This window comes from Hibiscus syriacus, unplaced genomic scaffold (genome assembly GCF_006381635.1).
Source record: "Hibiscus syriacus cultivar Baekdansim isolate YM2019G1 unplaced genomic scaffold, ASM638163v2 tig00006731_pilon, whole genome shotgun sequence".
Classification (NCBI taxonomy): Eukaryota; Viridiplantae; Streptophyta; class Magnoliopsida; order Malvales; family Malvaceae; genus Hibiscus; species Hibiscus syriacus.
Window position 1 is genome coordinate 132,651 of NW_024062108.1, and position 72,089 is coordinate 204,739.

General features: G+C 34.7%; 2 protein-coding genes, 1 long non-coding RNA gene and 1 pseudogene across 3 annotated transcripts; 2 read left to right on the top strand and 2 right to left on the bottom strand.

The window, feature by feature from the left end:
• The first annotated feature begins 8,173 nt into the window (after nucleotides 1-8,173).
• LOC120201004 (fasciclin-like arabinogalactan protein 15) lies at nucleotides 8,174-10,970 on the top strand. The gene is made up of 2 exons (XM_039201699.1): nucleotides 8,174-9,595; nucleotides 10,747-10,970. The coding sequence occupies exons 1-2, from the start codon at nucleotides 8,284-8,286 to the stop codon at nucleotides 10,806-10,808; spliced, it is 1,374 nt and encodes a 457-aa protein (XP_039057630.1). The 5' UTR covers nucleotides 8,174-8,283; the 3' UTR covers nucleotides 10,809-10,970.
• A 13,078-nt stretch (nucleotides 10,971-24,048) lies between these two features.
• LOC120200991 lies at nucleotides 24,049-25,406 on the bottom strand. Its single transcript, XR_005523622.1, has 3 exons — nucleotides 25,245-25,406; nucleotides 24,874-24,932; nucleotides 24,049-24,263 (listed from the first exon to the last, which is right to left on the bottom strand). It is a non-coding gene; the product is annotated as an uncharacterized LOC120200991 (long non-coding RNA).
• A 20,532-nt stretch (nucleotides 25,407-45,938) lies between these two features.
• LOC120200993 lies at nucleotides 45,939-54,783 on the bottom strand (annotated as a pseudogene).
• A 4,844-nt stretch (nucleotides 54,784-59,627) lies between these two features.
• Nucleotides 59,628-60,065, top strand: LOC120200994. Its single transcript, XM_039201692.1, has one exon. The coding sequence runs from the start codon at nucleotides 59,628-59,630 to the stop codon at nucleotides 60,063-60,065; it is 438 nt and encodes a 145-aa protein (XP_039057623.1).
• The last annotated feature ends 12,024 nt before the right edge of the window (nucleotides 60,066-72,089 follow it).

The window sequence follows — 72,089 nt, forward strand, 5'->3', positions numbered from 1 at the left end:
GATGAATAACCGTTTCGACACTAAGTGTGCATTTCACGGAAATTATCCTATGTGGATGAATAACCGTTTCGGCACTAAGTGTGCATTTCACGGAATTCATCATATGAGGATGAATAACCGTTTCGGCACTAGGTGTGCAAAGCACGACATTCATAATTTGTTTATGAATGACGTATGGGCACTACGAATGCATTATAAATAAATAGAAATGAATGGAAATAACCAATTAATAATCGATCAATAAAGGATAATGATATATATATTTATGGATTTCGTTATACGATTTGTATTTGCCTCACTAAGTAATACTTAACGTGTGTTTATTTCACGCGTAGGTTGAACACGACTGAGTAAGGATATCATTGGACATCCAGACAGAGTCGCCTCATCAATAACTGTATGACATACCTGTCTACTTTTGTTATATTTTAGTTGGCATGTAATAGGATTTATTAAAACACTCTGAACAGTAATTAGATTAAACCGTTGTAAAATGATGAGATATTTGAACATTTCTTTTTGATCGTCTATTTAAGTTAATGTATGTTTTCTTTTTAAGGAATTAAATGTTTTTTAAAATGAAACAAAAATTTTATGGGATATCAAATTAAGAATAGTAACATTAGTGATGTGACATCTATACCTCGTATACGTATCGGTATACGAGAGATGGGTGTTACACTCTGTACTTTTGAAATGAAACCAACGTGACTATCATATTATTTTTTCTCTTAATACGATCTTTTAACTTAGAAAACAAATCTAATATGATTCTTTGACTAATATTTTTTATTGATGACTTTCACAGTGTTGATGTATCAGTCCATCTATCATGTTATCAATCACATTATCAATTATCGTACACTGTAACCTTAATATCATGCATTGTCAGCTTAACATTGTAATAGATAATAACTAAAAAGAATATTTATCATAGGTCACATTTGGCTTATTGATTTTTAAAAATATATATATATAAGGACCTATGATGCTTTTTTCTCTCCTTTTTTCAGTGTTTGGAGGGAAAGTAAAAATAGGGTGTTTCCCCGAAAAATCACCGGTAACCGGTATATTTATCGATCTAACACCGGTCATATTATATTTCTCGATCTAACACCCGTAGCAGTAAAGCGCGCTCCCTGCCCCGCGCCATATGCTGATTTGGCGCCACGTGGGGTATAGCGCGCCTCCTGTACCGTGCTATACGCTGACATGGCTTACACGTGGGTATAGCGTGGTCCCTGATCCGCGCTATAGTTGTTTATCTGACACGTGGGGTATAGCGTGGTACAGGGCGCGCGCTATACCTTTAATTACCCCCAATCCTCCCTATAAATACCCCCATCCTCTATTACTTTCATCACACCATATTCTCTCAAATTCTCTTAAATACTCTCTCTATTTAAGGTATATTTTATAATATTTTTAATATTATGTATTTAATTTATTTAAGCATTTTACTTTATTTAATATTTTACTAATATAATTTTTTTGCATATATATAATGGAAGGCGATCTACTTCGCTTGGATGAAAATCATATATCTCGACACTTTGCTGATACGGTAACATTTTAATTTAATTTAAATTATTTGTAATAATTTGTTGATTTATTTAATGCATGATTATTATATTAAGAATTAATTTGTGTAATTATTTAATTTTAGAAGAAGGACCGTGTATTATATCATTTTATTAGGAATCTTAAGTTAGTGATACCTAACCGTGTCTTGTCGTATTTAGTAGAGGCTGGATTTGGTTACATAGGTAGATATCATGGTCATTGTAAGATAGAACCAGACCTTATTTCTGCCTTAGTAGAGCGGTGGAGGCCGGAGACCCACATATTCCATCTTCTGTACGGAGAGTGCACGATTACACTTGAGGATGTTGCTATGCACCTAGGGCTTTCGGTGGATGGAGATGTGATATCAAGGATCTCGTAGGGTTCCTGGACTACTTTGTGCCGGGATAATCTAGGACGTGTCCCGGAAAATTTTATTGGAGGTAAGATACCGTTAAATTGGTTAGATGCCAATTTTCGGGAGTTGAGCACAGACGCCTCTGAGGATGAAGTTAAGATGTATGCACGGGCATGCATACTGCAGTTGATAGGAGGGTTGCTGATGCCAGACAAATCGCGCAACCTAGTTCACTGCATGTGGTTGCGACATCTTAGCGACTTTCGTCTGTCTGGATCATTCAGTTAGGGCTCGACAGTTTTGGCTTTGTTGTACAGGGAGATGTGTGGAGCCACTGACTACAGGCGTAATGCTATCGGCGGATGTCTCCTGCTAGTGCAGTCTTGGGCATGGTATCGATTGCCCTTTTTATGTCCCGTTGTGAAGAACCCATTCGTATTTCCACTACTTCTGAGGTAATTATAAAACTGATTTTGTATATTAATAATTTTATACAGTATATAATAATTTTTTTTCCTTGAATAGGTGGTCTACTGATAGGAAAAATCATCAAGAGCTACCTGATGATTTAGAAAAAAATAGGGTGCTAATCGATCAAAAGGCTGGCACACAGGTATGAATTTTAATATTTAAAAATCGATTTTAGATTATAGTTATATAATTAGATTATTATTTTGATAAAAAAATATAATATTTGTTTTAGTTTGAATGGGTGCCATATTGTACTAATGATGTGAGGGCGGTGATCCCACTTGAGTTGAGAGGCCCATCAGATGTTCGGATGGCGATGGTCTCTCTGATCTGTTATGCGACCGTTGAGTGGCACTCTACTGATCGCGTGCTCCGGCAGTTTGGTTGTTTTCAACCAATTTCGGAAGCACCTCGCAATATGGACGAGTTGCATAGCTTAGATAGACGCGACAAGAAAGATATAGATTGGCTGGTGAGGCATCATGAGTGGGTCATGTTGTGGGAGGATCGACATCGGCGCCTTCCCCGTAGAGAGCCCATTTTTGATGACATATTGATGGTTGCTGAAGGTTATTATGAGTGGTTCAACAGTAACGGGAAACCGTTTCTGTTTCCCGAGGATGCACGAGGGCAGACCTTTCCGTGACGTCGACAGAGACGTTCACCGACACAGCACCATCGTCCCCTAACTCGTGGATGGAGAGCATGTGCTTCCGGTTCATCCTCAGCTGCACCAGCAGGACTTTCACAACAGCCACCGTAACCATTTATGATTTCACAGCCATATATGATGCCGCCGCCTTTTCATTACCAGATGCCGCCGCCACCGCCTTCACCTGGTTTTATGACCTCGCCGCCGCCACCGTCATAGATGACCCTCCTGGAGGCTATTATGGGTCTATGTTTGCAGATTCGACTTGGGGTTCATATGCTAGATATCTGGCGGGTTCAGCCTCATCACCCATGGCCGCAGCACAGACACCTCCTGTACAGTATTCACACTCAGCGATGTCTGGGTTTTATGAGTTTTCCCAGTTTTCGCAGGCCGGTGGGATAGTTAGTCATACACCTCCAGGGTCTTTATTCTATGGAGGTGTTTCATTGTCATCAGCTTCTCATCAACCTAATGTACTTGCTCAGGACAAAAACGACGACGACGACGATGGTGATGATGATGACAGCGAGGAGTCAGAACCAGTGATACGAAGAAATCCTCCTCGAGACCGACAGCCACCGCCCTGCGGAACACATTCGCGTCGCAGGCATCGATAGATTTTTTTTATTATATTTGTATTTACTTTATTTTGTTAAATTGTAATTTTTTATTATTTCTCATTTAATACTTACTTTATTTTGTTAAATTTGTTGGACTTTTTTTTTTAATTTATTTCAGTTAATTTTGTTTATTACCATTTAATATCAGTTATTGTAATTTGGTTATCATTTACCATTTAATTCTTATTGTAAGTTTGTTGTATTTAAAATTATATTCAAATACCAAATTGTTATTAGTTTGATAAAATTTAATGATTGTGTTCGTTTTTTTAATCTTCATCAGCGATTATCGAATGACATTAACTTGAAGTAAATGCAAATTAAAGTACAAGAATTATTATTTGATAAACAAATACATCATTTCCTCATCAATTGTTACTTGATGACAACAAAAGTGGACATGTTTTTCTAGTGTGTCCTGGGTTTCTACAATGCCCACATCTTCTATCTTATCTAGATATTTCTCGAATATCCATATCGCAATGAATTCGATTGGATTTTGGACGACCACGCTCCCTCAATAAACTCGGATTTGGTACAATCGAAAGCCAATCTTGAACCTCATCAGGGTCTTTGTCATTACCTATGGGGGGGAAACTCAAATTCGTATACCTTAAAAACTTCAGATAGTAGGTATACGGGATCCACAAAATAGTTATAATATTGACGTGTATGCGAGCAAACTGCTATCACATGAGAGCATGGATACTTCAGAGCTTGAAAAAACCCGCAGTTGCACGTTCTATCCCTTAAATTTACTCTTAACGACACAACTTCAATCCCTTGAAGAGGTCGCATCAACTCTGTGACACAAAACATTTCATGCCTTCTAGAGAAGCTTGTTACAGACATTCCATTTGATGCAAAAAAATTTTTCTGTAGATCTACAACTAATCTAGGGTGATAGACATGACCGCATTGCATCCAGGTTTGAGCTTGTCCCCTGAGCTTCGCAAAAAGTGCCCCAAACGAAAATATGTAGTTTTTACCAAAGCCGTTACAGGTAAGTGGCGTGCACCCTTTAAGGTTGAATTGATTGCCTCATCCAAGTTGGTCGTCATGTGTCCATAACGATATCCACCATCATATGTGTTCGTCTACATTTCTTTATCGATGAGGCTGATGTAATCGTATCCTTCCTCGTTCTTCGCCCACAAATCTTGAAGCATTGATTCAAACGTTCGAGGAAGTAGTTCGTAACCTGATCAAAAAATGCATAACTTACTAACTTGCTTTCTTTGCAAAATTAAAACGATTGAAAGAAAATAAACTACATCAGTTTCACTTACCCATGCACACAATTAATTAACGCTCATCATTCTTCTTGTACCTTCCATGATAGTTCGCAACAATGTGTCGGAGACAATACCTATGTTGGACAAAGGGTGATTGCCACATTGGACCCAAAAACTCCATTACTGCTTTGATCCCAGCTTCGCGATCTGAAATGACACAGATGTTTTCCCTCGTGATAACATGTGCACGTAAATTTCGGAGGAAAAAAGCCCAATAATCTGTATCTTCTCCTTCGACAAGAGCAAAAGAAACTGGAAGAATGTTGCGATTGCCATCTTGGACAACTGCCAATAATAAAACTTGCTTGTATTTTCCATACAAGAAAGTCACGTCGATCTGGACCACAGGCTTGCAGTATTTGGCAGCATTAACGCACTGTGGGTAACTCCAAAAAACCCGGTAGAAATGGCTTCGATCGCGAAGAACTTGATCATTATGGTATGCATAGGAGGTTTCGAAGTCCACAATTATCCCAGGATTCAACATCCGCACCAGCCTAAACCAACATGGAAGTTCGTTGTAAGATACATCTCATTCGCCATGAAGTTTGACAATGGCATTTTGTTTTGCCAACCAAGCTTTTTTATAGGAGACAATGTACCTATACTACGATTGTATAGCTGAAATCAACATTGCAACAGCTATATGAGAGGACCCCTCCAGCACAACATGTGTGAGGACCGTTGTATACTATTAGTTCTCATATGTTGTTTTTCCTCTTCATTTTCGATACGCAAACCATCCAATTGCATCCGTTTTCGCGTCGGGCACAATAACATAGATATTTTTCGGTCGTCGATCGATTGACTTTAGACTGAACATAATTACGGATATTGTAATTTTTTATTGCCATCACCGCTTCTTCTTTGCTTGAAAACTCCATGCCTAAATATAACTCACCATTATTTATTGATGAGTAATATCCATAGTCACCGAGATGAGGCATATCCGCAAATTATGGCCCGTACATTGCACCATAATCAGCTTCATAAATGTGTGCAGGAGGGTCAGTTTGTGCCACATTTCCTGGAACTTCATCATCATCAGAGTTGAATTGCGGTGATTCTGGGTGAATGAATAGTCCAGTCTCAGCACCGTACGCACCAGGCTCACGAAGCGGTTCTTCTGGTGGAGATGATGGTTCCTCCATGCTCTCCACATTTAGGTCGAAGAACCTACTACTTGCACGCCTTCCCCTTGAACTGGAAGGCATATCGACATTGAGATCGAAAAAGCTCGCAGTCGAATGCCTCCCCCTAGAGCTTGAAGCCATCGTGTAAATTGGAAACTGCACAGATGGTTGCGTCGATGACATCTCCATATGGTCAAAGAAATTTGCAGATGAATGCCTTCCCCTTGAACTGGATACGGTGTTACCATACGGATTGTTCGTGGACCCACCTCGGTACATATCGTAAGGAGTTGCGGATGAATGTCTCCCCATTATGGCATTAAAATCATTACACATTACTGTAGTCGGGCTGTCAACTTGATCAACTTGTTCAGTCAGCCCATAGTGGGAGCTTAATGATTGACCCCGAACAGCACGCACTTGAACAAAATATACATACATCTCAATAACGGCGTCTGAATAATTACTTTGAGCTTCAACCATCATTTGAACATCATCATTGTTTGAAAGTTCGAACGCTGTATAAGTTAATGGCAATAATGATGTTGGAAATCTGTACTGCAACGACGACATTCTTCTACTACTTCCAACATGAATCTTCCTCGAAATTTTCGTTATCAGCTCCTCATGAGTTATGTTTCTCTTGAATGATATTTTAACACGCTCATTTGATAAGAAAACAACATCGGTTTCATCTTCTCGAATTTCACCATCATAATAAACAATAACTGAAAGTCGCGTCATTCTTTGAGTTTATAAATGCGGCAATATTATATCTGCAAAAAAAATAACTGAAACAAACCTGATTAAATAAATTATATATGAACGAAAATATAACACAATAATTTTTTTACGCATCAACGTAAATAATTTAAATAATATAATTTTATATTATTATCTGTACCGCAAAACTATTTTGATTTATGTTCATGCTTTTCAATTTTACAAACACAAAAATTAATTGAAAATAATTAGTATAATATTTTTTCAAATAATCATAATAAACAATAAGTATAAAAAAAATTATAACAAAATTTATAACGAAAAATCGCACGAACTTCTAAATCAAATATGAGAAAATTACCAAAATTATTACTCGTTGACAGAATTGTTGTATTAATTTATAAGTTGAGATGAGAGATGTGAGAAACTTAACCGGTAGTGAATGATATTTATAACCATATAAGGCGCGGTACCTGCACCGCGCTATATATAATTATTTAGATAAAATGTATAACGCGGTCCACGCTAGATATAATTCATACCTAGGTATAGCGCTAAGCAGGGGCAACGCTATACCAATACGTGACGTATAACGCGGATTAGGGGACGTGCTATACCTACGTGTAAGTTATGTCAGCTTATAGCACGGTACAAGGGACGCGCTATACCTCACGTGACGTCAAATCAACATATAGTACAGAATAAGGAGCGCGCTTTATTATTACGAGTGTTAGATCGAAAAATATAACCTGATCAATGTTAGATAAATAAATATACCGGTCACTTGGGGAAATAGAACGTTTGGAGGGGAAACTGAAAGGGACAAACAATCGAACGGTGGGAGAGGGGTCGCCCGGTGACGGCAGCGGGAAGATTAAGGCTTGGGGTATCATAGAATACCGCATTTTTCACCGGCCACTTTTATTTCATTGTGGGGGCTTAGGCTTAGGCTTAGGCTTAGCGTTAAAAGCATTTTTCTATTCCCTTTTCTCTTAATTTTTGGACACCGACAGCTTGCCTTTGCCTTCACTTGAAGCCAGCTTTTGTATTAGCCTCAGCTTCCCTTCTCCTTCACATGCCTCTTGTTTTCTACCCACCGCTTTTATTAATCAAAAGCATCAAAGCTCTTAACATTGGTTGGCTCAAGTCTTAAAAGTCTTGAACTAAGAAGCCGAGCCAAGCAAAACAATGTACTGACAAAGTGGCAGAACAAGTCTCCATTTTCCCCCGCGTGGTCCCCTCTTCCAGCCTGTCTCTTAACTCCACCTTCTCTCTCATTCACATACCTAGAAGCTTTCACCTCTTTCTTTTTCCTCTTCATCTCCATTGTTGGTGTTTGCTTTTGTATCAAAACTCCACATTTCTTCCTCTTGCATCTTATTTCACTCAATACCCACCAAAATCTTCAAATATCTTGTGATTATTTTTCTTTAGATTGTTTGCTTTTCAGTTTGCTTTGAGCACCATGGGTTCTTCTATCTATGGTGGCTCTTCTTCCCAGATCTTCTTCATTTTATCCTCCTTTGTTTCCCTCTCCATAGCTGCATTGCCTCATAATCCATCTGGGAAATCCTTTGCTTCGTCTGGTTCGGGTCAGATTAACTCCAACTCAGTCCTCGTTGCTCTTCTTGACTCGCATTACACCGAGTTAGCTGAGCTGGTGGAGAAAGCTTTACTTCTCCAGACTCTTGAAGAAGCGGTCGGCAAGCACAATATCACCATTTTTGCTCCCAAAAACGAAGCCTTGGAGCGTCAACTCGACCCCGAGTTCAAGCGCTTCTTGCTTGAACCCGGAAACCTCAAGTCCCTCCAAACCCTTCTCATGTTTCACATTATCCCCAAACGGGTCGGATCCCACCAATGGCCCGACCCCAAAACCGGCTCCGTCAAACACGCCACCCTCTGCGACGACCATATACGCTTGTCTTCCAAACCCTCCGGCAGAAAAACTGTTGACTCGGCCGAGTTGTTCCGACCTGACGACGTGATCCGACCCGATGGAGTCATCCACGGGATCCACCAGCTTCTTATTCCTCGTTCCGTCATAGAAGATTTCAACAAGAGACGTAATCTCCGGTCAATCACCGCCGTATTACCCGAGGGTGCGCCGGAAGTAGATCCTCGCACTCATAGGTTGAAGAAACCGGCGCCGGTGCCAGTTGGAGCACCACCGGTACTCCCAGTCTACGACGCCATGGCTCCGGGTCCTTCTCTGGCACCGGCACCGGCTCCTGGACCTGGCGGACCTCGCCATCATTTTGACGGCGAGAGCCAAGTCAAGGATTTCATCCAAACTTTATTGCATTACGGCGGGTACAACGAAATGGCCGATATTCTAGTAAACTTGACGTCTTTGGCAACGGAAATGGGGAGACTAGTTTCCGAAGGATATGTTATAACAGTCTTGGCTCCCAACGATGAAGCTATGGCGAAGCTTACTACCGATCAGTTAAGTGAGCCAGGGGCCCCAGAGCAGATCATATATTATCATATCATCCCCGAGTATCAGACCGAGGAGAGTATGTACAATTCGGTTCGGAGGTTCGGGAAAGTGAAATATGACACGCTGCGGCTGCCACATAAGGTAGTGGCTCAGGAGGCTGATGGTTCGGTGAAATTCGGGCATGGCGAGGGATCGGCTTATTTGTTTGACCCTGATATTTATACGGATGGAAGGATTTCGGTTCAGGGAATCGATGGGGTTTTATTACCGTTAGAAGAAACCGAAACTGTAAAGAAACCAGCAGCTGTTAAGGTTGCCTCCAAGCCCAGGAGAGGTATTATTCTTTTTCCTTGTGCTAATTTAACTCTGTAACTGTTCTCTATTCATTTGGTTAGGTTATCCAGTTAATTAATTCTTGTTAGGATATAAACTCACAAACCATGCAACTTTGAGCTGTTAGTTGATTCGATCTTAGATCGAAAAATTATCCGTTGCCGATTGTTGACACATACCCTTGGGTATATATAGACATGGGATATTTCAGTCGGAAAAGATTAGTATTTAGCTTCGAAATTAGTCGATTGGGTGTATGTAAGAGAATGGAAGATTGAGGTTGAGGGATTGATTATTTAGAAGTTGGATGGTTGATGTTTTAGGTGGTGGGACAAATAGGAATCATGGCATAGTGGCCTCTTTTTGGTGATGGAGGCTTAACTTTTAAGCATATGTGACTGGATGGTAAGGAAACCCGGGAGCGATGCGAACTTTACTTAGCATTACAAAAATGAACAAATAGCATCTTGCCGTATCAAGGAATGAGCACATAATTGGATGGAGGGTGAGAAAGGTTTACACGGGACATCAGCATCGTTCTTTTTTCCAGAAATTGCAATCAATCTGTCATTAGAGAGAGATGAATGCTAAATTTGTTATAGTGCTCAAGTGGCTTTTGACAATAAATGCTAAGTTTGGCTTTCGGGTAAGGACTGCCAAGACGTAGAATTTAAGCTTTGGCAAGTGAGAAATTGTAAAAGGTGAAGAATTATTTGTGAGAAATCAATAGGTCTGAAGAACCATCTTTAACTAATAGGTCCAAAATGTTTGTCGAGTTCGTTTCCTTGGCTGTCGATGAATCCATGTGACCAGAAACACCCGAACAGGGCTGCCTAGCTGTTAGCCACACTTGTCTACCCCACCACAACTTCATTGCCAACATAACCTTACATATAATTAATTCCCATGCCTTGTTATATGTGTTTTCTTATCATTAAAGCTTTCGCAATCAACTGGCAAGATTTGTTGTGTAATTGAACTATACTTATTATTAGCTGACCTTAATTTTATATGGGGATTTGGTGGTTGGGATGAGTTTACCATTCAATTATTTAATTTATGCCGCCTTGTTTGTTTGGTTTAATGAATATGCAAGTTGTTCACTTGTTTTTCAGTTTGACTTAAATTTTGTGTTCCGATTCGATTACGCAGGGAAGTTGTTGGAAATCGGATGTTGGATGTTTGGCACGCTTCGATCTCGGTTATGTCAATAAATATGCATGACATTGTAGTGTTGAGATGAAAAAAAATAGAGAGAAATGATAGGAAAGGAAACAAAGGTGAACAACAGTTTTTCCAGGTAAAAAATGCAGTTGTGAGGGTGGGTTTTTGAAGGGCCTGGTGAATGGTTGTTGGATAAACAAAAACAATGAAAAGAAGACATCCCCAGAAAAGAAAGAGTTTGGTGTTGTTTTGTTATAAATACTGTAGTTACATACCATTTTTTAAAATTGTTTTTGTGTATGAATCACTGCCACTTATTTAATATAATGCATAATAATAATAAAAGCATGAATTGCCTTGGGAAATTCAAGTTTATTTTATGATCGTATAGTTGGTTCAGTCGTTCGTTGTTGGCCTGTTTTGTCTTGTCGAACAAGTTGAAATCTTTTCCTATTATTCTTTAATCATTTTGGTGTGTCTTGTACTAGTTGTATGGTCAATAATATGGTTAATAATGGCAAAATAATATGGGGCACAATTGATGTGATAATGGTTCGGAAAACAAAAAGAACGACTTATATGGAATGTTGAGAATTTTTTTTCCTTTCAGTTGGGATGTATTAAATAGTGAAGGGGAAAGATGCATGGAAGTAGTGATGTATTTTAGAAGACGAATGTATGAAAGTTTAACATTATATTTGTTGAACTTTTCTGTATGGTTGGGTTTAGACGTCATGCGAAAAAGAACCTGTAGTCCCGACCGACTTCGTAAAATCGTTAAACAATAGGATTCATTCCACCTTGTTGAGGAAATAAGCTCTCTAACACCTTAAATAAGTCAAATGTTTTACAACCATATTATTCAAGGGAATTTGCCGATTAATTGTAGTAATGAACATCAAAATTTATAAAGACATTAAATAAATGGTGGTTTTTTGAGACTCTGGGGGCAATTTGCAATAGGTTGGATGGTTTTGTAGGTTATTTACGAGTGATTAGGCATTTTAGCATCAGGGTGGGGAAAATATAATGTGAAAAATTGGGCGTATTAGTTTGAGAAAAATCCAATGAACATGGAGTGTTGGTACGACAGTCAATGCTGCTATTGCCAAAGGTGTCGCTGGAGACAGGCTGTAGAGTTTGGGTTGGCTCTTTGGCTGTGCTGTGCTGTGCTGTGGAAATCAAATTATTGCTGTCAATCCATCCCCCACCTCACACACATGTTTAATTTAGTTTTAATCATTCGTCACTAAAAAAATTAATAATAATATTGATTTGTCATTGTAATAAAAAAAATATAACATTAGATACGATTTAAAAAATTAATTAAATGATCAAAATAAAATCACAAAAATAGATAAATGACTAAATACATAATATTAGTTAAAAATTATAAAACCAATCCACCTTGAGCTTAGGGGTAGCAATCGAGTGAGGAAAACAAAAAATTGTGGGGATATGAATCGACGGGGATGAAGAATAATCGAAATCTTTACCAACAAAGATGGGGATGAGGGAAGTTTTATCTCAGAAGCTCAAATGGGACGGGGACGGGGATTGCTATATTCGAACCGTGGGGATAACCGAACTGTACCCATGTGAATAACTGTGGGGATTCCCGAAAAATAATCATAGGGCTTCCCGATATTTTACAAAAATAACCGTGGGGATTCTCAAAAAATATCTGTGAGATTACGTGTTGTCACTGTTATATCTCAAATGAACTAAAATTGAAGTTTAGATCTTTTCTCATTTAATATACATTGATTTGTTGAGATTAAAAATAGTTAAGATTGTACATATACATTGGGTGTTAGATGAATATTAACGTTTGAAACTTTTATATTATAAATAGAGATCAACTTGAGACAATATGATATATCTTACAAGTTTTAGGTGTTGTATTGATTTAAAAATATTTGTTTATTTTTTAGATAGGGATTAACTGAAACCCGTAAGGATCCGTAAAGGACGAGTATGAGGACAAAAAAATCCCCAAAACATATAATGGGGATTCTCCAAAACTGTACCCGCAATTGTTGGGGATGGAAGGGGAATTGTCAATTTAATTTTGACAAAAAGACATTTGAGGTCCCTGAACTTTTTTTTAAAAATCAATGTAGCTCTCATCCTATTTTTTTGGATCAATATGGCCCTCAAACTCGAAAAATGAATTCGATATGGCCCTTTGACCAACGTTTTTCGTTATTGACCAAAGGTTCCGTTATTTCACGCTATTATAATTTGGGTAAATTACATCATTCATCACTCAACTATTTTATTCTCTTCTATTTTGGTCATTAACAATTTCGGAAATCCTAGAGACTTCAGTGATTAAGGCTGTATTTAACCCATTTTACCTCAATTTCTCTAACTTCTTTCCTTTCCCTCTCGCCGCCACAGAAGTGGGTTTTGTAAGTGGTTCAGAGAAAAAGGCACCACCAATGTGGGCTGCCTAATTCATTTTCTTCCTTATCGACGAAATGTCATTTAAATCAGATATTCGAGTGTTGGTGCCCTTGTTGAGTGCATGTAAACTGCACTCAGAAACCAAATTAGCGGAATCTGCAGCCGAGAAGCTATTAACAATGGAACATGAAAATGCCAGAAATTATGTTTTACTATCAAACATATATGCAGCCGCCAGGAAGTGGGAGAAATTGCTAAAATGAGGAGACTTCTTAAAGAGAAAAGACTAAGGAAAGTTCCCAATTGTAGTTGGCTACAACCATTGTATTAAATTGCGGCCGCAACGCAGTGTAACGGCCGCATCGTAACGGTTTTAAAGGTCACCGCGACGTAATATTAGCACAACGCGATTAAAAAACCCGCATCACGACTGTTGCGGTCTAAAACCGTTACTTAACACCGAAAAAGTTATAAATTGCGCCGCATCACCGCAATACTGCAACAAACTTTTAAATTATCCGAAATATAAAATTACATAGATGAAATATTTACATTTAATTCTTAAAAATGGATTATAAATATATATCATTAGTAATATTGTAATAGTTATGTTTAAAACTAGTAACTTAAATATGAATTATTTAAAATATTTATTCACGTTATTTTAAAACTAAACCAATTTTTCTTTAAATTGAATAATTTCTCATAGTTAAAATTGATTGAATTAATTTTAAATTAAATTCTTAAATTAACATTAAGTACCATAATTTTATGTTTATTTATTATTATAAAATTTTTACATAAAATAAAATTTCATTTTATGATACTATATTTTTAAATTGAATTTAAAAAAGTAACAAAAATATTTCTTCTTATTCTATATTATAAAATGGATTGCTCAGCCATAAAAACCAGAATGTTGGGTTGGATTGATGTACCTATTCATAATACAAAATAATATAAAATAAAAAATACATGTAAATAAAAAATATTATAAATAAAATAAAAAAATATGATTATTGGACAAATAAATTTGACCAAAAAAAATTGTAAGTAAAATTAGTAAAGCATGTAGTAGATGATGTAGGTGTGTAAGAAAGTACTGAAGCAAATAGTAGAGATTTTTTTGGAAGTATTAAAATAATTGAAAAAAATGAATTTAAAAATTAAAATTTTAAAAAAAATTCACAATCAAAGTAAGAAGTAAAGAAGGCAAGGAAGCATAGAAACTCTAGTTTCAAAGTGTAAGTAAAAGTAGTAAAGCATGTAGTAGATGATGTAGGTGTGTAAGAAAGTACTAAAGCAAATAGTAAAGAATTTGTTTGGAAGTATTAAAAATAATTGAAAAAATGAATTTAAAAATCAAAATATTATAAAAAATTACAACCAAAGTAAGAAGTAAAGAAGGCAACGGGAGGAAGCAGAGAAACTTTAGTTTCAAAGTGTAAACCTTTTATCTTCATCTTCTCCACATTTTCAAGAGATAAGTTCTTCAAAAAAATAGTTTTTTCTCCACCATTTTAAGAGATCAATTTTCTCCTTTTATTCCAACTTCAAGTCTTGTTCGTGGTTCATCTTAACTCAACATTGAAGTGAAACAAGTAAGATATTTATCATTATTTTGTTTATTATTTAGTTTAAAAATTAAATTTATCTTATTAGTTGAGTTTAGGATTATTATAGGATTGTTATGAAATTATTATATCTTTTGGTGTTAGTTATAAATTTATTTTATTTGTTTAAAAATATATAAAGAATGTCCAATTGGTCATTAAGCCTTTCTATCAAATTGGTTTATGTGCATGTATAAGAAAAAAAATGCCACGTTCAAAAAGTAAAGAAGGTGAAGCTCCTAGTGATGATTATGGTTGGAGGTGGGGAGAACCTGTTGAAGGTCATCGTAATAATGTTAGATGCAAATTTTGTGATAAAAGTTATTAAAGAAGGAATAACGAGATTGAAAGAGCATTTGGGTGCAAAAAGGGATTGTAGAACCTTGTCTAAATGTCTCGGCCGAAGTTAGAAAAAATATTGCTCAACAACTACACGAATTTCACAATGAAAAAACTTTGAAGCAGAAGAGGAAAGAAGAATTAGTGGAAAGAATAAGATTATGAGATCATGGAAATTATGATAACAGTGATTCTGAGGATGAAGAGTTGACTATTGCAAGATAAGAAAATATAAGATCCAAAATGGAATGGGAAGAAAGACAACGTCGAAGAGCAAGAACTAGTGAAGATTCAGTTAATGAACCTGGGGGAGGTAGTACTTATGGATCTCGAGAATTCAGAAGATCATTCAATACCATTGATTCTAGAAGAAGTGGGAGGGAACATCAGTGGAGTAATTTTGACTCTCTTGGAGCTAGATTGGCAAATATGGATCTCATTCTTGAAAAATCAAAGAGTTTGAAGCAACCAAAACTCGCTGCAAGCTTTTTGAAAAATGCAAAAGAAAAGTTAGGAAAATAAATTTCAAAAGTAATATTGCATGAAGTTTTACTGGAAAGAATTGCAGAGTCACCATTTCTACAGCCCGTACTTCAAGTTGTAGCTGAAGTTGGAAAATCAGTTAGGGGTCCTTCAGCTTATGAGGTGACATGAGTGTATTTGGAAGAAGAGTTCAGAGAAATACAAGAATGGGTGAAATAGTTTAAGCCTATCTGGGAAGAAAGATGTGTGACCATCATGTGTGATGGGTGGAAAGGGACTAGAAATCAACATATAATCAATTTCTTGATTTATAGTCCTAGAGGTACCATTTTTAGAAAATCAATTGATGCTAGCAGTGTCACCTCTCGTACTACTGAGTATTATTTTGATATAATGGACAAAATGGTGGATGAAATTGGTGAATAAATTATTGTTCAATTGTTACAGATAATGAAACAACAATCAAAGCCGGTGGTAAGATGTTGATGCAAAAGAGAAGGCACATGTATTGGTCAGCATGTTCTGCTCATTGTTTAGATCTTATTTTGGAAGAAATTGATAACAAAAAATGTGTGAAAAATGTATTAGATCAAGCAAAAAGGATCACTTCTTTCATATACAATCATACATGGACAATTGATTATATGAAGAGATATACCAATGGTATAGAACTCTTACGGCTAGGGATTACTAGATTTGCTACTAATTTCATTACTTTGGAGAGCATTGTTAGAAGCAAACAAGCACTCAAAGAAATGGCGACTTCTGCAGATTGGAAAAGGTTTAAGTATGCAAGAAAAACAATTGGATTAGAGATGATGGAAGTCATTAACTCCACTCAGTTTTGGAAAAAGACAGGTGATGCCTTAAAGATCCAAGAATCGTTGGTTAAAGTATTAAGAATGTGTGATGGTGATGAAAAATCGACTATGGGTTTTATTTATGAAGCTATGGATAGAGCAAAATTGGCGATTCAAAGAGATTGTCGATATTACCAGAAATATTGGGAAGTAATTGATAGGCGATGGAGCAATCAACTTCACAATGATTTGCATTTTGCTGGTATGTTATAAAACTTTTAAATTAAAATTGTGATATGTTGTATAAATATTTATTATATTATTTTTATATAGGATATTTCTTAAATCCACAATTTCTATACGGAGGCAATTCCATAAGTGATGTGATTTATGAAACCATGAATGGGGGTGAGAAATGTCATACAAAGGATAGAGCCCAACTTGAATGATCATATTTTGGAAATGAACCAAATATGTTTTAAATTGTACACCTCAACTTCAACACATTGCTGTCAGAGTTTTGAGTCAAACAACCTCTTCTTCAAATTGTGAGCGCAGTTGGAGTACATTTAATATGATCCATACAAAGAAGAGAAATAGGCCCAAGCATAAAAAGCTTCAAAAATTAGTTTATGTCCATTAACATATGAGGTTGAAGCTAAGACACATGAAAAGAAAAAGTGCACAAGAGTTAGAAATGAGTTTTAATCCAATCAAACTTGAAAATATTTTTGAAGATGTTCCACTAAATGCATGGGTTGAAGAAAGAGAAGATGCTATGTTCGATAGTAAAAAAAATTTCTCATGGTTGCTTGAAGAGTTACTTAATGAAATAGATGAAGAAACTCAAGGTGAAGATATGCATGACATATCACCTACTCCATCTAATGATGAAAGTGTTCAACTATCGAAGTCAAGTAGTGGTGATGATGACGATGGTGATGGTGTTGGTGGTGATAATGAAGGTATACACCAACTAGAATATGTGCACACTTATTCCAATACTTTTTATGGAGATCAAGGTACGTCTAGATATCCTTATGCTGATGATTCGGGTTTGTATAGAACAAATACATCTATTGGTTTGCAAAATAGAAGAGACGAGGGTGATATAACTAATAGAAGGATGAGAGAACACTTTTATGATTCATTTGCAGGTTCATCATCATATAGTTTAGCTACAAATGATAATAAAATTAGTGAATCATCTCAGGGTTCTCATTCCAACCAACCAAATGCATATTATCCACCTTACCTTGAACAAAATCCAAGTTATGGATATTTTGATCATCATTTATCATACAACATGTTTCCTACCAATGATGCATCTTATGATGCACACAATGTGATGTCTTCACATAGAATAGGAAGGAATCAAAACCAAGACAATGATGAAGATGAAAATGCTTTAGATCCACCACACCATTCATTTTGGTGGTGAAGAAATAGAACTTTGTATTTGTATTTATGTATTTATTTTCTTTTTAAGTTATGTAAAATGAATTCTCTTATGTTAAAATATGAGAAATTTGATATGTTTTTTAATGAGATTATTTATATGTTTCCTACCTATTGTTATTATCTACCATGCAGGAAAGTCAAATAATAGCACTATATTAAAATGTAGTTGTAAAATGTATAAATATAATATTTTAGAAGTATTGCGATTTTTTAGGAAGAAATCACGCCCGCGACAATCGCAACACGTTATGTAACGTCCGCAGCATCCGCAACTGCATCACCGCAACCGCGACAGATGTCGCAACCACTATTTTATACTATGGCTACAACTAAATGGACATGTACATGAATTTCTTGTTGCTGATAAATCTCATCCAAAAGCAAATGACATATATGCTTTACATGGAATCCTGGAGTTTTCAATCAATGAGGCCAGAGAATTCAACTGTAGGGAAAGTATCCTAAATGCTCATTCATTGGTGAATCCACAATAGATTTTAGCTAGTTCTGGTCATCCTTTAACACTTTGAACAAATAGTTACGTTGAAGATATTGCTGTAGTTGGCACAAGCAAGAAAATGAAGCAGGCAGTCCACATTGGTCGTGCTTTTTTTCTTTGAACCACTTACAAAACCTATGCGACGAGGAGGAGGAGAGGATAGAAGTTAGAGAAATGGGTGGTAAAATAGATTAATTATAGCCTTAGTCCCTGAAGTCTCTAGTGAAATTGAAAACTTTTACAATTTAGTGACCAAAATAGAAGAGAAGAAAATAGTTGAGTGATGAATGGTGTGATTTACCCAATTTATAACAGCAAGAATAACATAACCGTTGGTCAATATTGGAGTGTGTATAATGCTAATGTGTGCATTGAGTGAGCTTTACTCTGTGTGTGTGAGTTGTTATAGTTGTTAAGAATAGTGACATGAATTTTTTTATGGATGTTGTTACATGTAGTTGTGAGATTGGGTAAACTTGAAGTCATGACTATTATATAAGCTAGTTGTGCTGTAGTTACAGAGATGGAATAATAATAAAACCATATGCCTAAGGCCAACGAAAAATCCAAGATTGAGGAGACCATTATCTCCGACGATGACTTCAACTTAGAGAACGTTAAGGAACCGATTATCGTTGTTGTAGTTGTCACCGCCATTCACATGTCGAGGTTACTTTCACCATTTTTCCAGCAGAAATTGTCGAGTCAATCCAAGAGACCAAGAGCATGAAGAACGATAAGAAAAAGAAACAGAAGAAGGAGGTGCAAGTCTCCATCACCAAGATGTCATTCGTCTTCTATCTGAATGCCAAGAGGTACATCAATGAGTTCAACGAGATTGAACTTTGCGGCTTAGGAATGGTTATTCTTACTGTTGTCACCATAATTGAGATATAACGACATCGACTGTTCTCAGCACCCATGAGGATCGAAAGGGTCGTCAGATCGAGAAAGCTAAGATTGAGATAGTGTTGGGAAAAGCTGAGAAATTTGAGGCCGTCTGGAGTGCGGTGTTGCAATTCTTTGCAAACCAGGCGACAACGACAGTAATGAGCCTCCATTATAAACTTCAATCACTCAAGAAGGGTAGTAATACAATGCGGGTTTACCTTACTCGAATTAAAGAGGTTTGCGATGCTCTTGCCTCATGTGGAAGTTCGATTCCGTCGATAGAGCATGTGGTTAGTATTTTGAAGGGGTTGCCGTGTGAATACCAACCATTTATGGCTGTTATAATTTCCATGAGGGAATCACTTTCCCTGGAAAGCTTATGTATTGTACTTGTTGATGTCGAAACCCAACTTTCTGGGTTTGATACTCAAGTTGAGACACTTTCGATGAGTGCCAATCTTGCTCAAGGAAAAGCGGTTGATCCTAACCATGGTTCGTATGTTCATGCATCCAATCTGTTCGACCAAATGTTTCAATGATGTTGTTGGTATCTGGTTTGTTTCGCATTGTTATAAAATAGATTTTTTTAAGAATTATTTTTAATGTTCATTCACATCAAAAGTTTGTATCGATTCAAGTCCAATGGAATGAAGCATCGCACTTCTGATTCAAGTCGAACGGAAGGAGGCATCGCACTTTGATTCAAGTCGAACGGAATGAGGCATTGCACTTTCGATTCAAGTCGAACGGAAGGAATCATCGTACTTCTGATTCAATTCGAACGGAAGGAGGCATCGCACTTTCGATTCAACTAGAACGGATGGTTTACTAAATCATTGTCCAAATCTTCGTTTGAGCAATTTCGACCCAAAGTGCATGTTTTCTCATTTGCTCAAGGAAAAGGAAAAACGTAGGGAGAATATTGGAGTGTGTAGAATGCTAATGTGTGTATTGAGTGAGCTTTACTCTGTGTGTGTGAGTTGTTATGGTTGTTAAGAATAGTGACGTATGAAGTTTGTTATGGATGTTGTTACAGGTAGTTATGAGATTGAGTAAGCTTGAAGTCATGGCTACTATATAAGCTAGTTGTGTTGTAGTTACAAAGATGGAATAATAATAAAACCATATGCTATTCATTTCTTCTTATTCAACTTCTCAATAGTCAATGACGAAAAACATTGGTTAAAGGGTTGTATTGGGTTCTTTTTTTGAGTTGAAGGGTCATATTGATCCAAAAAGTATGATGAGAGTCACATAGATTTTTTTGGAAAGTTTAAGGACCTCGGGTGCTTTTTCCCTTTAATTTTTAATAAATTTAAATCACGAGATATAGCAGGGTAACAAATTGCCATAAAATTAGGATCACGACAACGTGAACTTACTCAACAAACTGGATCTCTTCCATCGTTAATGAAGTGAAGATTATTTATTTATTTATTTATTTCTAAGGTAATGACGTGAAGATTGAATTTTAGATATTTGGTTCATTTCCCCTTAATCGGTTGTTTGTCGCCAAAATTTATAACGAGCATATTTTTAATTGTCAAATGTTAAATAATTTTAAATGATTAAGATTCATCTATATTTAAAATAAATGTTTTAGTTTTATATTTTTTAAAATCTCCAAATTAATAAAAATAAATAAATAAGATTATCTCATTATTAATTTTTTCAACAATTTTTTTAATTTTTATTGTTAATTTTATTCGTATAATTTCACTCGTCACTCGTCGTTTTTATTCTTGAATTTCTTTACCGTACTAAATAGCAGCAGGGGATAATTGGATATCAAAGTCGATGGTCCGACTACTATTTTGGATATCAAAGAGAGACTTAAAATTACATTTCGAAGTTTGTAGTTTGACTATCTTCTAACAAGAAAGAAAATTCGATTAAGTGAGGTAGAAGAACAACGAAAGACTGCAAATAGAAGAAAGTTGAAAGACGAAAGCTTCTCTATGCATTCTATATAAATAGCTTGGAGAAAAGTCTGAAAATATTAGGGTAAACTACTTCAAATACCACTCACCTTTAGGCTCGGGCTCGTTTATGCCACCAACGTTTTAATTTTGTCAATTTTAACACTAATGTTTAAGTTTAACTGTAATTATGTCACTCTGTCGTTAATGTCTTAACGGCACTATGACATGACATCTCCACGCCGTGACGTTGTTGACGTGGCCCCCTCACCAAAACGACGTCGTTTTGGCATGACTGTGTTGGTGCTAAAAAACCGCAAAATAACTAGTTTTGTTTGAGAAAATTTAGTAAATAATGCATTTGAAGAGATTTGATCTCATATCCTTTTGAAATAAAGGTTATTACTTAACCACTATGCCAACTTAAACTTTTTGATATAATTTTATAAACATAATATACATAACACGAGTCAACATTCCAAAAGTTATTTTCTAAAAAACCCATGAAATTATTAAAATTTCCAAAAAAAAAATTCCTTAAATTCCAAAAAAAATAGGGAGTCAATAACGGAATATATTTGATCAGTTTGATACATTGAACTTGTGTTATTGATTTAATTCCCTATGAAGCATGTTCTAAATACTCATTTGGAGTCAATAATAAAAGTGACATCAATAGTGTTATTTGAGTTTAAAGTATATTAAATAACATGAAAATCTTGAATTTTTTTATGTTGTTTTAATGATTCTAATTTAATTTTAATGTGTTAAATTTATTGGTAAAATATTATAAGTGATTAGGTTTAATTTTCCGGTCATTAGGAGGGTTAATCTCGTGTTTTAAGTCAAAAACAGTGTTGTTTGGAATATGTTTCCTGCCCAATTTTACAAAATGTGCAATTTAGTCCATGAACTGAAATTGTTTAAAATGAGAATTTCTGCTCATTTTATTTTAGAATTTACAGAATGATTTTTAACTTTCATTATATTAGTTTACTGAAAGTTTCAGATTATTATGTAAACTTTATAATTAAGTGGTTAAGAACATTTTTCTAATTAGTGCAATTAAGATCAATATCTTAAAAGTTTATTTTTTGGGTTTATAATCAAATTATATATATTTAAGTGGTTAAAAATATTTGAAATAAGTCAAAATTTATTATGTGCATTAAAAAAGTAAACAATTTGATATTAATAGTTTTCATCATGATTAAATTATCATATTTCGAATATAATATATATTATAATAAAATAAACTATAATGAGTATACTTAATTTAGGATAAACTACTTCAAATTCAACTCATCTTTAGGTTCGGCTTTGTTTATGATTTTTTGGAATTTTTAGGAATTTAAGAGTTTTTTTTTTAGATTTTCTGGAATTTAAAGTGTTTTTTTTGGGAATTTTAATAATTTCATGAGTTTTTTAGAAAGTAACTTTTGGAATGCTGACTTATGTTCTATATATTATATTTATAGAATTAAATCAAAAAATTTAAGTTGACATAGTGGTTAAGTATTAACCTTTATTTCAAAAAGGTTATGAGTTCACATCTCTTCAAATGCATTATTTATTAAATTTTTTAAAACAAAACTACGTCGTTTTGAGGTTTTTTTTAGCATAAACACAACTATACCAAAACGACGTCGTTTTGGTGAGGGAAGCACGTCAACAATGTCACAGCGCGAAGGTGCCATGTCATCATGTCGTTAAGCCATTGACGGCGGAGTGACATAATTGCAGTTAAACTTAAACGTTAGTGTTAAAATTTGTAAAATTGAAACGTTGGTGACATAAACGAGTCTGAGCCTAAAAGTGAGTGGTATTTGAAATAGTTTACCTAAAAAATTATTTAAAAAAATTGTGTAATGCGCGTGAATTCTAGCTCATAGTTTATAGGGTTTAGCATCAAAATCAATAAAATTTAAAACCGATTTGAATTAAATTATGTAGTTTGATTCGGTTTTGTTTTAAAAAATAATTATACAATTTAGTTATATTTCGATCTTTTTCATATTGGAACTACTTGTACCGAATCAAACTGAATTAAAAATCATAGAAGAAAATAAATATCCAAAACAAATTCATTTTTAATTTATTATAAAGACAAATTCAAATAAATAAAATCTTAAAACTAATATTATATTTTTATGAATTTAAATTTATATATTTACACTCGATTTAAGCTTTAAGTATACTTTATTTGAATATTGAGTTTGAAAAATAGTGAAAAGTAAAATATCACAAAATTAAACCGAACCAAACCAAAAACTGTGATTTTTATGTCATTCGATTTTGATTTTTAAAAACCCACAAAATACGGTTCGATTCATATTTTATTGAAAAACTGAACCAAATACACCCCTAATATTTTCAGCTGATTATGTTTGCATCACTTTTTCTAATATTTTGTTCGAAAAATAATTACAAAGAAATTCAGACACTTAAAGAAACAAAGAAAATAATAGCAACAAATATTAACATAACTTGTTGTTGGGTCGTTTTGTTTTCTGTTAGAAACGTGTGCTATGCTTTAGAAAGCATATAGAGATAAGCCGAGAGAGGAAGGAGGAAAATAGTGACGATGCTCACACACATTTTATTAATTAGCTTGTAATATTTTAAACGGGACTAGACAATATATATACAAGTAATTCGTTGATTCAGTTGGTGATCTACGATGTTTCTTTTATTAAAATTGATTATGAAAAACGATTAAAGATATTGTCAAAATCTTTGTTTATAACTTTCTCTGTCATTTTCTTGTTTGAAAATCAAACGCAAAGCTTATTTTCCTTTCAAACGTAAATATTGGTAAAACACAAATATTATACATGGATGAACCTAAATGGCATTCATATACAAGCCCTCTAAATTTTGAGACCCTACGACGGATCATATTCAACACTTATCATTGAACCGGCATTACTTAACCGTCCCACAACAAATGAGAGCTAAAGATGCAATACACGCAACCTACTTTGCATTCATTAAACAGAATACGAAAACATCCCAATGTTACAAAACAACCTGTATACTCCTAACATCTTTCACTTTGTTCTTATTTACCCTTCTTTTATATATGTCCTCACTGCAAATGAATGTTAATTGAAGAAAACAAATTATCAACCTAGGTTACAGTTAAGTAGCATTGTACAAAGTTAAATCCTGCAGTAAAGGATGTTACATGTGGAACGTTTATGTAATAAAATGAAAACTTTTAACACAGTTGATAATTTCCTTCAAACTGCTAATAAACATGGCTTAAACCAGACCAAGAAAAGGACGAAGCCCAACATTGCAAAATCAATTTTTCTTGTCACTTGAGAAAAAAATATTGCTTTCTAAACTTTGATTTAACCTCCTATAAGTCTTATTAAGATCTAAGCCGTAATTTAAGATCAAATAATCAATCAATTACCCATGTATGGGTACCAACTTGAAAGTAAAATCATTTTCGAAATCTTCTCAAAATTGAAAATTAATTCGACAAGATTTAGTTCAAATCAAGATACTAACAAAATTTTAACCATAAAGATAGCTGATGAAGGTTTATAATCAACGGAAGATGGATAATAAGAATCCGCCATGAATGAGCTTGAAAAAATTATTAAAGGTTTGGTATTTTCAGTTTAGACCGTAAAAATTGAATTGTAAAACATCAAAATGAACAAAAATCAACCAAGAAATATATTTGTTACCTCAATTCGGGATTTCCAAGTCTGGCAATGAAGCTCCTCATACCCCTCTCTATTTCCAACTGAAAAAAAAACCGTACAGATTTTGGATCAAAACGTAAACGAAACAAACAAGAAGAGGAAAGAAACAGTGTAAAGGCAATTACATTTTGAATATATATTGCAAATAAATCTATAGATTCCTACAGTTCACAGGAAAGAAATTTCAGATATGCCAAAATAAAAACACGATTTAACATAAGAAAATGACAGATCAATAATAAGAAATTAGAAACTCCAAAGCAAAACTTGACCAAATGCAAAAAACAAATCAAACGAAAAACAAAATCAAATACTGGAAAAAGAAAAACCTAAAAACGGATTGAATATTTAACCTTGTGCGAAGAAAAATAAATAAAGAGGAAGTGTGTTGAGAGATTTCGGGTTTTTTGAGGTGGTTTTCTCAACCGCTGCCTACGTTTGGAGTTCAAAAATTGAAAACAAAGGGTAGAGGAAAGGGAGTTCAATGCGGCGGAAACAAAACAAGTAAAGGAAAGGAATTGATAATTTGTGGCGTTTGTAATTAAAAACGCTATTAATGTACTAAAAACTTGAGGCATTTAATAAAAAAACTAAGGGTGTAGAAAGTTAATTCGACCGGTAAAATTGACTGAAATCGACTCAAGTTAAAATTATTTTTGACATGCGTTGTGACGATATGAAATCGATTCGAGTTGAAATTAGTGTTGACCTGAACCTGAGTTAGACTTGGAAATTGTGGATCTGAACCTGACCTGCACCCGACCTTAGAACGTCATGAACTCAAATTGAACCGAAAATATGGTTCCCGAACTCCAACTGCATCCGACTGATATGAACTCGAACTCGAGATTGACATGGTAAATAACTGATATTACCCGACTTATTTTCAACCTGATCTGTTATGAACCTGACTTGTAATTGACTCAACCTGTAAATGACTTGATTTGTTATTGAAGTGATTTGATATATGTCTACCTTATAAGTTAGAATTTATAAAATTATGAATTTATGATATTATAGTGTTACAAAATACATCTTCATAATTTAAGGTATATAATTAATTATGAACATTAAATATATATATATATTTTTATATTATTTATAAATTTTTATTTTATAAATATATTCAAAAGTTCTATTAAATTAATAAATTGAAATGGATAAAGTAAATACAAAATAATTTTTTTCAAAATTTATAACAAATTATTAATTGAAATTATTAAATTATTAAATTAGATTTTCATATTAATTATGATTATTATATAAAAAAATTATTTATAACCATTAAATTAATTTTATTAAATTGAAAATTAGATTTAATTGTTTGTAACACCTAATTTAGGGGCTAAATTTTAGAAATTTTAAAGTGGTGAATTTAATTGGTATTTTGGAAGAAATTGAGGATTAAATTGTAAAATGTCAAAGTTGGCAGACCATTTTAGGAAGTGCAGGAAATTTAGTGACCAAACTCATATTTTAACCATTTTTCTTTAGGAGATAATTATAATCTCTCTCCCGTATGTTCAGCAGAAATTTTTTCATTTTTTCTCTCCCCAGTTAATGATTTTAAACTCTGATCTACTCACTGTCCGACCACCGTTCAACGAACCAAAACCACCATCGTGTTCGTTATCAAACGATGAACAAAACCCCTCAAACCTCTCGTCGTGAATCGGCGTCGTTCGTCTTTAATTTCATTCAAAAATATCACCAGTTTTAACTCAATTTCTGTTGGTTTTCCGTCGATTCACGTCGATCCGGCCACCCGTTTTCGACACATCCTGCACCATCGTGTTCCTTGCATCGTTTCGAGTCCACCGGTGTCCTCTGTGTCTCCGTTATCGTCGATGCATGGAGGGGTGATGAAGTAAAGTTTTCGATGTTTCGGAATCGAGCTTTACACCATTCAAAATTGTGAACTGAGCTTGGTAATTGTCTCAAAATGCCTTAAAATAATTTTTAAAAAATTTTGGGAAATTTTCGGACACCGTAGCACTGTTCACGCGTCGCCCCTGCGAGTGGGGGAACTTCGAAAACTGTTGGGGCAGTTTGACCCAATTTTGACCCGACCCGTTTGACCCGACCCATTTACCAGACCCAACCCGTTGACTGTTGACCATTGATCGCCATTGACTGTTGACTTTGACCGAAAAAAGTCAAAATTTTTGAAAATCCATATTTTATGTTTTTCGACGTCCTGAGTCTGATTCAGAAGTCTGTTTCATCAAATTCAAACCCGATAAGCTGTTTTCCATGATTTTTCACCCGATTCGATTATTTTTTCGTAATTAAGCTCCACTTTTAATGAAATTTCTGTATATATGTATCCGAGGAATTATTGGAAGTTGCTTTCAAGATGGAGGGCGTTTGAATGGAATTTATATTGCCGATCAGTATGGAACAAAAATCAAGGTAATACATTACTACCTCTTTATGCTTTATGGAACATGTTGATAATGGATAAATGCATGAATGTATATGATTGGTCTATTATGCATGTTTGATTATGGATGGATTTGAACCTAATACGGTTTAAGTGATAAATTAGTTAAGATTCTATTGAATTACAAGTTCTGTGATTAAGTGATAACAGAATTAGTCCTGAATATGTAAATTATAATTTATCTCATTAAAGGTACATGGATGATAAATTATGAGAATACTTCGATTAGGTAAAATTACGAAAATACCCTTATATTGTAAAAAGACAAGATTTGACCATGGAAGATGGATAAGGGGTTTTTAAAGACATATTGATCTAATGAAACTACTGATGTGCATAAGAAATGCTAGTTTTACTTAGGAAATTTGGATAACCAGTTTTTAACCCCAAGAGGATTTATACAAGATACTAGAAGTCTGTTAAGGAATCGTTTCGAGATTAGAGAATGTTCGGGAAAGCATTTAACCATAAGATCTCTAAATTATAGTTATTTTTGTTAAGAGTTAATACTGAAATTATTTGGTTAAGAAATTACAAAAATGCCCTTAAAAGGTAAAAATAGTCTAAGTTGACCCTGAATGAGAAAGTACTATGACGATTCGATTTTAACTCGATAAATTACGGATTTAATTATTAAGATCCTGTCTTTGTACATAAAAATTCATGATAACCTGATTGTAACTTCTAAGAAGGCAATGGACCAGAAAATCTCTGAGTTAAGAATAAATTATCAATGGTGCTCTTTTGACAGAATTGTTCGAAATGACTGAAATAAATGATAAATTTAAATTCAATAATAAAATCGGATGGAAGGAAATGATTGAAGTACACTGGATCTGTAAAATAACCAGAATACCCCTGGAATGGATATGGCCCAAGAATATCACCAAGCTCAGGAATGATTGTATATCCTCGAGCTCTGAAATGAATGGAATAAAACTAAACACCAAAATGACCAAAATACCCTTATGGTTTAAACTAAGTAAATGTTTTGGATTAATTAAGGAATCCAAGTAAATATGAGTGTTGTACTACCCTTAAAAGTTTTGGAACACAACTTAAGTGAGTTGATCAACCTTAATGATATGTCAGTACCTGAACTAAATAGATATTATTGAATGTGTGTTCGTCTACTCAAGTTTGGCTCGATGATAATTTTGGAAGTATTCAGCTCAGCTCAACTCTAGATCGCATTCAATACTAAGAATTGGATATTTGTTCGACAAATCAACCATGAAGACTGAACTGAACTAAACTGAAGTACAATATGTATCTGAAATTTAGAAACGTCTAAATTACTCTGGAAAATCCTGAAGTAACTGGAATGGACTTGAATGCTAAATGAACTAAGTAACCTCAAGGGTTGAGGATTAAGTAAGTGATTGGGATAAGCTTGGAAACTCGGATGAACTTACATGATGTATCATCCCTATGGATTATGAACCATAAATCAAGAACATTGACATTTCCTGGTATAGTTGAAACATGGAAATGAAATAAAGACCATTAAAATATATGTTCGTCTCCTTAAGATCTGTTCAATGATGACTCAGAAGATGATCTATGGACTAGAATATTTGGTATTAAAGAGTAAATACCCTGGAAGGTCAATGAATTGACCAATTAACAAACATCAATTCTGTGAGCTGTTCATCTTGAGTTGTACAATAATCCGATAGATTGACACATACTGTAAATGTCCTGAACCCTTATTTCTTCATTATCAGATCAAATCACATTTTGAATAACTGATGATTCTGTCAGTTAATGAACTTTTCCAATAATGATTCAAACTTCTGACATTCTATAGTTATACTGAAGATCTGTGTTTCTCTACATAATAAGATTATCCAGTACCTCTGAATAATATCTGTAAACACTAGTGTGTTCCCTAATCACATGAATGTTTTATATGATTTCTGACCTAGATTCTGATTTGATACCTGACCTGGATTTTGTTATAATACCTGACCTGAATTATGTTCTGATATGATATTTGACCTGAATTATGTTTTGATTTTTGATATATCCGTTTACGGGCAAAACATGTTTTATTTGGGGGAAGTATACCTGGAGGCTCATCGGCTTTGTGCTCAGGGCCTTACTGGACTTGACGGTGGGTGTATGGTTATGGGGAACCTACACAATTTGGACTTGACGGATGGGGGTAATGTTCATGTTTTTAAAACATGTTACATAAACCAATTTTACTGAAATATTTTATCTATATATTTTCACTGGTTTTACGGGAACACACTAGAAAACCTATTCTGATCTCCTGAACTTAATCATCCGAAATATTTCTCTGAATTGAAAGCTCACTGTCTGTTACCACTTGAAATATCAATAGGATCTCCGCTCAGCTTAAAAAACTGTAAATGTTCGGAACCGATAAGGAAATATATGTTTATCTGTATCTGCACGTTCATCAGCATCATCTGGTAGTTCTGTATTACTGAGCTTTCCGAAGCTCACTCTATTACTCACCATTGCAGGTTAAAAGGAATGTACTAGTGCAGCTATCGACTTCAGTAAGGGAGTTCTTTCGGCGTTGTTTGCAGAGTATGGTACATGTGATTAGGGGGCATGTAATTGTATTTTGTTTTATATCTGAGTCTGAAAAATTTGTTTTATTTCTGTATATTGATAAATCATTTTATGAGTTACATGTTTTGACAAAAGTTTTAAATTTTACTAGATATTTACAGTGGGTTGCTACGATGGCCCTAATGTGACACTCCAGATCGGATCGGGTTAACCACATCAGTCTGAGGGGGTTATATTTAGTGGTATCAGAGCTATGATTGAGTCAAAATTTTCAAGATAGATCGGCCGATCGAATTCCAAAATATGTCTAATCAGTACATGCCCCTAGAATACAATCATACTTCTCTGAGCCGGAACTCCAAGGTTGAGTCCCTATTTGTAATGAGCAAACCTAAGTTTTCATCCGTTAGGACTCTATCGTTTTATAAAGGAATACCAGTAACCTCTGTCTAAATTCTGTAAAGTACCACACGAGCCATGTGAGAGTTACTCATCTGAGAAATTCTAACCTGACTGCGGAAATGAAATTGGGATATGCTACTGCTCTTTGAGCCTATCCTCGTAGCCAAGACTGAATTGATTCCTCATGAAAATTTTCGTTCGGATTCTTTTATTGAAATGAGAAAAGGTTCTGATAAGAATGTATTTTTAACTTATTAAGGATTAGTGGAGGATCCGTATTTCTATAAAAGATACTTGAAGATATGAAAGTACTGATGAAAGTTTCGATTATGCAATTATGTGACATTAATGAATTTCGAGGATGAAATTCTTTTAAGGAGGGGAGAATTGTAATACCCCAATTTAGGGGCTAAATTTTAAGAATTTTAAAGTGGTGAATTTAATTGGTATTTTGGAAGAAATTGAGGATTAAATTGTAAAATTTCAAAGTTAGCAGACCATTTTAGGAAGTGTAGGAAATTCAATGACCAAACTCATAGTTTAACCATTTTTCTTTAGGAGAGAATTATAAACTCTCTCCCCCGTATATTCAGTAGAATTTTTTTCATTTTTTCTCTCCCCGGTCAACGATTTTAAACTCCAATACTCACTGTCCGACCACTGTTCGACGAACCGAAACCACCATCGTGTTCGTTGTCGAATGATAAACAAAACCCCTCAAACATCTCGTCGTGAATCGGCGTCGTTCGTCATTAATTTCAGTCAGAAGTATAATCGGTTTTAACTCAATTTCTATTGGTTTTCCATCGATTCACGTCGATCAAGCCACTCGTTTTCGACACCTCTCGCACCATCGTGTTTCTTGCATCGTTCCGAGTCCACCGATGTCCTCTGTGTCTCCGTCATCGTCGGCACGTGGGGGTGAGGAAGTTAAAGTTTTCGATGTTTCGGAATCGAGCTCTATGCCGTTCAAAATTGTGAACCGAGCTTGGTAAGTGTCTCAAAATACCTTAAAATGATTTTTAGAAATTTTTCGGGAATTGTTCGGACATCGTAACACTGTTCACGCGCAGCCCCTACGAGTGGGGGAGCTTCGGAAACTGTTGGGGGCAGTTTGACCCAGTTTTGTCCCTACCCGTTTAACCCGACCTGTTTACCAGACTCGACCCATTGACCCGATTCGTTGACTGTTGACTATTGACCATTTACCGCCGTTGACTGTTGACATTGAACGAAAAAATCAAAATTTTTGAAAATTCATATTTTAAGTTTTTTGACGTCCTGAGTCCAATTCCGAAGTCCGTTTTTCAAAATTCGAACCAGGAAGCCTCGAAATTGTTAGTCAAACCTGTCGACTTTGACTTTAACCAAAAATTCAAAATTTTCGAAAAGTCATATTTTATGTTTTTCGACGTCCTGAATCCGAATATGAAGTCTGTTTCATCAAATTCAAACTCAATAATTTGTTTTCCCCTTATTTATCACCCGATTCGATTCATTTTTCGTAATTAAGCTATATTTTGATGAAATTTCTGTAGATATGTATCTGAGGAATTATTGGAAGTTGATTTCAAGATCGAGGGCGTTTGAATAGAATTTATATTGTCGATCAGTATGGCACGAAAATCATGGTAATACATTACTACCTCTTTATGCTTTATGGAACATGTTGATAATGGATAAATGCATGAATGTATATGATTGGTCTATTATGCCTGTTTGATTATGGATGGATTCGAACCAAATACGGTTTAAGTGATAAATTAGTTAAGATTCTATTGAATTAAAAGTTATTTGATTAAGTGATAAATGAATCAATCCTGAATATGTAAATTATAATTTATCTCATTTAAGGTACTTGGATAATAAATTATGAGAATACTTCGATTAGATAAAAGTACGAAAATACTCTTATGTTGTAAAAAGATAAGATTTGACCATGGAAGATGGATAAGGGGTTTTTAAAGACATATTGATCTGATGAAACTACTGATGTGCATAAGAAATGCTAGTTTTACTTAGGAAATTTGAATAACCGGTTTTTAACCCCAAGAGGATTTATGCAAGATATTAGAAGTCTGTTAAGGAATTGTTTCGAGATTAGAGAATGTTCGGGAAATCAATTAACCATATAGTTATTTTTGTTAAGAGTTAATACTGAAATTGTTTGGTTAAGAAATTACAAAAATGCCCTTGAAAGGTAAAAATAGTCTGAGTTGACCCTGAATGAGAAAGTGCCCTGAGGATTCAATTTTAACTCGATAAATTACGGATTTAATTGTTAAGACCTTGTCTTTGTATAGAAAAATTCCTGATTACCTAATTGTAACTTCTTAGAAGGCAATGGACCTGAAAATCTCTGAGTTAAGAATAAATTATCGATGGTGCTCTTTTAACAGAATTATTCAAAATTGCTGAAATAAAATAATAAGTTTAAATTCGATAATAAGTTAGACGGAAGGAAATAATTGTAGTACACTCGATCTGTAAAATAACCATAATACCCCTGGAATAGAAATGACCCAAGAATTTCACCAAGCTCATGAATGATTGGATATCATCGAGCTCTGAAATGAATGGAATAAAACTAAACACCAAAATGACCAAACTACCCTTATGGCTTAAACTAAGTAAATGTTTTAGATTAATTAAGGAATCCAAGTAAATATGGGTGTTGTACTACCCTTAAAAGTTATGGAACACAACTTGGTGTTATGAGTTTACCTCCATCTTAGAAAGTTCAGGACTAGTTTGACTTATCTAAGAGAATGATTGCTCATCATCACTATGTACTCGTTCCAGATACGTTCACTAGTGCTTAAGCAACTAATCTCGCCATTGCTCTTATCATGTTTTAACTTCATTGCTCTCATCTTTACGAAAGAATTCTTTCGCATTAGTGGGGGAATGTTGATAATGCTCAATGTTGATAATGACTCAAATTAGGTTATCCCACTAGTATTGAAAATATGCTAAATTAGGTTATCCCACTAGTATTGCAAATATGCTCAAATTAGGTTATCCCACTAGTATTAGAAATGACGATTTTGCCATCATTATTTAGCCTATAAATAGTGAGCAATTTCATTCATTTTTGAATCATTCCAAGCAAACATTTGCTTTAAAACACTTCTATATTTCGAGTGTTGTTTGAGTTGAGAGAAGAGCAATACCACCAAGTTTGCACCAGTTTTCGAGTGTACGAATTCTTGGAGAGCCGTGTTAACCTCAGGGGAACGGTCCGCCTACTACAGTGATTACACATCGGGGAGAATTCGTTTCTAAGGCAGTAGTTTTACCACGACAAGGTTTATGAATCTGTTCTTTTTACATTACTATTTATCTTTCCTGTCAGTGCTAACGGTGTGATTTTACAGTCTATATTCCCAACAATTTTTTCGACTAAAACTAAGCTTATGACCATAAAAGTGCTTGAGGATAGGATAAAATAGATAGCCAAACGTTCACATAAAATAGTAATTCGGTTTTTGCTTGTACAGAACTTCATACGTTGTTTGTTCTTGCAGTATTATAGTTGGCAATCTATATTTATTAAATAAACAGTAACTAAAGCATGGCTCTATAATTCTAAAGACAATAAAGCTTGAGCTAACAAGGTCAAATCCATTTCCACTATATGTAGATGCTTTGGCTTGACTTTTCCATTTTGTTCGAAAGTACTCGGACAAGAGAGATAATAAAGAACCCCGTTCGAAGTTAACTAGCTTGCAAGAGTTTGATATTCATCACCTTCATGTGTTTGTAGAACTTTGATCCTCTAACCAAACTGAAGTTCTACCAATTTATAAAAAATGAAAAAGCATTGAAACACATCAAATTTATTTTTGATCAAGTACATCTAAATGTATTTGCTAAACACATCAATAAAGAGAACATAGTATGAAAACACATCTGACTTAATATGAAATAGACATCAAACATAAGAAACAACAAGTTGAAAAGGATTCATAAAAAAAAGTTAGAAAGGAGCACTACACTCGGTAGCTAACAAAGAGAAGGACAATTTATGAGCCTTCCCTATGTGGATTGGTGGGACAATCTGTCAAAGTGCTTATCAAGTGTTAGGCCTATAGACTGTTATGCAGTTGAGGATGTTGGTTGTTATACAGTTGAGGACGTTAAGTGCAATTAAGGGCTGTTGAGAGTTGGTTACGTATGCATGCATGGAGTGTGTGAGTTTGTTGTAAACCTATATAAGCATGGCCTGGTGCCTTTGTAAAATATGAATAAGGAATACATTTCTTGATGTTAGTATAGGTTTCTTTACATGATATCATTTGCCATTCATCCTGGAGGAGGTTTTGTTGTTGCGTAACTGAAAGGGAGTTAGTTGTTTCTTTTGGCTGCAAGTTGCTTCAAGAATTAGGGAGATGTTCACCAATAAGATAGTGAATGTGGTTCTTGGTGAAACAAATTTTCTACTATGGAAACAACAAATACTTCTTACCGTGAGAAGTCACCGTTTAGAAGGATTATTGACTGGTGCAATGCAATCCCCGCTTGCAATGGTTGCTGATGATCATGGTGTGTTGGTTGCTAATAAGGCGTATGAAGTCTCACTACAGTAAAACATAGTTTTAGCGGCGTTTTTTAGTCCTATAACGGCGTTTTTAAGCGCCTCTAAAAGCACTTGCGGCGATTGAAAAAACACCGCAAGAAGCGTCGGCCATACCAGCGCCGCTAAAGTTATCACGTTTGAGAACAAAAAACGCTGCAAAAGATCGTTATCTATAGCGACGTTTTTCGAACAAACGTCACAAAAGGTTGAGATCTATAGCAGCATTTTTGGAACAAACGCCGCAAAAGGTTCAGATCTATATCAACGTTTTTGGAACAAACGCCGCAAAAGATTGAGATCTATAGCGGCGTTTCTGGAACAAACGTTGCAAAAGGTCAAATTTATAACAGCTGTTTTTATACAAACTCTGCAAAAGGTCAGATCTATAACGACGTTTTTGGAACAAACGCCGCAAAAGATTTATATCTATAGCGGCGTTTCAGGAACAAAAGTCGCAAAAGGTCATATCTATAGCAGCGTTTTTGGATATAAACGCCGTAAAAAGTCAGATCTATAGCGGTATTTTTGGATACAAACTATGTGTTTAGTGGCTTTTTTTATACAAACACCGCGAATTAAAACTAATTTTTCAAATGTTATTTTCTACTCTTTTGTTACCCAAATTTAACCTGTAGTATTATCCAATAAAGTTGACATCATAACAACAAACTTGAAATCCATAACAAGAAACTTGAAATCCATAATAATAAATCAAAATTTACATTAACGTAAAATATAATGTAGCTCAACATTGTTAACTAGAATAAACAACAATAAATCAAAGTCTTTACATTTTTCTGATATGTTGCTTCCCTTGCTTCAGTTTCGACTCCATTTCGATATTCGTCGCTTACTCTTGACAAATTCATCCAACTCTTATCCATTTCGTATTTCTGGATAATCAATTTCAAATGTTAATTGCTAATATTATAGAGAAAGTAAGCAACTAAACATAAATATTACATTTTTTTTGAAATTCTCAAGATTTTGAATAATAATAGTGACCACTTAATATATTATAACTATTACATCGTTTCTTATTAAAAAAAAAATTGAAGTTAATTCAAGAATTTTATTAGTGACCAAATAGAAGTTGGACACAACAATTCACTTCAATAGTGACAAAAGTAATTATAGTCATAAACCATCAACTAAGACTAGTGACAAAAATATTTTTATCACAATTATAAATAATAATAGTGACTACTTAATATATTCTCACTATTACAATGTTTCCCGCAAAAAAATAAATTGGTGCAAATTTGAGTATTATATTAGTCACTAATTGATAACGACAACTTGTTTTTGTCACAATAAAACACTATTAGTGATGAATTACTTGTGGAAAACTTTAAAATTGTCACAATGATCATTTGAAGAGTAACCAAATAGAAATAAATCACAATTACTCCTTCATAAGTGACAAAAGTAATTTTTGTTATAAATAACATACATTTTATGATGAAATTTTGTAATGTTATAACTAAATGGTCATTTAAAATCTAAATTCTTGTAGTGCCTAGATCATATCTTGAGAGTTGAGTCATGTACACCTCCTCGATTAAATCACTGTTGTACCTTAATTTTGTCCAGGTAATTTGAATTAAATTGAGGACGATCAAAGATTGATTTGAAGATGCTCATACGTTGATGTCAAATTGATTCGTGGCATGATTTCGCTTAGTTGGGTTACGTAGGTTGGGTGATCTCGTGTTGATATTATTTTAGGTTTAAATCTTAATGTTTACATTTATTTAGCCATTACTCATATCCTTAAACACTTTTACATATCCAAATATAACCCTTAGCCCATACAGAACCCAAAATATCGATCCATTATACATTAAACCCAAATCCCATTAAAATGGAGCCCGAAACTTTCATCCATTTCGAAAACCAAAGGCATATCCACTAAACCCATTCATTTAAACCATTTACAATTGATCAGTACCCTTTACCTAGTCACAAAGCCATTACAACCCAAATTAACCAAAATAAATTAAACCCATTCATTTAAACCATTTACAATTGATCAGTACCCTAAACCCTAGGTTAGGAGTTCTCAAACACTGCCGCCGTCAAGCTATGATTGTCCCAATTCCAGCTTCTCCACGTCAGCAACCCAAGCTTCCAGAAGCCTCCAAATGCTCCAGCAGCTTCCTTCTTGCCTCGTCACCGCGCCTCAACAGAATCTAGCTTTTAAACACAAAATTAAAATTCCAATAAACAGAGAACTATTTTTCGTTTATTTTCGATTTTGTTATCGGACAAAATTAAAATTTTGAATTAAAATCAGTAATCAATATTATTTCAATAACAGTTTCTACTAAAAAGAATTTGTCTTTTTGAGATTAAGCAAAACTATTGAAACGATAGGATAAATCTTAAAAATAGATATATTTGTTATTTCAATTTTACCACGATGTGAAATGTATAGGATCAAATAAAGTTAGTAGAAAGAGTTTCGAGTCGTCTAAGATTAAGAGAAAATATTAAAATTTAATCTAACGGGTTAATTTCTTGACCAAAATTCATTGAATCATCATTGGTTATAAAAAATATTTCTTTTCCGCACAATATGTACGAGACTATTGAACAGCAAATTACGTTGCGTGCAAATTAAATAGCAATGTGCAACGGCCATTAGATAAAGAATAAAGGTTAAACGGTTGTAATCTCTTTTTGAAAATTGGATCGGACCGGTTGGTTCAATCGGTAATCGTTGTCTAGTCTGATTTAATCTAGATCGGTTAAACCGTTACTAGTGAACTGGCCAGAACCGTTGAACCGTTCAAACCGAACCGGCTGAAAACCGGAAAAAACCGCATTTTTTGTTTTTTTTTTATAAAAAATAAACCAAACGATGTCGTTTGTTAAACGAGCCAAGTCAAACTCGAGTATTGCTGAGCTCGACTCGAACTTGAAAAATTTAAAAGTAAACTCAACTCGACTCAAACTCACGAGCTAAAAATTATGAAGTTTAACTCGAACTCGAAATATAATATTGAAACTTGAACTCGAAAAGGCTTGAACTCAAAAAAAATTTAGAAGCTCGATTGAAGCCTAAAATTCGAGCTTGATTGAAGTACAAGAATAGTTCACTCAATGCTCACTAAAAGGCTCCATGATTTTGAATGCCAAATTACCTCTATTATTTATAGAAGTTAGTTGGGATGATCTTCTATGTTTCTTAGCCATGTGAGATTGTTTTTTTAAAAAAATTAAACCAAACAATATCATTTTGTTATGATTTTTTTAGTTCCAAATTTATTTTTTAATTATAGTTATATAATTATATTTATTATTTAATATGTTTTACCTTAAATATTATGTTGTAGTTAATTTGAATCATTTTGTTTCACTTGATTTTATGGTTTTTTAACTTATATATGTTATGACTTGCTTTGAATATGAATTGTGATATAAAAAATTATTTTATATTAAATATTTTTTGTATTTTTATTTAATTTTTTAAATAATTATAACGTCGTTCGGTTCTTCCGATTGGTCGGACCGGTTCGATCGGTTGAACCAGTGAACCGGTAACATGGTCGGTTCGTTAACCGATCCGATTCTGAAAACCATGGTTGTAATAAAACAATATGCAAGCTAATTATATTCATAAATTATAGCATTTAAATAGGTTTTAGGAATCAAATGAGACTTTTTTTTTGCGTGAATTCTTTTAGAATTCATTGAACCAGATCCCGTTGAATCCGAGCTACATTCGATCATCATCGTAATTTGCGTATTCACACGAAAGATTAAAATCAAAAGAAATTATATCATCTCGGATTAAAATAAGAATACATTTATCTTAAGATTATTTGAAAAATCGTTAATCCAAAAATAAATAACAAAATAATGATAATAATCATCAAATATTATAATAAAACTAAAGATTAAGAACAAGTTTATTATATCTTAGGATTGTTCAAAGTATAACAATATGAGATCATAATTAAACCAGAGATAATAAAACAAAAGAAGTTAAATTTCTTAAAAACAAAATAAATTCGTATAGAAAAATACTTTTTTTTTGATAAATCTATTGATCAGGAACGAGTTAAGGCTTATCGCTACACAATTTTCTTAATACATATTTCGACCACTTTTTGGTGCTCAAAATCTTTGCTCATCTGTCTCCCAAGATACAACAACTATATGATTAGTGTACAACAACACTATTGTAGAGATCACGAATTATACACTTGCCTTTATCTATCACTGGAAAATTAAAAGAGAAAAACTTTTATGAGTTGTTTCACATTATTAAATTGTGAAAACTCTTAAGCTTACGAACTTCTGAACTTGTCAACTTTTATTTAACTTATAGGAGGTTCTCAAAGGAAAAACAATCATTTCAGAACTATAATAACATAATCTAATCGAATATAAATTCGTAATAATATATTCATGTTTTAATTGAATATAAATTCATAAATAATATATTTGTAGTTAATCAAATATAAATTTATAAATAATATATTCCTATATCAATCAAATATAAATTCGTAAATAATGTATTCCAATCTTAATTGAATATAAATCCTTAAATAATATAATATTATCCTATTAATATTTGAAAAAATCCATACAATATTTTTTTAATTCAAAATATTCAAATAGATATGTCATATTTAAGAACAATTCAATTATCAAATTCATCAATGAATTCAACACATTTTTCAACAGATTTTACCATTAACATCCATGCATTTGTAGCCTTTGTGACATGGATTGTACCCTATAAACACATATTATTGTTGATAATGCTCAATATTGATAATGACTCAAATTAGGTTATCCCAGTAGTATTGAAAATATGCTAAATTAGGTTATCCCACTAGTATTGCAAATATGCTCAAATTAGGTTATCCCACTAGTATTAGAAATGACGATTTTGCCCTCACTATTTAGCCTATAAATAGTGAGCAATTTTATTCATTTTGAATCATCCCAAGCAAACATTTGCTTTAAAATACTCCTCTCTTTTGAGTGTTGTTTGAGTTGAGAGAAGAGCAATACCACCAAGTTCACTCTAGTTTTCTGGTGTACGAATTCTTGGAGAGCCATGTTAACCTCAGGGGAATGGTCCGCCTACTGCAGCGATTACACACATCGAGGCGAATTCATTTTTAAGGTAGTGGTTTTACCACGACACGGTTTATGAATCTGTTTTTTTTGCAGTACTATTTATCTTTCCTATCAGTGCTAATGGTGTGATTTTGCAGTCTATATTCCCAACAATTTAGAAACGAATTCCTTTATACTGCAATTATGACATCACCTTTGAGCAAACTTATTCCTGATCTTTCCAAGCTTGATGCACTTGATGGAAAGAATTATTGAAGGTGGTCCCAATGAATCCTCATATTCTTCGAGCAACTTGATCTTGATTATGTGATGCTCAAGTCACCACCTACCATGCATCCAAACCCATCTGCTGGAAATGATACAGATGTGGTTCTGAATGATGATGCCTTAGCAGTTGCCACCGCCGCTCTCATCTCCTACGAGAAATACGAGAAAGATAAAAAAACGGTGCGAGGACATATGCTCAGTCACATGTCAAATAAATTATTTTATATGTTTCTTAGAGAAAGGAGTGCTAAGGAAATTTGGGAAACTCTGGAGAAAAAGTATGGTGCAGATAATGCGGGCATAAAAAAGTACGTTGTCGGTGAATGGCTTAAATTCTAGATAATAGACGACAAGTCGATAATGAATCAAGTTCATGACTATGAGAACTTGGTCACTGACATCATCACCGAAGGGATGCAAATGTTTGAGGTACTGCAAGCCAATGTTCTCATTGAGAAGCTGAAAACTTCTTTGTAATTTATATGACAGAAGTTGAAAATCAGTTAGATAGGAGAATAAAACGGGTTAGAACTGATAGAGGTGGTGAATATAGATTTAATTTTTTAAAATATATTTGTGAAAAGAATGACATAATTCATGAAACTTCATTCCCCTATTTTCCTCAACAAAATGGTATAGCCGAAAGGAAAAATAGAACTTTAAAAGATATGATGAATTCATTACTAATAAGTTCAGGGTTATCTGATAACATGTGGGGGAAGCCATTCTATCGGCAACTCATATCTTGAACTGAGTTCCTCATAAGAAATTAGATTCTACCCCATATGAATTGTGGAAAGGATGCACTCCTAATTTACAATACTAGAAAGTGTGGGGGTGTCTGGCCAAAGTGGGTTTGCCAGATTTTAAGAAGTCCACTATCAGACCTAAAACCGTTAATGTAGTGTTTATAGGGTATGCTATGAATAGTACTGCATACAGATTCATGCTTTTACAAGATTATTCTATTTGTGAGTCAAGAGATACTATTTTCTTTGAAAATACTTTTCTTTTAAAGGAACTGAGACAAATAGAATATATTCTATCCACTTCTTCTAATAATCCTGCTAGGTCTTCTGAACAAATTATTTTTGAGCCTAGAAGAAGTAAAAGGCAAAGAGTTGAAACCTCTTTTGGACTAGACTTTATTACTTCATTTATTTATAAGATAAATGATTTAAACTCCATTTCAAATCTTATAACTCAAATTTTTCTGTTAGATGAGGATCCTAAAACTTTTGAAGAAGCTATAAGATCTATCGATGCTAGTTTCTAGAAAAACGATATTAATGATGAACTAGAATCGATAATGTCTAATCATACTTGGGAATTAGTTGACTTGCCTAAGGGATTCAAACCAATATGCAACAAATGGGTCTTTCGGAAGAAACTGAGGCCAGATGGTTCGATTCAGCGGTACAAGGCAAGGTTAGTCGTCAAAGGGTTCACTCAAAGGTTTGGTTTAGATTACTTTGATACATACTCTCCCGTTATGAAAATCTCAACAATTCGTGCATTATTCGCGCTAGCCTCTATTCATAAGTTACAGGTACATCAAATTGATGTTAAGACTGTATTTTTGAATGAGATCTAGATAAGTAGATTTATATGGAGCAACCACTAGGTTTTGAAGCACCTGGTATGGAAGGCAAAGTCTGTAGACTTAAAAAGTCACTTTATGGGCTTAAGCAGGCTCCTAAACAGTGGTATGAGAAATTCCATGAAACTATTATTAGTTTTGGTTTTGTTGTGAATGGTTTTGATTCTTATGTGTATTCAAAGATATTTGGCATTGAATGTGTCATCATAAGCCTATATGTTGATGACATGCTAATTTCAGTTCTAACATTGAGTCCATTAACAACGTGAAAAGTTTATTGTCTACTAAGTTTGAGATGACAGATTTGGGAGAAGTCGATGTAATCTTAGGAGTCAAAGTTACCAAAATTGGAAAGAGATTTTCTTTAAATCAAACACATTATATAGAGAAAGTGCTAAAGAAATTTGACGGTTTTGATGTCGTCCCTGTTCGAACTCCTTATGACCCTAGTATACATCTCTTTAAGAATAAAGAAAGTAGTGTTTCCCAAACAAAATATGCTAAATTAATCAGAAGCTTAATGTTCTTAATGAACTATACTCGACCTGATATTGCTTATGCTATGAGTAGACTGAGTAGATATACTCATAATCCAAGTAGTGAACACTGGATTGCTCTTAAACACTTATTGAAGTATCTTAAGGGTACTTTGGATTAGAAATTTGAGTTTGTTGGTTTTCTTGTGGTACTGGAAGGATATTGTGATGCCAACTGGGTTTCTAATAATGATGAGGTAAACTCTACGAGCGGGGATGTTTTTACTTTAGGTGGAGTAGCAATCTCGTAGAAATCATCAAAGCAGACTTGTATTGCTCATTTTACCATGGAGTTGGAGTTTATAGCTCTTGAGCTAGCTGGGCAAGAAGCCGAGTGGCTTAGAAGCTTGTTAGCAAATATTCCGTTGTGGGGAAGACCGAATCCTCCAGTTTCCTTGTTGTGTGATTCATAAGCTACGATACGTGTGGCTAAAAACCAAGCTTACAATGGTAAGAAAAGACACATTCGCATAATACATGAATCCGTTAGACACTTAATAAAGAATGGAGTGCTCTTTTTAGAGTATGTGAAGTCGGAAAGGAACCTAGCAGATCCACTTACAAAAGGGTTAAGTAGGAAGCTGAACCTAGATTCGTCGAGGGGGATGGGTCTAAAGCCCATTGGTTGAGGAATTCATGGTGGATACCCAACTTAGTTATCTAAGTTCCATGTGGTCAAACGAAACCATTGAAAGACTCCTAGTGCACATTCTTACTGTCTATCCCTATGATGAATAATGTGCATGCCTAGGATGAGATTAATTGCTCTTAATAAATTCATTGCCCAGGCTTTGGTTGATCTTAGTGAGAACGACTTGATGAATTTACCCATTTTTTGGCTGAATATCTATTCTTAATAAGTTCATAATCCAGAGTTGAGTGGGTAGTTCTAATCGCGAAGGACTAGATGAACTTACCACTTGAGAGGATAAGTTTTATTAAACTCTTAATGAATTCAAACCCAAGAGTTTGGGAGTTCCTAGTGAGAAGGACATATTGAATTCATCGAATTATGAGGTTGAATATTTATTCTTAATGACTTCTTATCCCAGAGTTTGGGTGGTTCATAGCTCAGTTTGAGTGGTTTATGTTGAGATAAACTTGATGAAATAACCTACGTAAATGAGAAGGATTAGCCACCTTCTATGAAAAACGTTGGACCATTTTTCTAGTACACTTATTAGAATACTGAGGAAAGAGGGCTAAACATATATACACTTTTGTATATACTATTTGTAGACACATCGAGAACTTTGGTGGATGAAGGGGTTAGTTGTGTGTTATGAGTTTACCTCCATCTTAGAAAGTTCAAGACTAGTTTGACTTATCTAAGAGAAGGATTGCTCATCATCACTATGTACTTGTTCCATATACGTTCACTAATGCTTAAGCAACTAATCTCGCTATTGCTCTTCTCATGTTTTAACTTCATTGCTCTCATCTTTACGAAATAATTCTTTCGCATTAGTGGGGGAATGTTGATAATGCTCAATGTTGATAATGACTCAAATTAGGTTATCCCACTAGTATTGAAAATATGCTAAATTAGGTTATCCCACTAGTATTGCAAATAGGCTCAAATTAGGTTATCCCACTAGTATTGGAAATGACGATTTTGCCCTCACTATTTAGCCTATAAATAGTGAGCAATTTCATTCATTTTGAATCATCCCAAGCAAACATTTGCTTTAAAACACTCCTCTATTTTGAGTGTTGTTTGAGTTGAGAGAAGAGCAATACCACCAAGTTTACTCCAGTTTTCGAGTGTACGAATTCTTGGAGAGCCGTGTTAACCTCAGGGGAACGTTCCGCCTACTGCAACGATTACACACATCGGGGAGAATTCGTTTATAAGGCAGTGGTTTTACCACGACAAGGTTTATGAATCTGTTCTTTTTACACTACTATTTATCTTTTCTGTCAGTGCTAACGGTGTGATTTTACAGTCTATATTCCCAACAATTTTTTCGACTAAAACTAAGCTTATGACCATAAAAGGGCTTGAGGAGAGGATAAAATGGATAGCCAAACGTTCACATAAAATAGTAATTCGGCTTTTGCTTGTACAGAACTTCATACGTTGTTTGCTCTTGCAGTATTATAGTTGGCAATCTATATTTATTAAATAAACAGTAACAAAAGCATGGCTCTATAATTCTAAAGACAATGAAGCTTGAGCTAACAAGGTCAAATCCATTTCCACTATATGTAGATGCTTTGGCTTGACTTTTCCATTTTGTTCGAAAGTACTCGGACAAGAGAGATAACGAAGAACCCCGTCCGAAGTTAACTAGCTTGCAAGAGTTTGATATTCATCACCTTCATGTGTTTGTAGAACTTTGATCCTCTAACCAAACTGAAGTTCTACCAATTTATAAAAAATGACAAAGCATTGAAACACATCAAATTTATTTTTGATCAGGTACATCTAAATGTATTTGCTAAAGACATCAATAAAGAGAACATAGTATGAAAACACATCTGACTTAATATGAAATAGACATCAAACATAAGAAACAACAAGTTGAAAAGGATTCATAAAAAAAAAAAAGTTGGAAAGGAGAGCACTACACTCGGTAGCTAACAAAGAGAAGGACAATTTATGCGCCTTCCCTAAGTGGATTGGTGGGACAATCTGTCAAAGTGCTTATCAAGGAGTACTAATCTTGGGACTCCCCGTCCTAAGTGGATTCCACCGCCGCTCGGTTTTGTAAGATTTAATGTGGACGGGCTGCATAGTTGGATGTTGCTGATTGTGGAGGCGTTATGCTAACTGAATCGGGAGAGATTTGAACAATGTTTTCCAGTCCTATTCCCCATTTTGGTTCGGATAATGGTGCTGAGGTAATGGCGCTATCAAAGTAGCTCTGGAGGTGTTTACTGAAGCAAGTTGGGCTGGAAATGCTTTCAAATCCTTTTCCCCATTTTTCTATGATTTTGGTATATCATGTTTAGCTTGTATTACAACTCAAACTCGACTCCAAATCTTTAAGTCGGAAAGGTAATACAGTTTGTGAGGGATAGACCTAATTAGTCCACTAAAATTTTAAATTATTATATATTTTAGATATTTTTTTGTATTTTTATTGATAATTTATTTTCATCTCCTAAAATTATATGTTCGTCTCCTAACATAAAATCTTAGGTCCAACCTGCCGTCTGGGTAGATGCTTGATGGCTTGTAGTATTATTGGTAAAGAGATTCTAAAATTTAAACCATGTCTTTCTTTCCCATGGGAAAAAATCAATTTGAGGATGTTTCTTTAAATCCGGGGTTAATATGTTATTTCATACAACTAATCTTACGAGGTCAGCATCTACGACCCCTTTCATTATTGCAAATTCCGATTTCTCTTTTTTTCACCATTAAAAAATCAATGCAGGGAATTGCATAATATGTACAATATTTCAGGCACAAGAACATAAAAGGAAACCCAATATCAGGTCAACAAAAGAATGCCTGATTAGTATTGGTAATTCTCAAACTTGGAAGAGCTAAACTCTAAAAAGTTTGGAACAAACTAAAGTAAAAATGCCCTATGTCATCACTACAGTCTTTATATATATCTATCTTTGTCAAGAAACATGTAGCGTTTCCATCAATCCAATAGTTAAACCTTTACCCCCAAGACCCTGACCGAGTTCAGGATCCCCTTTGTGCATCAGGGCCACAAATTCATTGTAGTCTATGTGGCCATCCTGAAAAAAAAATAAAAAAAATTAAAACACGATGTCAAATGAGTCCGACATGAAAACTCGTTTAAAAGGAGGGAATGCAAGTATCTTTGTGTCTTAAAATCCATGTTGATTGACACGGATTAGAGGGCTTACATTGTCCTGATCGACTTCGCACATTAGTTCACCAATTTGGATATCATCGATGCGCAACTCTTGACAAGCTTTCTGAAGCTCATCTTGAGTGATGTAGCCACTGCCGTCACTGTCGAAATACGAGAAGGTGGCCAAGAGATTATCTTCTTTCTCGATCATGTTTAGATTGAATGTTGCAGCTATGAACTCTTGATAATCAATTGTGCCACTGTTATCTACATCCGCCTGCGATTTCCGAACAAACAAAAGTGACTAGAATACAAAGGATGCATAGATAGCATAATCTTCTTGATAAAGAACAACACTTTCAATCGAAGAATCAATCTTTTAGTAAGTTGATGAAGCATTAGTCATTAAGGCCTCTGAAGGTAGGGGATTGCGAAATGAAAATTAAAGCCTGCATTAGAGCACGGAATTCCGATTCAGCAAGTTTAGCACCAAATCTTTTGCAATCCAGGTTGGAGTTCTTCAAAAGTGATTTGACCGCTGTTATCTGTGTCTATCATCTTGAACATTTCCTTCAATCCGGCTATTTCTTCTTGAGAAAGTCTTTTTGCAATGACCTGAAAGAAAATTTGAAAATGAAAGATATGAAAAAGGGTCAAGTCATTTTAGCTACTGGGATTTGTGCGGTGAAAGAGGTTCACAGTCTCTTTTCTTATGTTAACTCGAACATCGTATAAGAGTCAAAAGGTTACGTGCCCGACATGGATACGTTTCGGACACGGGTACTTCAACATAGATTTTTGAAGAAGTTTCATAGGCCAATGTTTAAAAGAGATAGACCAAAGTCTCACTGGCAGAAACTTACTCTTAAGGCCATTTTCTTAAGCTTTTTCGTTGCAGAAAACTGCTTTATGCGGCCTAAGACTAAAGAATCGAGTGGCTTGTCTGGAGCCACCCCATCAACCTGAACCCAGCTGTGACCTTGTTATGACCCAAGAGAATCGAAGAAAAAAGAAAATCGAAGAAATAGAAATAGAGATTAAGAGAAGAAGATTTAGAGAGAAGAAAGAGAGCTTGAAGAAGAGAATAATTCATTCAATTTTCAGATGATTTCCTCTTGGTTCAATACACATTTTATTTGTTAACATTGTACCAATTCTAACCAATTTACCAACTGTCAATACAGTTGTCTAACATAATTCTTCTCCTGTAGGTGATGCTGGCATGATTCCTTTCCTTGATTGAATTAGACTTCTAAGCTGCTCATTTGATCCATCAGGTAAGTGACTAAGCCCTTCTAATTTTGTACTCCCAATTACCATAATTTTCTCAATTGAAATCCCTAACCCTACTTTCAATTACCCCAATTCTCCCCCGCCTTCTCTGACTGTTTCTATATCTCTACTACTCATGACAGTACCCCCTCCATGAAAGGATCCTTCTCCCCAGGATCAAAAACTAGGAATTGTGCTTTAGGCATAATATAATTTTCGCCAGTGATGTTTTCTGGCCTTAAGTTTGTCCATTGCAGCAACAATTGAGTGATAGCCTTATTGTGCTTCTTGAGGTTAATTAAACCTTCATCCAGAAAACTCAAGTTGCCAAACACCTTCTACCAAAAACTATAGATAGCAGTACCATCACCCAAACCTGGAACAGTCACTATGTATAACAGCGATTGTCAAGAAATGATCTATAGGTTGCTTTATAACTATGACCAACTGAGCTTCATTAATAAGCAAGTCAAGTAATATAGCTGCATAAAAATCTACTAAAGGTTTTGATTTGTACACCTTTAAAATGGGGATGGTCCTTTTCTCATAGCTCATGAAATCATCGCTATCACCTTCATCCACATTAAATGTAGCCATCAGAGTGAGACTAAGAAAATAAAGAGTTATATCATTGGAAAAGCCACTCCAAATGGTTACATATAAGTTATTGGGATCCCCCTTAATTAACTCTAAAGAAGGTCCTTGCTTAAAGTAGACTGCAACAATTTCACCATCAAACCATCAATATCATTAGAATTGAAGACTCTTTTAACATGAAGTCTACTATTCTTCATCTTGGGATTGGTTATACCATTCTTTCCAATTGGAGAAATAGTTGGGACATAAAGTACAGAAAGAAACTCCACCTCTCCCTCAGTTGTAAAGTGTGATGATCCTAACAGATCCGAGTATTCATTAAAAGTTTTCATGTAGAACTCATTGTATTCCTCTGTTGTCACCTCCCGAGGCTTACGAAGCCAAATAGGTTGAGTTTCATTTGTAATCTCCCAATCCCAGTACCTCTCCACAATCTTCTTTGTTTTCTTCTTTTTCTCAATGTTTTCATCTTAGCCAGGCTCTTTGGCTTCAACTGGGTCCTCATCAACTTTGACCTCTTTAGTGATTCCCTTTTCCTGCCATGTGTAAATTGGAAAAGAAACAAATTGTGAATAATTCTTCACAAGCTTTTGAATCCATTCTGGATGGACAAAACCATTGTCATAACGCTTAAGATACAGAGTAAGACGTGTTCCTCGAGGAATAAGATTCTCTGGATTTGTCTCCTCCCAAATAGAATAGGAGCTTGCATTTGCCTCTCCTTCCCATACGTATTGTTTATCAGATTTCAGACTCTTTGTTGATACAACTACCATATCAGAAACCAAAATTGCTGAATAGAAACCAAAATCCAAACTGACCGATCAAGTTGTTGTTTGTACCAACATCTTTGCATTCCTTTATAGTCTTCAAGATCTTAGTAGTTCCAATATGTGCAATTGTTCCAAGATAATCAACAAGTTTTTGTTTTGTCATACCAATGCCCGAGTCAGTAATTGTTATTATCCCATTGTCTTTATCAGTTTGGATATGAATGTCAAGATCAACAACTTCCTTTAAAAGCTGAGAATCAGTAACACTTAGATACCGTAACTTGTCCAAGGAATCGCTTGCATTACTGATAAGCTCACGAAGAAACACCTCTTTGTTGTTGTACAAGCTATTGAAAATAAGATCCATGATCCGAATAACTTTAGCTTGGTACTCATATTTCTCAGCTGGAGGTGGAGGTGAATTACCTGAATCAGATGTAGTTGCGGTTGACTCATAGCGGCTTCCCAAAATATAATCATTTTTAAAGTTCAGTTGAGCTGAATATCTGGCCGTGTTACATTTCCCTCCCTTTAGTGTCTAGTCCCACCTGCTGTTATTATCACTCTCCTCTTCCGAGATAAGGATGGAAGTGGACGAGGTGATTGGAGCATTGATATGCTCAAACTCTTTTCTCTTAATGAAACCCCTTACATCATTCCCATTCATCAAGCACTCAATATTCAAAAGTGCCTCGAAATTGGCACTAAGTACCTACTTTAGCTTCTCACAAGCTGCCCGGAGCCTAGTACAAGCCCTATCATTTTGGAAGACATCAATCTTATATTCCTTTTTAAATTTTGTAGCAAACTGCTTTTTGAAGGCAACAATATAGACTTTCATGCTAGCACGTCCAATATTAACAAGGGCAACATTTAATGGGTCATTTTCAGGTAAATTAGATTTATAAATACCACAAGCCAATGTTGTTGCTATAGTTTCATGAATCAAGTGAAGGGGTTGCAAGCCCGAAATTGTAGCAACATCTAAGATAACATTTCTTTGAAGATCAGTGAAGTCTACATAAATTCCAATGCTGTAATCTACCACAGCTGCATTAAGTTTCTTCTCAATTAGAAAGTCAACCGAATTCATTGAAGCATATTTCCATGTCAAAAGACCTTCATTCCTCCAGCTTGTATCATAATAAGTGACGATTTTATTACTCATTTCTTCTGGAACCTTCATTTGATTTTGAAGTTACTGTGCAAATTCCAACCTATTCCAAAATTTTGTTATGTCCATGTAGAGGTTTAGCCCCTCGACATTGAACTCACATTTGATGAATTTATCAACACCACATGTGAAAACTTATTTGAACAGTTTGTCATTACTGTCATGATCTCTCCAATGCTGAAACGTTAGCTTCGACATTTTTCAAACAGTTTATGCCCTCTATTGTAAAGTATCCTAATATCATTGGCTGTAAACTCATTGGTGGAGTCACCATGTGCAGGTTTAGATTTTAGGATTTCGGGTTCATTAGGCTTATATGAAAATTGGGTTTCATTCATCCCTGTCACTAACATAGGCTTCTTCCCATCAGTCTTAGGAAGGTTAGGAATATTTACCTATTCATTCTCTGAACTAGTTTGTTCTTGTTCCTCTGTCCTCCCAGTCAAAATCCTCAAAATTTGCTCCACACAACCTTGATTCGTTGTTATCTTTGACTCCAATTTACTAATCTGATTATCCTATTATTCCCACCATTTAGGAGGTTTTGTGCCTTCCGTTGCTTGCTTCACCAGAGTTGTAAGTTCTGAAATATGCTTTTGAATAGCATATAAGTCAGTTGATTTAGCCATTGCCTGATTTTTTTAGAATACCCATATATCAACATGCCAGGATTAATGGCTCTTGATACCAATTTGTTATGACCCAAGAGAATCGAAGAAATAAAAATAGAGATTAAAAGAAGAAGATTTAGAGAAGAAAGATAGCTTGAAGAAGAGAACAATTTCATTCAATTTACATATGATTTCCTCTTGGTTCATTACACATTTTATTTGTTAACATTGTACCAATTCTAACCAATTTACCAGCTGGCAGTACAACTGTCTAATAGAATTCTTCTCTTGCAGGTGCTGCTGGCATGATTCCTTTCCTTAATTGGGTTAGACTTCTAAGCTACTCATTTGGTCCATCAGGTAAGTGACTAAGCCCTTCTAATTTTGTATTCCCAATTACCCTAATTTTATCAATTGAAATCCCTAACCTTACTTTCAATTCCCCCAATTCTCCCACGCCTTCTCCGACTGTTTCTATATCTCTACTACTCATGACAGACCTGCAATGAACCAAAATCAAATTAGCTTATTCCTCAGATTCCATAGTGAAATTTCAGCCAAAACTTATCAATCTTATCCAAAAGTCTTGAGAATACTGAAAAGTAATGTTGTTTCACATTGTCTTTATAGCATCCCAACAACACAATCAGACATAATTAATAACAACTCTCACATTGCAATGGTGAACACCGATGGATAATTTGGATAAGTAACAAATGAAACTAAGTCATTTTATCAACATCTAAATTCACTAATACTCATCCCATCTTATATAGTAAAAGGACTTAAGTAGTACTTGGAACGCGGTTATTCTCTTCTTGGGGTATGTAACAAGCATTATTTTCACTAGATCTTTTGCGCCTTCAGATATACTAGGCCAATGATCAGAAGTGAAGTTCGGTTCACCTTTCAAAACCTCTTCAAATATTTCTATTTCACTTTTTGTTTCAAAAAGCATAAATAGACCAAATTAAATTATAAATACATAAAAATGGTAAAGTGCACAAATGGTTCCTCAAGTATAGGGTGATGCTTTGTTGAGTCTCTGGCTATTAACAGTTACAAAATATCCCCGACTATAGGAAATTTCTTTGTTGAGTACCCTGACTATTAAAAGTTACAAAATGATCACCTGACTAATCATATGTTCCAAAATTATCCTTTTCCATAAAAACAATTACAGCAGTCTGAGCTGAACGCTAACCTGTTGATTGTGATATGATAAAATCTAATACCATAATCTCAAAAGACTATCATATCCCAGTCAACATGTTAACATCCAACTCATATGACTGTCAAGTTCTATAGGAGAAGGACGAGTTTGGAACATATGAATAGTTAAGTGACCATTTTGTAACTTTTAATAGTCGAGGGACTCAATAAATTAATGCCCTATAGATAAGGGGCCATTTTGTAATTTTTAATAGTTGAGGACTCAACAAAGCAACACCTTCGGGACCATTTGAGTTCTTTTTCCTAAAGAATAAAACCCTAGAGAATTGACATGAAAGGTTAATCACTATCTTAAGTTTATAAAAAAAATGACATGTGAAGTCTTACCACCCCAAAATGGAAGCACCCCACACAAGAGAACGTAAATGATCACCCCAACACTCCACACATTAGCTTCTGGACCATAACACTTCTTCAAAATCTTAGGTGCAACATAGTATGGCTTCTGACAACAGCAGATAAGGTATCCCTTGAAATTCTAAGACTTCAATTAACAAAACAACTCACTCTTGATTGCATAGACAACTTCACAATATTATGGGGGAGAAAGGGAGAGAGAGGGGAGGGGGAGAGAAAGAGAGATTAACAGTAGGAAATGAGAAGATATTCATTGGAATAAACAAGGAGTTTGATCCCATCATTCTATTTTCACTCATCCAACAGTCCTAAATCTCTATAAAACTAAAAGAATTAATATAATGCAAGTTTTCTTTTATATGTAAAACTAAAAATATTTTATATAAAAGCAAGTTTTATTTTATTTCTTTTATTTTTTTAATACAAGTAATTAAAGATTTCCAAAAGATCAGTCAAGCCTTTCGAAATGTTGGCATAGGAAACACCCCAGAAGAGTGGATCACATGGGTCACCAACCTGAAAAAGAACTACAACATATATGAAGATCTTGTTCAAGAACTTCTTGGACAGAAAGGTTCTCTTACAAGGGAAAATGAGCAACTCCGAGAAATGACACAGAAGATGAAAGAGAATGTCATGGAAGAAGTTGCAGTCCAGACAAATAATATGGTTCTTAAGTGATAGATTTAGCTGATTTTACAAGGAGATGAAGCAGACTGAAGACTCAACTTTTTGAGCATGAATGGAAACTAACTGGGCTTTGGAGAAGTTAGGAGTGAAAGATATCCTTATATGTAAAGTTTTGTTTGATATACCGAAACTTTTGTGCTTAATGAAATTTGTTCTAAGATGATCACTCTTGAGTAAACACCATTTCATACATGCATTTTCATTTTGCATCTTTGCATTTTTCATTGTGCATTTATACTTTTATATTTATTTTTGTACTATACAATTTGCATTTTTATTGTTACATTCACATATTTACATTTGCATTTAGATTTGCATTTTTACGTTTGTATTTACATTTTCATTTTTACATAATTACATTTGGTTTTAAACTATTTTACATACATTTAAACATAAAAACATGAGAGTAATTCGTGGAAGATTCCATGACAGAATTTCTGAAATCAAAGTGGAGCTAACTTGGTCTTCCTAAACAAGGATAAGAACCATGAATGAGATTTTAGCAAGGGTTGGTAGAATTGAGAAACTACAAGAGCAACTTATCAAGACTCAATAAAAGATGACTGATCAAGTAAAAAAGTCCCAGGAGGATTCAAAAGAACAACTGACCAAATTGATGAACCTGGTGAATATTGTAATCCATGGATAGAAACCCTTAGAGGATCCTGTTGTGAAAGATTTGAATGGGATTATGAATAATGTAGATGATACAATGAGAAAAATCTAAAGTTGTGAAAACATGCATTATATATATATGCATGCAGTTTCCATTCTACTTAAAGCTAGCCAGTTCATGAGAATTAAAACCAAACTAAGCTTTAAATTTAAATTGAAGTATGCACCTATAAATGTTTACTACAAATTTACCAGGGTGAGGTAAGGCCTAATTAATCTTTCAGAGTTTCAAAGAAGAACAACAATGGAGATTGACTCAAAACAAAAGCAAAAACAAATGTGGCAAAAGATCATATAATTTTGAACATACCAGGCTTGAAGAATGCTGATAACACAAAATCAATGACTTTAAGAGGTGAATCCTCTTCCTCATTCACAAAAAGAAATTTTTCAGGCTTAAGATCCTTATGCAATACTCCCATGGAATGACAGGCTTCAACAACACCGAGTACAATCCTTGCTAATTCTGCTACCTTTCTTTCAGAATAATGGCCTCTCTTAACAATTCTATCAAAGAGTTCCCCCCTGCACACAAATCCATGACGAGATGAACCGCTGTGGGATCTTCATAAACCCCTCTAATTGATACAATATTAGAGTTCCCTGCAATGTGATATATTATCTGAATTTCCCTCCTTACATCATCAACATCAACATCAATACCGGTTTCCAGTTTCCTTTTAGCAATCATTTTGCAAGCAAATTTCTTCCCACTAACTTTCTCAGTACATACAAAACTTATCCCAAACTGACTGTTTCCAAGCTTGGTCCCCAAGTTGTAGTAGTCCATCAAATTGCCTATTTTTATTTCTAACACTGAGTCTATCTCGAGTCCAGCGCATGACTGCCTTTTGACATTAGGGGGTTTTCTTGATGCTTTTTTAGGCTCAACCTTGGGTTCTTCCTCTATAGTATTCACATCAACCTGTACCTGTAGGGCTGGTTTGGAGCTAAGTCTTTGAGTGGGGAGCTTTGATTGATGCCTTTGGAAATCTTCATTGGACTTGCCTTCTTGTTCCCTTTCTGTCTCTTCCTTATCAATATTTATTTCTTCAGGGGGTTTGTGTTCAATATTGGGAGCTTCTTTTTCTTTAATTTAAGACTCAACAGCTGCATTGGCTGCAACTTGTTCTTTTCCTTTGTCCTCATTTTCATCTTCGGTTGATCCACAAATGGATTCAAAGAAGTCATTTTTAAAACAATTATTTCCCATCTTAAACTACTCTCAATTCTCACACCTTCTCTTATATAAACATACATCTATGAGAAAAAGGAAATTTTGAAATTTACCCAAAGGCTATAGCCCCATTTGTTCTATCCCTTAAGGGTGAGTCTAAGCTTTTAGGCAATATAAGGAAACCCTACACCTTCAATTAAAAACATAATTCAACCAAATACCAATGATTCAATGATCAATGCAATGCACCAAAGAGAAGAATTATCTCACAAGAAACAATTTCATTAGGAAAAAAACAACTTTTAAAGGCTTCTGATGTCCCCTTTAATCTCAGAAAACTTCCCACGTAAATGGCATGATCAATAATCATAAGAAAGAAATTTCCAATGACCCAATAGAAATAAAATATCACAGTTTACTTAGAATAATTTCTCGTTATAGAAAGGCCAACCAAAGTGCTATGTGAAAAATATGAATATGTGAGGTTATTCTGAATATATTTGAATCAACATTTTTCCTTGCCACGGCTATTTTTATTTGTTATTTTTTCATATTTTCTTTGCCTTGACCAAACTTTTCTGCAATCACACTTCATAATATTCTTTTGCTTTAGTAACTCTTTGACACCTGTTCATATAATCCATTACTAATTGTTTCTTTGTTTTGACAAGAATTCAGGGACTAGCTCATGACACATAGTTCTAGTTGTGGCAAAACATCAAAAACCTATCAATCACTGAGGAGATGATAACTCACTTATTCTTTATTACTTGATTCGACTGTGTACACTTGCACAAATTTGTTTGCCTTAACATATACATTTACAAGTGATCAAGGAACCTGGGTATTCGAGTTAAATATAGGCACCGTAATGTTTACACATAAGGTCGTGCCCACTATATGCACTGAAGTGATACACATAAGGTTATTCCCACCATATGCACCGAAGTACTTAATTGATATGCAACTGCTGCTAGAATCTGTGGCATGTCAACTATACCCTATCCCTCAATGATTTACTTGGGCATATAGTCTATTTTATTTGATCCATCGATGGCAAAGTATATTATCATAATTTAACAATGGCAGTTCATACCTGAAATAACATTTACGATAAACATCATATATATATACACTCATGATAAACATCATATATAATAAACAATGATCAATTCATTTTATATTCAACCCTCGACATATTTAGAATATGTCAAATATATGTTACATGACATAAATATCATGCCAATATAAACAAGATAGGTTCATCGCAAGTCCTACCCAATGATGTATAAAACATCCATGTATAATGTTATACATGCATTGCACTCATTTAGAAATTATATACAAGTCAAAATATAAGCCTCACTAAGCTTTAACTTGATCATTTGCTTCTACTTTGGTTAAATCCCAAAATTTGTCATAATTTAACATCCTAGCAGTTTGCACTACCTTTAAAGAAATATTAATATGTATTAACCTACACCTTTAAAATATTCTGTTTATACTATTGGAAACTAGACTCAAATACGAAACTATCCAAGTAAGGTACTCCTTCTAGTTCAATTTGTACAATTTATGGTGAATTTTCAAAGTTGACAGCATAATCTATCTTGAGCAAAAGTTGCTGCTTTGTTTTTTGACCTATTTACGGTTAAAAATTCATATCTTTATGTATATAAATCGAAATAAATTTCCATTTGTTCTAAACAAAACTAAAATTGTATAATAATCCAACGGTATAAAAATAATCCTCCAATCATTTTTGTAGAATTTATGGTGATTTTCTAAACTTACTGTTTGGAACACCAATCTAGGCATATTTCACCAATTTCATTTTCAACTTGTTCTCTAATTCTATTAGCTCACCAAATGCACATGTAAGCATGCATCAAAAATCACACAACATTTTAGGAGTCACCTCTTACCATAGTAACTCCTTCACTGGCTCATCGCAAGCAAATGCTTGTTCAATAACATAAGTACAAAATAAATTTGCACTCACTTGGTGTCCTTAGCTTGCAAATTTCCCTTAGGATTTCACATTCCATCCTTAAGATTTTCCTTAGCTTTAATATTGCTTGATATTGATTTCAAGCACTCAATCTAAATGGACATAATTACCATCCATATAAAAATTCAAACCAAATGTTAGAATCTTACTATCATAGATATACTTTGGAAAATAAATCCCTAACAAAATTTTCGATGCTTATTCGATACAATTTCCATGTTTCAACATAAATGTTGTCCTTAACACTTCTAATTGACTATTCAAATTCCATTTAATCCAAATTCACATAATATTTTTACTTGAGCTCCCAAACTTTCCATATTTGTGCTTTAAACCTTAACTTTATAAGCTTTCCAAAAATAATCCAATTTCAAATCCTAACTTCAATTTCAACACTCAAACATTAATTTCTAGCATAGTATATCAACTATTGAACTCTTACACAACAATCCATAACTTTTCAAAAATTATTGATTTGGTCCCTTAACTTTTCAAAAATCATAGAATAGTCCCCAAATTTTTAAAGCTACAAAACTTACATAATTTTCCATAATTCTTCTCATCCATATAAGCCATGGTCGAATGTTCCAAAGCTCCTAGACTAGATTTTTAATGATTTTGCTCGATTTTGATTCCATTCAAGCATGAAATCAACTTCCATCCAACCTTACAACATCTCTACAATCAAAGCCCTAATCAATTTAATCAAAAAACAAAGTTTCCCTCAACTTCTAGTTTGGCCGAATATCAAAGAAACATTTCTAGGAAGATTGAACATGTTCTACTCATCATACAATCTTGACAATGAATCTACAACCTCAAAGACCTCAAAATTCATAATCAATTTCATAAACCCTAATGTGAACAAAAACCCTAGAATTTGGGATCTTTGAAATCAAGCAAGATTAGCAAGCATAAATGGTGTCAAAAGATAGTGTTTTTCGTGTATAACAATTTTATATTTCACGGCATAACTCAAAATCCAAAGGAAATTGCTCAAAAATAAAAAAGAAGTTTTCTCTCACCTTTGGAGAAGCTCACGGCTTGGAGGAGAAAAGGATGAACAAGTTTCATGAAATTTTAGTTAAATTTCATGTTAATTTACCATTAATTTAAGCTTAAATGAATATTTTATTCATTTAATTGGGAAAAGACAAATTTACCCTTAATAAAACCTGATATTTACCATAAAACTTGATATTTACCATAAAACCAAGACACCTCAACCTTATCATCTTAAAAAAGTCAAAGATGAAGAAAATATTTTCCCACTTTATCGTTTTGCCCTTGAAATTTCCAAAAATTACAATTTTACCAGTTTAATCCAACGATCCAAATTTAACATGGAATTAAATCCTAAAATCCAATGGTTTATACTATTTTCCATCATTTTAAAATGTTTAAATAATATTTTAAGCCTAATTTATCATCCTTCAATTTTTTTCAAAATTTCTAATCGATCTGATTTACCGATTTATTACCAGACTTTAACTCTTTTTAGTTTTCAACATAAATTCCAGATCAAGAATCTGATTTCAATAAAACCCTACTCTCAAGACTAAACTATCTATTTATGAAATAAAAATTATTTTTTGAGAAAATTACCACTTAGGTCCCTAAACTTTTCCAAATTTTATATTTTAGCCACTAAACTTTCAAAATTTACATTTTGGTCATTAATCAAAATTTGGTGTTTTACATTTTTTTTGATTAAGAGGGTAGATTGCAGGCTATTCGTCGAATCGATTGGATGCTATTTTGCTTCGTGTTGATCTTTTTAGGTTTTAATTTATGTATTTTGCTAAAAGCCCTGCTAATAATAAGGTATATACTAGCGTTGGTCCACACAACCCTGTTGATTATGTACTCTATTAGTGACATTTTCATATTAAAATGACGCTAATCAAAACTAGTTTTCAAAATATTTCTTCCTATTTTGTATTACCTAAATTTAACTTGTAACAATATCCAATAACAACCTCGAAATCTAATTACAATTCGAATTAAATAAAATACATAAAAATAGAAATAAAAAAAGTTCACAAACATTCAAGTGAAATTCTAGAATTTTAGGATTAAATATAAATATCTCACATGGTGATAGGGATGATAATGATATGATTAAATTTTTGTGCTTTTTCATCTGGGGAGGAGGTTTTGTTTTTTGAGTTTTTTGTTTGAGAGATAAGAAAAAAAATGAGGAAGATGAGTGGGCTAAAAAACATGATGTGCATCCAACTGATAGAATTATTATTAAATTTATTGAATTAATTGTATTTAAGATTGAATTGAATGAAATATTAAATTATTAAGGATCAAATAGATTATTATACAAATTTGTTTAAGTACCACATGAACAATTTCGTTACCAATTAACATTCGGCGACTTGAGTGAAATCAAATTAGAAGTTCAATGATCTACTTGATAAATTGATTTTTTTTCAGTGGTCAAACTAAGATCAATCTTAATTAATTCGTTTAAAACTTATTCATTGATTTCCCATATACCAAGAATGTAGCTCATGCCCCATGAGTTTTCTCTCTCTACCTCATAATCAATTTATTTAATGCAATCATGCAAAGCAATAATTCATTCCCATTTTTAAAGATGAATACAAAAATCCCCGTTTCCAAACAAAATCCATTTGTTTAGTTTCAAAACCAAATCAATCTATAAAAAGGTTCACTGAGAAATAATCAATGAATTCTTTCATATGATGCTTAAAATATTACATAAAGAATAAAAATTAAATCATAGAAAAGTATGCACACATTCACAAACTGAATTTAAAAACAAAAAATCAAACACAAAAATGCCTTCATTTTCTGCCATTGGGTAGATAAGGGACTGTATATAAGCAAGTTGAGATTGTTGGAATTTGCAAATTGAAACAAAACAAACAAAAGATCAGTCGAATGGCATCTAAGGATATAGAAACTCACCGAGCTGGTGCTGAAGTATACCATGGCGCAACGCTTTGCAAGCAAAAAGCGCAAGAGCTCCTCGAGAAGTTCCGACTACCCAAAACGTTGATGCCTTGTAACAATTTAGTTGAGTTCGGGTTTAACCAGATCACGGGTTTTACGTGGCTGAAACAACAAAAGACCACCAAGTATAGGTTGAAGGACATTGGAATAAGCTCGTTCGCATCCGAGATGACGGGCTTCCTTGAGGATGGTCGGATGCGGAAGTTTACGGGCATCAAAAGCAAAGAGATGATGATTTGGGTTCCTCTTTCTGATATTGCAATTGATCGATCTGATCTTAACAAAATCATCTTTACCGCTTTAATGGGATTGTCAAAGAGTTATCCTTTAACTGCATTCGAAATCGAACCAGAAGAAATTAAATAAAATTATTTCTTCAAAATGTTGAAAAAGACCAATATATGCAGTAATGATTGAAGGATGCAAGGAACATTTGTGGATTTTTTTATTTGCATGGTGTCGGAACAGTCTTTCGGTCGGGCTCGGAATTAGGCTTCGACTTAAGAAAAATGATTTGGAGTCGTCATAGACCGTTTTAAAACGAATTTAGGTGGGTCGGACACCATCTCACCTGATCTGCGTTTTACCAAAAATATATCGAGTTCGGGAGTCGCTTACGGTCAAGGAAGGATTAGCAACCTTGAACCGCCCTTTCGGTACCAATTAATTTGCCGGTTGTTTTAGTTACGAAAATTAAAAATTTAAATTTAAATTTAAAAACCCGATTCGAATTGTTTACCTTTGATCGGTTGGAGTTACTACTTGAAAATAAAAATGTTAGATGGTAAATAAATAAAACATATCGAGTAAAATTAATTAAGTAAAAAAATTGAAAAGGATATTAAATTTTAAAAGGGAAAATTGTTGAAAAACAGACAAAATAAAAGGAGAAAACACCAAAATAAAAAATAAGATAATAAATATATAAAATAATGGAAATGACAATACCTATAAAAAAATATAAAAAAGGTTAAGTTATGAAGGAACAAAATGTTAGGAAAATAAAATAAGAAAAGAAACTAAAAAAGTAAATAAATAAATAGATAAAGAGACCAAAATGAATTGAATTGGACTTTGTGGACCGAAATTGATACTAAAGACCAAAAAACGGTGACTGAATTGTAAAGCGATTCAAAGCTCCAGGGACGGCGGAAAGAATTTAAGGAACTTCTAATTGCAAGGAGGCCCCTGGTATATAAATAGCCAAACAAGCCTATTTCCCTCTCATTTCTCTCATTTTCCGATGGTCCTCCGATTTTGAGGCTTCGCTCCTCTTGGTTGTCTTCTGTTTTTTTTGTTATGGATTTTTGCTTCGTGTTTCTGCCTTTTTTGTTTTGGTTCCCCTGTGGGTTGTGTGGTTGGCTGTTTTGGAGAGTGTTTGGTTGATGGTTTCTGTGTTCTCTGTGTTTTTGACGTTGGCTACTGTTTTCTTGGCAACAGTCGGTGTACTGCTTTTTGTGTTCTACCGATGATCGGTTTACTCACGATGATGATGTTTGGTGTTGTTTGTTCTTGCCGTGTCCCTTGTGTTTGTCCTATTCTCGGTATTTATAGGTCTTCACCGGCCGTTTGTATGTCCTGAAATACGGGGCTCTCATGGCCGTTGAGGCCGGACACCCCGGGATGGGCCAGTCCCAGGGATCTCGGCCGGCTGTTGACACTATTGACCGTTTGGCTCCTTGACTTTGCGGCGTGATAAGGGTTGAATGACACCCTAGTATTTTGTAACCTTGATCGTTGATCTCCATCTTGATCCAACGGCTATGAACTGTGCGACGCTGGTCTTAGATGAAACCCTATCTTGCTACTAGGCTGGTTCAGGCCCAGTGTTTGGACTGGACTTGGACTGTTATTGGACCCTAAAAAAAGAAAAAAACATAAAAAGAAATTAATAAATAGAAAATAAATAAAAATAATATAAATAATATAATATATATATATATAAAATATTTTGTTTAAACTATATATTATATTTTTAAAAAGTTTTTAAAACTATATATTATATAGTTTTCAAAAAATGTTTTAAAAATATTATATAAGTTTTTAAAAATATTTTTAAAACTATATATTATATAATTTTTCAAAAAAAGTTTTTAAAACTATATATTATATAATTTTCTAATATCTTTTTAAAACTATATATTATATAATTTTTCAAAAATATTTTAAAAAAACTATATACTATATAAGTTTTCAAAATGCTTTAAAAACTATATAATATATAAATTATATCTTTTTAAAGTATTTTCACAAACTATATAATATATAAATTTTCGATAATCGTTTTCTGAAAATTATATATTATGTTTTGCCAAAAACATTTTTACAAATTATATTACTATATACACATATATGTATAAAATAAAAATATATAAAAACAAAATAACTCCGGGCGAAAATGAGTGTCTACAACTGCCCCTCTTTGTCCTTTTTCGTGTAACGAAAAATAGGACAAAGACAAAAAGACACAAATTTTCGCTCGATGGAGTTGAAAAATTGACTATGAAAGAATAACTCCCTGTCGAGTTGAGTTGCAGATGGCTCCTTCGTCGCGAAGTCGAGTCCATATCAAAATGATATAGAATTGAAACTAGAGTCCAGAATTTGAATCGGAACATGGCTTCTCGTTGCCAAATTGTAGTCAACTTCGGTCTTCTTCTCGGTTTGAAGACCTGGTAAAAATTCGACTGGAAAGTAGTTCCTTAACTCTACCATGTGGTTGATAAGCCCTCGAGCTGAATGGAATCGAACTTGAAGGGTCTTCGTTGACATATAGCTTTTCTCGACTTAAGCTATGTTGCCGGGAAACGTTTTTGTTACTGAGGCACGGTTAACTCGGGTCTTCTTCTCGACTTGAAAACCTTGATTGCAACCGGACAGTAGTGTGATGTGTCATCGAGCTGAATGGAGTCGAACTCGAAAAATTTATTGACAGATAGCCCATGAGCTATGTTGTAAATTTGGTTTCCCTCTGAGCTGAATGCAATCGAACTCGGAGGTCTTCGGTTGGCAGATAGCCTTTCTCGACTTAAGCTATACTGCAAACGACGTGCCTTTGAGCTGAGCGTAGTCGAACTCGAAGGTCTTTGGTGACAGATAACCCTTCTAGCCTTGAGTTATACTGTAAATGATGTGCCCTCGAAGCTGAGTATAATCAAACTTGAGAGTCTTTGGCAGATAGCCCTTCTCGACTTAAGCTATGCTGCAAATGATATGCCTTGGAGCTGAGTGTAGTTGAACTCGAAGGTCTTTTGGTGATAGATAACCCTTCTAGCCTTGAGTTATGCTGTAAATGATGTGCCCTCGAAGCTGAGTGTAATCGAACTTGAGGGTCTTTGGCAGATAGCCCTTCTCGACTTAAGCTATGCTGCAAATAATGCGCCTTGGAGCTGAGCGTAGTCGAACTCGAAGGTATTTGGTTGGCAGATAACCCTTCTCGACTTAAGTTATGCTGCAAATGATGTTCCCTCGAAGCTGAGTGTAATCGAACTTGAAGGTCTTTGGCAGATAGCCCTTTTCGACTTAAGCTATGCTGCAAATGATGTGCCTTGGAGCTGAGCGTAGTCGAACTCACAGGTCTTTGGTGACAGATAACCATTCTAGCCTTGAGTTATGATATAAATGATGTACCCTCAAAGCTGAGTGTAATCGAACTCGAGGGGCTTTGGCAGATAGCCCTTCTCGACTTAAGCTATGCTGCCAATGATGTGCCTTGGAGCTGAGCGTAGTCGAACTCGAAGGTCTTTGATTGGTAGATAACCCTTCTCGACTTAAGTTATGCTGTAAATGATATGCCTTAGAGCTGAGCGTAGTCAAACTCGAAGGTCTTTTGGCAGATAGCCCTTCTCGACTTAAGCTATGCTGCAAATGATGTGCCTTGGAGCTGAGTGTAGTCGAACTCGAAGGTCTTTGGTTGGCAGATAGCCCTTCTGGCCTTGAGCTAAGTTGCAAATAGTTTCTTCAAAAAAATGGCTTCCCTTCACGGGTCTAAGCCGGTCATGATTCTTCAGGTGGTTCCCCTGAGCGGGTCTAAACCAAGTAATGATTTTTGAATGACTCCCCTTCACAGGAAAGTCCACTGATAAATCCTGCCAGCCAGATATCATCTGTAGTGGAATTGAAATCTGGCTTGAAAACATTAACTGGGACATGCTGCTCATTGTTGAGTTAAGCTGAACTGGATTTGTTCTGAATTGGTTCTCGAACCTATCTGTAACTGATTCTGAGATCTGTAGATATGTCAAGTCGATTGAGGTGTAGCTTCTTACTGCCATTGTTCCTTAAAGGCGTTGCAAATCGAGCATCCTTCATCCTGAAGTCGAAACTTGACTACAAAAGCTACGAAAATCATATATGCTAAAATGATGAATGTGATGCACCTAATTATGTCTAAGATGCGTGAAACATGAATGAATTATGTGTTATCTCTTGGACGGAGTCTCGTGCTTTGTCTGCCAATCTAGTCCTTGGAATCGATCGTGCCCCATCCTTTTTCAAGCTTGGGTTTTACATACCCTTCATATTTGAGACTGTTCTGTTTGAAAATGTTTTTCTCATTTTTCTTGTTTTAGGAGGGAAAATGATAAAAATGCTGTAAATTATTGTTCGCAATTGAATCAAATTGTAAACGTGAGTTGAAAAAATATCAAAGGAATCAAGAGCTCTTTTAATGCTTTTAGAGTTACAGCTCTTTGACAAATGTTCAAATGGATGAGTTGGCTTTAGGTTGGCCTCCTTTCTAAGGTTTTGGTAACCCAAAATGTCATTTTTTTAAATATCGCAACATACTTTGGCATTTCAATTGGGTGCGGACAAAATGGCGCAACTAGCATGATCAATTACTAGACCTTTTATTTCGGTCCTCTGAAATATCCATTTGTTCAAGCTTTGTAGGCTCCTCTAACAAAGGCAGTACAAAAAATATCTGCCTAAAAATGAAATTTTTGAGTGCTCGTGTGTAGTTGACTATAACAGGTGTTCCTTAACTCCCTTAGTCCATCATTATCAAAAATTTCTTGCTTAGATAAATTTGATTTAATTTGCCGTTATCTGGCTAGCTGAATCCATAAAGCCGGGGCGTTTAACCAATTGCTTTAGAGGGACAACTTAACATTATAATCAATTTTATCAAGTTCACTGAAGGGTTCATCTCATCACAAAGTCTTCGGCCGGACAATAGCAGTGGAGCAAACACCGAAATTGCCAAGTGTTCGAGCAATGTCATGGTTTGAACGTAATCTATTCATAAGGCCAAGGCTTTCAAGTTTCCTCTATAACCAATTTCCTTAGTGGAATAGCTCAGCTTTACGGATTTAATTTCTTAAGATTGTCAAGAAGAACCTGTTATAGTCTAGGTGTTGTTGAAAGTAAAAAATTTCATCTTTAGAGTTCAATTTTCAAGCAAATGACCTAAACTAGATTCACTTACTCGACTATTTCTTCTGTAAAGATAATGATCATCATTGAACGTGTTAAACGAAAAGCATAGTAATTGTCATATGCAAATGATGCCCCATGTTATCCGCACCTTATGAAAGGAAAAAGTTATATTGGTTAATTGCAAGAGCAGGGTATGGTGTTTGAGGGTATATTCTGGATAAGGTCAAAGTCCTTGTTTTAAATCATGTTACTTTGTCAAAGATCTGTAACTTCGAACCATTTATAGAGTTTCTTAATTCAAATGATATTCAAAGAATTGTAAATCTGCAAATGTGATTCATTGCTTAACATCTTTAAAGTAACATAAATTGATTCAAATATTCTTACAAAAACTTGAGAAAAAGTGGAAGAAAAAAACAAGTTCAAACAGAATGCCTCAAATGATGAAATGATATTCCTCACTTGGATACCCCCAAGTTGTTGAAGTCGATCCAGTTCTAGTTACGCATCTTCTGTACAACTCTTTTGAATGCATAACAGTTCTCAATTGTGTGCCCTAGGACACCACCGTGATATTCACAATGTGCTTTCTCATCATACCATTTGGGGTATAGGGGATTCATGGGTTCCACCGGGTATGGTGACTCTACATGGGTGTCAAGAAGTTGATGGTAAAGCTCTTTGTAGGTCATGGGAATAGGGTCGAAATGTTCCCTTTCCCTCTTTGGTTCTCTGAAATCTTGTTTAGAAGTACCTGACGGTACAACTGCAGTTGATTTTGGTTTGGAGATCGTAACACCTTTACTAGCATGGTTGATGTTGTTAATCTCTCCATCCCGTTCTCGCATAGGAGGTTTCCTACTGGCCTCCCCATCCTTAATTTTGCCTTGCTTTATGTTCGACTCGATTATTTTTCCGGCCATAACCAAGTCTGAAAAGCTTCCTGATGTGATTGCAACTAGGTGCCTGAAGTATAGAGCCTTCAGGGTCTGTACGAAAAGCTTTCGGGTTTCTTTTTCATCCAACGGTAGATGAACTTGCACAACCAAGTCCCTCTATCAAAGTTTCATTGTCTGAAACTTTCGTTATGCTTATTTTTCATGCTTTGTAGCATAACTTGATCTGGCCTTATGTCATTGACATGGTTGTATTGCTCCAGAAATGACTTGGCCAGGTCTTTCCAAGTCTTGATATTTGATCGGCTTAGCTGGTTGTACCACCGAATGGCTGAGCCTGACAGACTCTTCTGGAAGCAGTGGATCAGGAGTTGGTCGTTTCCTCCATATCCTGTCATCTTTCAGTAGAACATGGTGATGTGAGCGGATGGACAACTGTTCCCGTCAAACTTCTCGAATTATGGGGACTTAAATTTTGGAGGAAGAATGAAGTCTGGGACTAGACTGAGTTCCGTAGCATCAATTTCAAGGTAGTCATGGTCTCCTTTAACTACATTCATTTGATCCTCTAATTTCTTGATTTTCTTCTCCATCTTCCTTGATTTGTCCTCTTTGTCTGAATCCAGTATATGGTAATAACCCAGATTGTTCTCAGGGTTAAATACAGAGGCTGAGGGCTTCGCTTTTGTAGCAGATGAGTCCCCTTAAAGTTCTGGTAAGATTTCAGGTGAGACAACTACTTGTGGGGTAGGTGGTATAGTTACCTCTTCCAGTGAACCTGCCCCAGGCGCACTAGTCTGTTGTAAGCCAACTAACTTGGCAACGATCTGATCAACCAAAGACTCTTAGTTTTTCATGATTGCATTCAGAGTACTCAGACTACTCTGGTTTATCTTGTCTTAAAGTTCTTTCTGCAATTTTGCCATGTTCTCCTCGATTTTCTCCATTCTTGCTTCCATCTTCTTCTTTTTCAGGTGGGTGTTATGCGGATGGGGTATGTCCAATGCTTGAGGCGGTGTATCCAATATGTGTTCCTTTTTTATGAGACATGTATATGTTAGTTAATGCGAATGTATAGAAAAATAGCAAAATACAAAATATGTCTAGATGCATAATGTATGCAATGTTCGAGGCATTGATCCAAAAGATGTGCTTGTTATTCTGAATAATCCTTATTGGGGACAAAAGTGTTACATCTGAAGAGACAAATTTTTTTTTGATGGTATAGATCCTGCACAGCTTCTGACAAGTTGATTCGTCTTTCGTCTGTCGAACCATTTCGGTTCATTTGGTTAGACTGTGCAAGTGATGAGCTGCTTGCCCCAAAAAAGGTCTCGAATGACTCCATCTCCTGCTTTCACTCTAAGCTGAGCTTATTCCAAATGAAAGCGTCATTGGAGCCCTCCATTGATAGGAGCTATCCGAAGCTTTCTTCTTGAATTCGTCAATAATGGTCTCCATCTTGGCTAGGGTTTCGCCATCTTGTTTTTGTTGTTTTTGAAGGGATTCTCCAAGTCAGTAACATTTTCCTCGTCTTACCCCTGCAACCTTTGCCCCTGAGTATTCTTTGACCATGGCTGGACTTCTAAGCTTTCAGCTCTTTGTATTATAACCCCTTTGTCTATTAATGCAGATTATTCATGTTTAACAAACACATTTTTGGTGGATCAACACCTCTTTTAAATGATGCAAATGATGAAAACAAAATAAAGGAAAACAAAAAATAAAAAGAGTTAGTGAGGTAAATCAAAGCAATAATAAAAATGAAAAATCCTACCCCACATGATATCTACCACACATGCTTTAATTCCTACCCGGACATGATCTCTATCCCGCATGCTAATTTCAAACAAATCCTAACCGCATATTTGTCTAGTTCGCATGCTTTGAACAAAAAATAAAACAGGAAACAAAGCATCCTAGGGTTTGGAATGAGGTATTGGGGTGGGCTCTAATTCCTTGTATTCTCCCAGTTTAGGTTCTAAAAAGGTACTCGAGTTCTCCTTGTCGGGGCCTCCTTGGGCTTGCCAGACCCTTAGTCCTAAACCCATCACAGGCTTGTATGGACTAAGTTAAACTCAAGAGGACACATTCCCTTATGCTCGCACGGTGAATAAATTCACACGAAGGCGTTGCTTTCACCCCCACTTAAAAAAGGTTCGGAGCTCGAGTATAGTGTTAGAGATAAAAACTTTTTCAAAAATCTGAAATCATTAAAAACGTCAGTACAACTATTTATTTGAAAAATAATCAAAGGTAAATAATTGGAATAGAATAAATTTAAATTTAAATTTACCATTTTCACATAAAAAGACAACCGAAAATTAATTTCGGCTTGACTCACTTACCTCTCCCCAGCGGAGTCGCCAAGCTGTCAGAACCGTCTTTCGGTCGAGCCCGGAATTGGGATTCGACTTAAGAAAAATGATTTGGAGTCGCCACCGACTGTTTTAAAACGAATTTAGGTGGGCCGATTGTCTTTGTTGCGAAAATTAAAAAATTAAATTTAAATTTAAAAACCCGATTCGAATTGTTTACCTTTGATCGGTTGGAGTTACTACTCGAAAATAAAAATGTTAGATGGTAAATAAATAAAATTTGTTGAAAAACAGACAAAATAAACGGAGAAAATACCAAAATAAAAAATAAGATAATAAATATATAAAATAATGGAAATGACAATACCTATAAAAAATATAAAAAAGGTTAAGTTATGAATGAACAAAATGTTAGGAAAATAAAATAAGAAAAGAAACTAAAAAAAGTAAATAAATAAATAGATAAAGAGAACAAAATGAATTGAATTGGACTTTGTGGACTGAAATTGATACTGAAGACCAAAAAATGGTGACTGAATTGTAAAGCGATTCAAAGCTCCAGGGGCGACGGAAAGAATTTAAGAAACTTCTAATTACAAGGAGGCTCCTGGTATATAAATAGCAAAACAAGCCTATTTCCCTCTCATTTCTCTCATTCCCTCATATATCTCTCCCTCTCTAAAAATGAGAGAGAACTTGGTTCTCTCACCTCTCTCTCACCCTCGTGAACTCCGATCCGAGGCCAAAAACTCAAACTCCACCTCTACCGCCGTAGATCTCAAGTAAAACTGTTGAAAACATTTTTGATATTTCGATATAACAAATTAAGTAAATGAATTTTCAGATTTCACAAATGATTTTACAAATTCGATTCAATTAACCGAATATCAAATTATTACTCCAAGTTTTTCAAGATCAATTTTAATCCTTACTAAATGTGTAAAATTGTGATTTGTACTTAAACTATTTTTGAAACAATTTTCACAAAGTATTTTGAACCAAAAACAAGCCTTAAATCAATTATTCAAAGGCATGCACCGATGCATCAGTCCATGCATCGATGCATCGATGAATTAATTGAACATCGAATGCATTCCATGCACCGATGCACTCTCCATGCATCGATGCACTCTGAATATTTTCAAAACATCGAATGCATTTGATGCATCGATGCACAAGCCATGCATCGATGCATCAGGCTATTTTTCAAACATCAAATGTATTTCATGCATCGATGCACACTTGGTGCACCGATGCATCAAGTGTTCCAACGGTCAAAATATTTGAATTTTACACGAATGCACCGATGCATACTTGATCATGCATCGATGCATGAGACACTCCACCTAGAAAAATTAATTGTTTTCACACTTAAACGGCTCTATTATCCCCACTAATTATAACCAACGTTCAAAATTGATTCAAGGGGTATTTAAACAAGTTCTGGAGCCATTGATCAACAACAAGAAACATCAATCAACTAGAATCAAGAGAGAATCAAAGAGAAAGCATCAAACCTCAAGTTTGAGTATTTCAAGCCTATTTTTCATCCAATATTCATTTGCTTTCAAGAACACTTTTGTACTCAATTGTATTTATCCTTGAGTTTTCTTTTCTTTGTTCTAGAATTGTGCAAACATCTTACATTGTGAGGTTTTCTTATAAGTTTGCAAATTTGTAATCTTCTCTTTGGGAAAAAGAGTGTTCTCAAGAGTTGGGGTATACTCTTGAGGGATTTTGTAAGGTTATCTCTTTAGCCTCAAAAGAAAAAAAAATTAGTGAATTTGTTGGAAAATCCTTAGTGTGGATAGCTAAGGTAGTGGACGTAGACTTTGTTTGAGAAAGTCGAACCACTGTAAATCGCTGTGCAATTACTTTAAATTTTCTGCAAAAGCTTCCACGAAATTTTTAATTGCCAATTCACCCCCTCTTGGCCGATTCCGTAGATCGATTAACTCAACAATTGGTATCAGAGCCTCACTCATTTGAAGGTTTAATCACCTCTTGAGTCGATTCGGGAAGAGTTACATCGATTACCAAGTCATCAATGGCCTCCACTTCAAATTACGACTCTGGTCTTGATTCGATGCTCGTCAACAAGCCTCCTTTCTTCAATGGAGCTAATTACGCCTATTGGAAGAATAAAATGATGTACTTCATTCAAGCAAGTGACATGGGAGCATGGAATGCCGTAGAAGAAGGATACATCAAGCCTATCACTCATCCAAGGTTGTGGAGTGAAGGAGAGACAAGAATGTTCCAGCTCAACTCCAAAGCCATCCATATTATTTTTTGTGCTCTTGGACCTGATGAATACGGAAGAGTTTCATCGTGTACAACCGCCAAAGAAATATGGGACAAGCTTCAAGTCACACATGAAGGTACATATGAGGTAAAGAAATCAAAAATTAGTATTCTAACGCATAGCTATGAAAATTTCAGGATGAAACCAAATGAAGACATCAAAGCTATGACGGATAGATTTTCAACGATTGTCAATGGTCTCAAATCATATGGAGAGATCATCTCAAATGAAAAGCTTGTGAGGAAGTTAGTCTACTCCCTCCCAAAATCATGGCAATCAAAGAAGACGGCAATCATCGAGTCTAAGGACCTATCGTCCTTAACTCTTGAAGAACTTATCGGTTCACTCCTCACTCATGAGATGATGCTCGAAGATGAGGTGGACCTTGATAAAGTTGAAGAGACACCAAAGGAAAAGGAGAAGAAGAAAAATATTAGAGTTGCTCTCAAATCCACAAAAGATGAGAGTGATTCTAATAATGATGATGATGACGAGGAAATGGCATTGTTTGCCAAACGGTTCAGAAAAATGATGAGACCTTACCAAGGAAGAAAATTCAAACGAAACGAAGGCCTCAAAAATGAACCAAAATAGAAGGACCCAATCATTTGCTATGAATGCAAAAAGCCGGGGCATGTCAAATATGATTGCCCACAATTGAAGAAAAAGGGTCAATCAAAGAATAAGCACAAGGCTCATGTGGCTACATGGAGCGATGAAGAAAGTTCCGATGAAGAGGAACAAGAAGTAGCAAACTTGTGCTTGATGGCATTCGGGGAAGATTCTAAGGTAACCTCTAACTCATCCGATTTTGATGATTTATCTTATGATGAGTTATTTGAGGAGTACAATGGGTTGGCTTCGGATTATGAGAAATTGTTTTTAAAATATAAAAATGATGTTTCAAAATTGAAAAATGAAAACAAACTCATATCCAAAACCAACAACGTTCTTGAAAGTAAAATCAAAGATTTGCAAATCAAACTAGAAGAGTTTGAAAAGAAAAATTTAGATTTGCAAAATTTACTTTCAAAGATCAATGATGATCATCAAAAGAAAATTGATGATCTTAAAACTTCTTTTGATAAAATTGGAACAAAACATTTTGAAAGAGGTGGAAATTCAAAATCCAACTTTGTTAGAAAAAGTTTTAGAAACTACAATCATAGAGGTCCCCAAAGAACCTCTAATGGAAAAATCATTAGAAGTATGTGGGTTCCTAAAGAACTCATTACTACTAAAGATAAAAATATCCTACACAAATGGATACCTAAGGGGACTAGGATTTTGGAAACAAATGAATATGGACCCAAAAGAATTTGGGTACCAAAAATCAAAAATTAATCTATGTTTGTAGGGAAAAGAGCATTGCTACAAGGCACGGGAAACAAATTCAAACTCATGGTACCTTGATAGTGGATGCTCAAGACATATGACCGTAGACAAAATCCGGTTCATTGAGCTTAACGCCAAAAATGGAGGAGAAGTGACT

What these genes read in the sequence shown, in the direction of transcription:
- LOC120200994 (XM_039201692.1), top strand. Translation starts at nt 59,628, where the DNA reads ATGGCATCTAAGGATATAGAAACTCACCGAGCTGGTGCTGAAGTATAC.
- LOC120201004 (XM_039201699.1), top strand. Translation starts at nt 8,284, where the DNA reads ATGGGTTCTTCTATCTATGGTGGCTCTTCTTCCCAGATCTTCTTCATT. An exon ending in TGCCTCCAAGCCCAGGAGAG is followed by an intron (nt 9,596 to 10,746) that starts GTATTATTCTTT and finishes TCGATTACGCAG; the next exon opens with GGAAGTTGTTGGAAATCGGA.